The sequence below is a fragment of the Scaptodrosophila lebanonensis genome, unplaced genomic scaffold, assembly GCF_003285725.1.
Source record: "Scaptodrosophila lebanonensis strain 11010-0011.00,11010-0021.00 unplaced genomic scaffold, SlebRS2 tig00001410-arrow-pilon, whole genome shotgun sequence".
In the NCBI taxonomy this organism is placed as follows: domain Eukaryota; kingdom Metazoa; phylum Arthropoda; class Insecta; order Diptera; family Drosophilidae; genus Scaptodrosophila; species Scaptodrosophila lebanonensis.
Genome location: NW_022060738.1, coordinates 4994934 through 5067022, shown reverse-complemented (window position 1 = coordinate 5067022; position 72089 = coordinate 4994934). Strand labels below are relative to the sequence as shown.

General features: G+C 39.1%; 1 protein-coding gene across 5 annotated transcripts; it reads left to right on the top strand.

Annotated features, from left to right (window-relative positions):
- The first annotated feature begins 41174 nt into the window (after positions 1 to 41174).
- Positions 41175 to 71244, top strand: LOC115630808. 5 transcript variants are annotated; one of them, XM_030527472.1, is made up of 7 exons: positions 41176 to 48443; positions 48567 to 48856; positions 52409 to 52617; positions 56972 to 57107; positions 70049 to 70311; positions 70376 to 70499; positions 70579 to 71161. In XM_030527472.1, exons 1-7 carry the CDS (start codon positions 48415 to 48417, stop codon positions 70671 to 70673), a joined length of 1146 nt encoding a protein of 381 aa, XP_030383332.1. In that variant the 5' UTR covers positions 41176 to 48414; the 3' UTR covers positions 70674 to 71161. The 5 variants fall into 5 exon arrangements, 4 of the variants coding, with proteins under 4 accessions (XP_030383334.1, XP_030383332.1, XP_030383335.1 ...); XM_030527474.1 differs by lacking the exon at positions 48567 to 48856 and having other exon boundaries at positions 41175 to 48443; positions 70579 to 71242; XM_030527476.1 differs by lacking the exon at positions 41176 to 48443 and having other exon boundaries at positions 48502 to 48856.
- Positions 71245 to 72089: the final 845 nt, after the last annotated feature.

Here is a 72089-nt window from a genome sequence, read left to right as displayed (position 1 = left end):
AAAATGCGGAAAAAGGGATATAAAAATTTAAAAAGGATAGAAAAACAGGACTGCTAGTATTTTCATATTAATATTGTTTTTTATTTTTTGGAATGTCAGGGCGTCGTAACAGAAAATTATTCAAACATTACCGTCTTACAGTATTAAAATGCATCGTACCGTAACTAGTAAGTAGTGAAAATTAAAGATTAATAAATAATAATATCTAAATATTAACCACAATAAAGCTGATGTCTCCTCTGTACGTTGAGCACTATAGTGAAATATAGCAATACCTACAAATATTCTAATAGAATCTCTTTTATTTATTCCAAGATATTGTTTTTTACCTAAAATCTTGGTAATGCTCACATCAGTCGATTCATCAATAAGCAGACTTTATTTCCCCATCACCAATATTATTCAGCAGATCCTCATTGAAGTGTGCGGCTATAACGTTTTTGATAATGTTGGTGCACTTTGTTAGCTGCCCGACTGGACCTATTAAGTCATATTGGACATATTGGCTAGAAACTTCAATATTTGTCACGGCCGTGAAATTAATTTTATTTGCCTGAGCGAAAAAGGCAACGCATTTTTAAAATGCTTTTTGGTGATACTACAAGTATGTGCACGAATTTAGTCAATTTTTTAATTAAACTGCATTTGCAGTATTTCCAATAAGTTTTGATATTGTCAGTCAAATCACGGTTATCTAGTTTTTCAATTCTGGCTCGTTTAACCATCTCTCGCGAAATTTGTGCTTATAAGCTTCTTTGACATAATTACGAACCAAACGCTATACTATCCGCTATAATAATTAACCGATAACTAACACTGATACATGTAAACGATTTCAATTAAATATTATTCGATATTAGTATGAATAAAAGCGATGTCAAATTTTTGGAATTAAAAATCATTTTCACAAATTTCAGCTTTAAAAAATGCTAAATATAGGTTAGGTTAAAAAAAAAAAGAATAGATTTCCGGATAGGGGATGTTTGATATTTTTTCAGGCTGGAGCATTTCTTATTCCGGAAAAAGGCTGAAATGGCAACACTGGTAAGAGGCTCCCAACCTCCAGTTGTATTGAGTACCAACCGAAATTTGATGGTTCCACATACTCCCACGTAGATTGCTGGTCCGGCACTGGGTGTCACTCACAAATTCAGTTTTCAGAGCTCTGGCAGCTGCAGCAAAGCTATCACAACAACAGCAGGAACAACAGCAACAACAACAAAGAAGGAAGTTGAAGTGCCATTGAGCTGAACCAGAAGTTTCAGTTGAAGTTGCTGCTGGCCAGGTTGCCCTCCAGGTTGCTGTCCAAGTTCCTCTCGACGTTACTGGCCCCAGGTCTTCCTTTTCTTTGTATTTTTTTTTGTGGTCAACACAATTTGCATATGGATGAGGCAGAGCGTGTGTGTGTGTGTGTGTGTGGGGGTGGTAGGGGGAGTGGAGTGTGTTTTTGTCCGAGAAGGCAGTGGCTTTTGACTCCTGAGGAATACTCTTTCAAGAGCAGTCGAGTGAGCAACTGTAGCCGCAACCCTTTTGATGACAAACAGCTGAAATGTGATGCAAAATTTCTATAATTGCATAATTAAACAATGGCAGCTGGGCTCTTAATTAATGAATGCAATGTTTTGTTGTGCCTGCAGGCATCAGAAATTTAATTTTTAATGTAAATATGTGTGGCATTTTCTCTACTTTTTTTCGCTTTCCTCATTTATTTTTTATTTTTGCATAACTCGGTTATTTTTCATTGTCATTTGGCTGTCCAAACAAAAGTCACTTTAGTTCACAGTTCGCTGACCCACCGTTGGAATGGTATGTGTGAGTGTGTGTTAGTGTGTGTGAGTGTGTGTGAGTGTGAGTGTGTGCATACCATAGATAAAGTCATATATCATGCATCATTTTTAAGCCCTACAAATGCTGACCAGCTGCAACGAAAGCAACAACAACAACAACAACAACAAGAACAGCAAGAACAGCAGCTGAAGGCAGCAGCAGGAGGCACTTTCACATTCACGTCATCACAAACGTGTGGCTATAATTTCTGTTATTGTTATGGAAGTTGTTGTTATTGTTGTTGTCCTTGCTGCTGATGTATTTTTTGTTGCCGGTGTTGTTATTGCAGTTGGCTTTTTGGTTTGTTGGTTCATTAAATATTGTGATAATTTTTCATATTTATTTTTAAGTGGTTTTCAGTGACAGTTAAATTTACATTTTATTTCATTACACAGGCCATGAACTACAACGACACACACGCACACTGAGACAAGCGCATGTCTATAAAGTATAAACACATTTATATAGTTATGCATATACATATAGTATATCCTATACGAATACATACATATATGCATATACTATAGCTATGAATATGAATATGCGTATTTATTCGTTTGTTTTTGCATCACACTTAATAGCAATTAATTGTGCGCTTTAAACAAAAGCGGATAAAAATTAATGAATAAGCATGACTGACTATATACTTATATGTACTCTTACATACATGTGTACTTATCCACAACATTCATATCTGTACAAAGGGTATGCATGTGACTGATCCGGCCAAGGCAGGTTCCACAGCTTGGAAAACAAAGAAACAGATAAGCCGACGTCAGCAAAAAATAGTGCGAGTCAGAAGTTCGAGGATTGCTCGATAATTGCAAATTTCGAAAGCAATCAGAATGAGCATTATCCCTTTTTGTTTCCGATATGAACAAATTCGAATAAGAATACAATCATTTCTTCGTTTGTTGTATTAATGAACAGTTACCGATCTAGACGATCGCATAAATTGGTGTATAAACTGTTTCCAAATATTTCCATTTGCTCTAAGTAGGCAAGAGTATCATACTTTTAATAAAAAATGAATTACTCGCTCCCATTCCAATTAGAAACAAGATTCTAGCGAATTTTATATGGAAATGTTTAATACTTGTACTGATTAACCACTGATGGTAGTTAGTAGTGGTTAATAGTATAGTATATTTTTTGCCAACTGAAATGACGTGTATTTCCTATTGCATTTGAGATATTTATTTGTGTAAAAATTGCATCGGCTTCTAGAAAATAAAATTGGTAAATCGCAAAATTCTTTACATACTTTTAAAAATGTATTCATGTAGCCTCTGCAGACGACACGCAGCTGCGAAGTTCAAATACGTATCTTGGGAATAAATTTAAAACACGATTTACACACCAGCTTGTTATTTATTTATTGTTTATTTATTTGGCATGCTCGTGGAGTGTTCAAGGAATATAGTATGCATTTAAATTGTGCTTTAAGTATTAATACATTAAAATGGAACTGAGTTGGGGCTATTGAATTTGAATAAACCTAATGAATAAATACAAATATGGGCATTTATAGGATCATACTTGTATTAACAAAAACGAAGATTGCAGACAGAACGTTTGGTTTTGCTAATTTTAGAGCGGACTGAAGTCACTCCAGCTTTGATGCAATGGGAGGTTACTAATCCATTTGGAAGGAGATCTGCAATTGCATGGACCCGCCGCTCCAGATACCCTAGCTTATTTCCTTTAGAATCCACACGTTCTTTTTTTACAAATCACTTCCCAAATGCAACGAATTATGTTCCGCGGCTCTGCCTTAAACAGCCGCTTAGCGCGTTCAACCTCCTTCTGTGCATCGAACATCCTTTCTAAATGCAATCAGAATGTGTGACACACACACACACACACACACACACACACACACGCACACACACACACACTCACCCCATGGCTCCTCATCGAAATTAAGCAGCTCAGAGTTTTCGTTATTGACTTGGCCGCATGCAACAAATGCCTCGATTTGTCTGCACGCCAGCATGCCCCGTACACACACACACACACACACACATGCATCCAAATTGATGCGGGCTTGTTGCATTTCTAAAGCTGCCACAAAATACATAAGCACCCACCCAGCTGCAACAACAAAAATGGCAACACCGGTGCGGTGCGGTGCGGTGCGGCTTACATGTGGCAATTGCATAAACTAATTATGTGGTAAGTGGCAGGACAGCACACAGCAAATATTCATAACATCAGCCCAAATGGCGGCCATTAAGCAGAATTATTTTAAATAAATAAACAAATTAGTTCGCACCTTCAGTGAACAGAATGCCCAGAAATTCCCACTATTTTTAGCTGCGATGAAAGCTTTTATGCATACATACACATGTATGTACAAACGCAGCTGTTGGTTAACAGACCCCTGTTGCGGAACGTTGTGGCAATGAAACAAATGTGAGCGCATGCTCTCGCGATGGCCACTCAGCTTTCAAGCTTACTCTCTGCTGCCCCGACTTGCAATAGTTGCGTCATTGGCCATCTGGGGGCGCCACTATCACGCAAAGTGGCAAAGGCAACGAAGTCGAAGTTTTTTTCAGTTATGATTTGCACTCCCAAACGAACGCACGTCAGAACTGTCGCGCGCGCACCCGACGCTGACGAACTCGACGCTTGGCCAAGTGAACCACAAAATAACACCGAACGTCGTCCAACGACTGACACTCAGTCAGTCAGTCAAGTGTGTGGCACACGCACACACACACATACTCGTACACGCTCGTGCTCGTACATGCCCCATGTGTGTGTGGCTCTATGTGTTGCACCTTATTGCGGCCACTAAAAGTATTTCGTGTTAGTATTCCAACAAAAACACTGAAGATAACAGCAAAAAAAAAACACAAAAATAAAATAAATCAAAGTGATATTCAACTCATGATTAAAAAATAATAATAATAATAATGCAAGTGCAAGTTTGTGAGTGTGTGCCTAATAAATTGCTCAAAGTTTTGCATATGCAATTAAAATGTTCAAAACGTTTTATTAAAACAAAAGAGAAAAGCAAAAAAAAAAAAAAACAAAACAGAAAAATGATATGAAATAACTAGAAATATAAAAAATGTGTCACACTTGCTGCTGCCAGCCAGAAAGCATTTGTCAAGCACTTTGCAGCACTTACTCGTAGCTGCTGCTGTTGTTGTTGTTGTTGTTGTTGCCGCTGCTGTTGCATTTGCTGCTGTGGCGGCTAAAAAATGCAACACTGTTGCGGTTGCGGTTAATTAAAGCTCGCAGTTTGCTAAAACATAGAAATAGAAAAAGAAATAATAAAACAAAAAAATAATAAAACAATACAGAATGTGGGCCAAAGTAACAAATGAAAAATACCAGAAGGGCCAGCAAATGACAACTAACAATACATAATATAATAATGCAATATACTCTATACGTATATTTTAATGTAGAATTCAAATTGTGCAGCGTTAAATTTGTTTGCAACTCATGTTGGTTTATTATAATTTCACGTTTTTTTTAAGCATGACAATAATTTTCGCTTGTCGAGCTTTCCTGTTTTTTATTTCATTTTTACTTTGTGGCTCATAATTGCCGCGCTTTTTTCCATTATGTGCACAGGACCCGTCTAATTTAACCTAATTAAGTTGCTGGCCTGGGCGCGACTGTCTAGGAATAGCGACTGCTGGGGGCGTGGTGTGTGCCGAGCAGAGGGGGCTTGTCCCGTTGTCCGCTAGGAGCCGCAAAAATTGTGCTGCATACTTGTGGGCGCACGCAAAACAATGGCGCAGCATTATTGTTATTATTTTAAAAGCCTTGTGTCTTTTTTTTTTGGTGGAGATTTGTTTTGGTGCTTTGAGTTTTTGTTGTTGTTGTTGTTTTGCTCGTTAGTCGTTTTTGTGTCATTGTCTCTGATAAATTGACAATTTTGTTGCTGCTTTCTTAAAGGCCCTCTACAGCGTTAAGTTGCCAGAGGTGCGTTTGTAATTTTGGCTTCTTGGGAAAGGTCATGTTTACAAAAAACATTTTCCGATTTAGTTACAGAGCTCCAACTCTAAGTAAGCAAGCATTTAGTAAGTGACAAAAGAAACAGTTAAAGATAGAGAATGAGAGAGATAGGGAGAGGAAGCTACATACTTGTAGTTTCAAATCAGTTGCAAGAAATAAAGTGTTTTCGTTTGTACAAGTATTACTATGGTAAAACCTTGGCATAAATTATAAATCAGTTATCGTTGAGCTTGTTATCGTATAAGAAGTAATAATAAAGCTGAACTGAAAACATTAAATTCATCATGTTCCCTAGATATGCCATTTCGCACTTATTTTTCTTCAATAAAGATAAGGCTTTAAAGCAAGCGATCGCTGATGAGCAACGGCTTATTTAAAACAGTTATAATTAGATTAAAATTACCAAATTGTTTTCTTCTATCGAAGGCACTTTAATGCTTATTTATATAAATTTTCGACCCCATTGTGGTCCATTGTTAAGGTATTTCTAAGCTATGGCGCTCTTTTGAACATTTAAGTACTTGCTCTCATTAATTTATAATAGCAGTATAGTATTAAATGTTGGCTTACCCTTAATGTGTTGCTTTTGTTTTTATTGGAAATACATTAAATGAAGCCACATAGATCTGAAACCAAATCATAATATTGCCTTATGATTCAAATTTAATTAAATAAATAATTTATTTGAATTATAGAGTCATGTTTTTTCTAACATAGGCAAGAAAGGTTTTGAACTATTTAAAACAAATACATATCTTATAGGTTGTTCGATGAAGCAACTTTATCTGGGTTTACAAAAAAATGGACAACTGGTCAAGTTAATAAGAAGGCGAGAGAATTAAAAACTTCTATTTACCAAGATTGATTTGCATTGAAAGTGCCTTTCCCAATGGCTCAATTAATATGTTGTTATAGTGCCTTAACATTTATTGATTTGCATTCGAGGGACGTACACGAGTCTTGACTAACAAAGAGCGTCATGTGTGCGCATTGTTGGCCCATCAAAACATTTAGGTCCTTTGACATTTGAATATCATTAGAGCAGAGCAATCCCGTTCAATAGTTGTGGGTTAAATATGCCAGGATCAGACGAGTCGACAACCGCCTTGCTGACTGACTGGCTGACACACATTTGGCGCTAATCAAGTTTGATGGCATCCCATCCTGCCCGTCCCTTTGGTCGAGTCAACAAGGCGTGCTGCGCATTATTATAACTGCCGCCAACAGCAACAGCAATCGACAACTGGCAGCAGCCATTGCCATGATTTCCCTGACTGCCCTCGACTGCCACGCCTTACTATATAAGGCGTGTAAATCAAGTGCTAGCCGGTAGTAGGTTCCACAGCACAATTCTAGACCAACTAGACCAACCGAAAACAAGAAGCGCCAACTGTGGGCATTTGAATTTATGTTTTGCGTGCCTCAATGGCCAAGACGGCGAAGAAGAAGAAGACGAAGAAAAAAGACCATGACCAAGAACGCGCCGACGGCATTACGCCTATGCGGACCAATAGCGCCTGAAATGGAGCGCAGAAATAAGGGTCGAAGGGGAAGGCGGCAAGTGTAGACCATTGCTGTGTAATTAATCTTTGCCGAAAATGCTTGAAAATTTATGTCTTTAACTTGCACGCTGCAGTGTGGGTATAATGTACACTGCAAGAAATAGCATGGGAGTAGAGTAATAATTAAATAATGGCAACTATAGTGTAAGCAGCTGCTGGCACTTGCTTCCAAAATAGTCACAAATAGTCAATTTACTGTGAGTCTGGTTGCTAGAAATTCAGTTACGAATTAAATCCGAATATGTGGGGACCCTTAACAGCAACTCTCGACTCTAAGTCCACATATATGGATTTAAATTAGAAATGTAAATCTTTTAGAGATGTGGGAATAATTTCCGGACAAACTCATCAAATTATTCAAACATGTCGTCAGATATAAAGCTCTTTTATCTTTGTGAATGGCAAAAAATGTATACTATTTGAGTGGCTTCAAGAATTATTCAACTTGTGTGGAATTTATTTTCGTAATCAACAGTAGCTTAGAGATTGCTTTAGCATCTATTTGAATACATTTCAAACAAAATATTGGAGCCTTTTATAAACATACATATATTATGAGAATCCAATAAACACAATACCGGTTTCATGCAACAAGTTTTTCTATTAGTTGCAGAGATGGAAAAAAAAAACAGTCCCTTTGAAGCAAAGCCAAAATTGATGAAGGAAAAATAAATTGCATATCCCAAGCTTAATTGTTGTGCAAAGAAAAAATTCTTGGTGGAAAACCCACTCAGATGCTCACAAAGAAAGCAGCAATTAGAACGCGAATAGTTTACTTGCAGAACTCTTCAAATATTCCAATCCAAAATTTCCCTGTTGAATGAATTTAAAAATGATTAGAATTTGACGTTGAATTAGTTATTTATTTGCAAGTTTCTTGACTTGAAAAACTCAATCGAAAACGCAATAATAAACACACTCTTACAATTGAGCTGAACATAAGAACATAATATTCTTAAGCTCTATAGTCAGACAGGCAGTAAGTTCAACAATAATTTTGGCATTGCTTTGAAATTTGTTTAACATCAGAATAAACCTCTTAAAGTAGAAAGGTGTCCTTCGCAGCTGTAATTCGTAAACTCATCCACTGATGCTGCCAGTACACTATTCTGGGAATGCAAGAAAACATTTATTGCGAATTTTGATTTTCGCACAAAGTTATAATTCCCGTCGATCTGCAATGCAAATTTGTTGCTTTAAGGCAAAGTTTGTTTCATTATACGAGTACATGTGTACGCATGTAAGCAATTTGAAAAGTCAGTTTAGGTTTGAAGTGAAGTGAAAACTTGACGTGACTTCTAATGCTATACATACAAGTATGTATATTCTCGCACATTTGAAATTACAACTTATTACTTCGACATTTTCTCGAGCTATTCCATTAACTGTAGACAATTAATCGGTGCAATCAGGGACCTTCTGCTTCAGTTGTTCGATGATGGTTTGTTGAGAAGCAGTTGGCATTTGAGACTATTTGTAATTGCAATTGCTTTCCACTTATCTGAAATTCTTACAGTGTACATGCTGTCTGCTTTGTAACGGCTGCCTTTCCATGTGCCTCGTTTAATAGTTTTACGTTTTTCTGCTGCACTTTGAGCGTAGTAGACACAAATGCCGCGATTAAAAGTGATTAATTGCCGCTGTTTTATTGCTCCGCTCCCTGACAGCACCAGCAGTAACAACAACAGCAATAGCAACAGCAACAACTTAATGTCTAAATTAAATAAGTAAATTTACAGCCAGCCCCGAAAATAGCAAATTAATAAACACATTAGTGCGTGGGCGTGCCACTGCCAGCAGAGGCGCCTAAACAAACAGAAGCCTCGAGAGGCACAGACAGTGAAAGTGTGCAGTGGGAACACCGAGAATATACTCTAAATATACGAACAAATATATAAATATATATAGAAACTTACAGAGTGAGAGAGAGAGGCATGAGCTGTGCTCTGCAGAACTACATTCAACAAATGCCGGCAAAGTCGCCCGCTCACCACCACCGAGACAAATACCCACAAGCGGCGCCCGAATCCGCAACCACACCCTCATCCATGGCCATGCCACATTCTCATCAGCATACTCATCATCATCACTGCCATCAGCAGCATCAGGAGCAACTGCCACAGTTGCCGCAACAGCCTAGAAATTTGGCCACCAAGCGGCACTCCTCGCCTCCAGCATCAGCTCCGATCTCCGCTAGCCGCACCCCCAAGACGACGCCGACGACAACGCATCTGCAGCTTTGGTATATCCTACATGTGATACTAGTGCTAATCGGTGAGTGTGGCTGGGTTTTAATTAAATTAAATAACTCGTAATTAATTGCGAACACGCTCCCCAATGGCCAAACATTTGTAAAATTGCAAACCTTTGCTGCTACTCCGGCAACAACAAAAACTGTTTTTTTTTTCCATCCCTCCATTTGGGCATTAAATTAAAATGAGCCCACATTAGTGAGCAAGTATTGTTGCTGCATATTTGTAGTTGCCAAATGTATTTCAGCATTTTAAAATAGCATTTGAGTATTGGCTGGGGAACTCATCAATTTATTTACCAATGTGGGGAGGCTTTATGGTGAAGGTACACAAATATGCAAACCAAAGGACAACTAATAAATGTGTACAGAACATGTGTTGGGAGTTCCAACGTGTGGTATTGTGGGTTCCAAACACAGAAGAAAATAACAAAACCATCTAGAATATTGAGTATTTTCGACTCTTGAGGAGTGGAAAGAGAATGAAACTAAAATGTGCCTACAAATCAGAGAACACAATATCAATATTGTTCCAGTTTAAGGCAGAAATCGTTTCACGCATAAGAACATCAAGAGAGATTGCTACAGTCGAGGCAGCCCGACTGTGAAATACCCTGTACTTTGAGTAATAGATGAAGCAAAAAGAAAAAGAAGAGCGAACCCCCTTCTGCAGTTTGTTGGAATTGACCGATTGGAATGAAATAAAATTAGAGAACCTTATATTTATTACGTGGGCAAAGTTTCGTTTATCTAGCTTTGAAATTGCGGACGGACGAACATTTCTAGATCTAGTCGTACTTTACATCCTTTTTGTACAATTTTAATATCACTTTTTACACGGCTTAAAGAATATCATATGACATCATTCGAAAGCAGATGAATTCATTTTATTTCGAAGGCAAATATATATACACAAGCTTGAAAGGGGTATAGTTTATGAAAATGCAATTATATCTGCAAAAACACATTCCCGTGTAATACTACTGAACTGTAATGTGAAATGAAGTAGATTGAAGTATTTATTATTTATTGTAAAGTGTTTCACTTATTTTCATTTGCTTTCTTTGTTGCTGCTTTATTGTGTTCCCAATGGGATGCCCAAGTAGCTTAGTGTATGAAGGTAGAACAGAAAAGGGCTGGGAACCTGCCACTTGTGCTGAGTAAGCACTTGAGCATTTGTCTGTCTTACTTCAATTATTGTATTTCTGTGAGAACATAAAACATGCTCGTTGCTCGCATTTTTCTGACAGCACACGTCCACTCGTCCATACATGTACATACGAGTGCACATGTCCTGCAAAACAAAACTAAACAAAACAAAACAAAACAAAACTAAACCGGAGCAGCCGAAATCAATTGAACTGCTCGAGACAATCGACAAGCGGCTCTGCAACGCAGTCCTGTAGAGCTCCCTCAGGCTGCTGTCAAAGCAGATAATTTCATTATGGCCAGAGCACTAGCCCCAACAACAGGAGTGTAACGAAAAATAAAAACAAAAACAAGAACAACAGCATCATTCAGTTTGTCCAGCACGCGCCAAGCTGGAAATCAAAAACAATCAACAAATTGAAAGCAAAGTCCATACAATCGATGTTTACTTCACGAAAGCCTTTTGCAAAATAAAGCAAGCAAACAGTGCAAAAAATGTAACAAATTACGAAACGCACGCAGCATAGAAATTAATAATTTGAATTGAGACAGAGATACAAAAGCACACACGCACACCCACACACCCACACATGAGAATGTGCAAACATATTAGCTGGTCCGCTGCTGTGTCTGCTTGTTCGCGAATGTGTGGGAGTGCGTGTGTTTGTAAGTGTGTGTGTGTGTGTGTGTGTGTGTACCCTTTTGTGTGTTTTTAGCCAAGGCAACAAAAGTCAATGCCATAACAAACGCAAAAAGTTAAGTTGACATATCCGCACCGGCATCATCCACGGACCCACACACACACACACACACACACACACACACTCAACAAACACACATACACGCACATGGCATATTAAAAAGGGGCATGCCAGTCATGATGGGGCCACAAAATGGCAGACAGTGGCATGAAGGGGTGTACCTCATGCTGCGCTTTCATTATTTTTAAATCATATCACAAAAGGCAGAAGGCAAGAGCAGAAGCAACAACGATGTGCGACACGAAACGGAAGCGGATATGAAACCAAGTGACGTTTATATGTCAACATGTGTGTGTGTGTGTGTGTGTGTGCGTCCACTTTTGCCGGTGTATTTGCACTCAGAGAAAATTCCATAAAATTACAGCGATATGGAAATCTCTCTGAAATGCTATTCCTTAAAATATTCGCAATTCAAGAAGAATTTTGTTTCGAAATCATCAATAAAAGATGAAATAATACTCATACTTGTACTAGCATACAAAGCATAAGCTCGTGCAGAATAATTCATGAAAACCTAAATTTTTGTTACCTATAATATTTAAAAACAATAGAAGAATTATGACGTACTCATGAACTTAAAATAAATGGAGAAAACATCGAGCTTTTGGACTCACAAGAGTTAGTAATTTTTAAGTAGGGAAAAATTAGGGGATTCTTCCGAAATATACAAAATCGTGGCTGACACTATCAAATGAGAATTGCAGCACATGGGATCGGATAACAAGATTTTACAAGTATATGGCTTTGAAAATGTACGGCATTAAATCAAATTTTACAGATGATCATTATTTCTCCATAATCTATATAATAGTGAGGATAAGAATAGTGAGTGTGAATTGAATTGAATTGAATTGAGGTGTTATATTAGAGCGATAGAATAAGAGCTCTTAATAGACAGATACCATTCCAATTTTGTGTTACTCGGCTCTTCAATACAAGTATTTAGAAGCGCAATGTGTGCAGGAACTATCCATAAATCACAATAAACTTGTATTGTCAATGAGCAGTTTCTGTGGACTGCAAAAAGTTATTTATTAAAAGACAGACTTGAAAAAACCTGAACAGCCTTTTCAAAATTTACAACAAATTCCCGATGCTATAAAAGGTCGATTTCTATCTGCATTTTTGATAGCTCCGACAGAATTTTGTATTTGATACATTTTGTTATTCCTGGTTCTACGAGCTAAGCTTATTGCAGTATTAAAATAGGCACACCTTTAAAAAATAGCTTACATTAGATTAGTATATTTTACACGCTTCCATATTTTTATTTATATCTTTTTTTTTTAAGCTAGCATTATATTTTGTATATATATATTATATAATATATATATAAAAATATATTTTTTTTGTGGATAGATTTATTATTATTGATGCATATTAGCTATTATTTATATAAATCTGCCTGTCCCTCGCTATGTTTCTCGGAGTGTTTTGTTGTTGTGCTCCTTGGAGCGCGCTCAAGTTTAATTCAACGTCTCATTTGCATACATTAAAATGTCACATTTTACATGCCGTTTGTGCGATGTCGACGGCGTCGTTCTCGTTTCCATGATCTCCTCATGCGCGCCAGTCAGTTAACATTAGCAGAGCCCAACACATAAACTACATTAGCGATTGCCAGCATCAATGCTGCGACTCCTACGGGCAACAACTTCTAGGGTGCCACATGGCTCCCGCTCCGTCCTCGTCACATCTACCGCATGCCATGTAAAAATGGCTTAACGCGCAAATCTTTCAACTAAACATTAATCCTAATGGTTTTCCATTTTATTTTTTCTCTTTGTTGCGCTGCTGGCTGCTCTGCACAGAGTGAGGCGTGAGGCAGAGAGTTGGAGAGCTGGAAAGACGGCGAGTTTGTGGGCCCACTGTGTGGCAAGTCAGCTTAGAAGTCAAGTTAAAAAGCGCAAATGGCAAATGTTACCAGACAGCCGGCAAAGCAACTCGGCATGTGCTACGTGCCTCACTTGATGCCCCCTTCCCCCCTGCGGCACTCCCACACTGCGACTTCTTTGCATTTTAATACACGCTGCCTCGAACTGGTCTTTGATATTGTGTCTGTGTCTGTGTCTGTGTTTGCATGTTGCCCTGCAGCCTGATTGCTTCTGACAACGCCAAATGGCAGCTTGCAAAAATATAAATTTAGTGAAAAATAATAATAAGCTGAAGCACAAGCATAACCTGCAGAAAGAAATGCGAGGGAAACATCAAAAATAAAATTACCTGCCCAGATGCTTCCTCTACTACCTGGGCCGCTCATTAGTCTCGGCTTAGAATTTGCTATTAATCAACTGAGACGAGCCACTTGACTTAGTTACTTGCCACACACACACACACACACACACATACACAGACATCAGTGTTTGGGGGGAAGAGGGCTATCTACACTTCAGCTAATTTCATCTCAGATGCTGCTGCTGCTGCTGTTATATCAACTACACAAACATGAACACCGAGCAGAGGGAGATCTGAAGTGTTTAATATAAAAACACTTCATGCCACAATGGAATTGCTCAATGTTGTGCCCCAATATGTATGCTACGCTTTTTCTACAAGCACACAAAACACACACGCACACTCACTATTACCTACAATAAATTGTTGTCGTTCTCGTTGTCGTTGCCATTGTCATTGCAAACTGAGCAAAGCTCAAGTAGGCTTTTGTTTAAATGAAAGTCTGTAGCTACAATGGCAATGGAAGTGTCTTTGTTTTGATTATCGCACAGCCAGATAGAGCAGCCTGTGATAAACACACGTATATGTATGTTCTACATATCCATGTATATCTACACATATGTATCAATGTCAAAAGCGTACACTCCGATTCACTAGGATGTCAGCCAACGAAGGCAAAGTTACATTACCTATCAGCTTCGAGAACAAATGAAGGTGAGCGAATGATTTCTGAAATCATATGCAAACTAATCAAAATAGTACTAGTTGCTATAATTACATATAAAAAATGCACATGGTAGAAATTCCAGTTTATAAGACAAATAATCCTTTATATATTATGAAATTATCCTCTTCTTTTCACAACTATTTACTAAAATATAAATACCTTTTAAGTCTATTCGAAGGCCATTTGAACTATATATAGCTATGCGATAAAATGAGTGATCTTTTTAAACTAGTTTTTGGGGCAGAACGATTCGTCCTAACATAAGTAAGAAGAGCATGTTCATAATTTATAAATTTAAATATATATATGTACTAATTCATTCTACAAATTTCATTATGTTATTTAAAAATAAACTCCATATTGGATGACAAGTAGGCGTTTATGATTGTCGAGCTCAGCTACTAATCTTCAGTAGCCGCAAAATAAATGATGAGGAGCAAACACTTCTATTAGAATCATTGATAAGATATTGTGCTTGAATTAAACTGTAAAGTCAGCCGATATTTATACAGTAAAATTTAATTTAGCTTTTAAAGTTGGTTCGATTTTTTTCCAGCAGGAACTTAATGTATAAACTATATTGCACATGAGACTCAATATCACGTGCGATTTCTATTCATCTGCGCATCAATGTCGCATTTGATTTTACACCTACACGTACTTGGAAACAAACATGAGCTAGCACATATGTATACATACATACATATATACTTATAGTACCACCATTGTGGGCAGTCCATATACATATGTATGTACTTGTAGTGGCAAAAGCGCCAGCAAATGATGACCAGAAAATGGGCAGAAAATCGGACAATACCTTCGATGTAAATGTTTATGTTGTTCTTATTCCGGAACAGACTTTCAAGGGAGTGTGGGTTAATTTGCTAGTTTATTCTATTTGGTTGGAAACACTTGTGTGTATGAAAAGTATACCTGAAGTAAATAAAGATGAACTCCCACAAGCTAAAGCGGTAATCAATCCACTGGCATCATTCTACGATTATCCTAACAATAGTTACGTGCTTTTATATGAAATGGCCAAAAGCTGAGAAGCGTAAAAAACAAAAATGAAATGCTTAAGACGAATAGGCGCATCTGTAGAATAAAAATATTTTAGAAAATGTTATAAATTAAATTTAGAAATTAAAATGTATACTAGCATAACATATTTCATTTATTAACAAAGCGTGGCTTATAAATTGTGTGTTTTTATTATTATTTACAAAATAGAGTTCCGCATACAAGACCTTTTCTACTTAATTACATATTAGGAATTACAGACGGACAGTTTCTAATACGAGTATGTAACAAAATTTGATCAGCAATTTTATCAACAACCCATGAGAAAATAACACGTTCGTCGAGTCATACTACAAGTAGATATACCAATAGGCGGCGATAAGTATAATGTAATTAGTCACAATCGGCGATAGTTCTTTTGCAGGCAAATTGATATCAGTGGCTTCGAAAACTGCAACATTTCAATTAAAAATGTTAGCCATGACTAAAAGCCAACAAAAAGCAAGGCAAAGGAAGAGTTTCTAAGTATATATATATATATATATATGTGTGTGTGTGTGTAGGGCAACTCAAACAGTTAATGGCCTGTCCGACAGTCTGTGCAAGGAGCAGCAACGCCCCGAAGCATGCAAAGCAAATTGAAACAAAATGAAACTGAATAAGTTGCTGTGCGTGTGGGTGTATGTGTGTGTGTGTGTGTGTGTGTGTGGGCAGTTGTGCGTGTGACTTTTTTCGAGCTGTATTGAAATCATTAGAGCGCAACAAAACAAAAAATGTGACAGCAAGTGAGTCTGATATTTGGGTGCTCGGTCAAAACAGCGCAGCGGGTATCAATGTCTGACGAATGGACGCTGCTGGTGGCAGCGGAGGTAGCGGGAACTGGGACGGCGGCCGTGGTAACGACCAAACAAGCGAGCGACTGACGCCTATTAATCATGCAGACTTTACGTGCCATTAAACACGAATATTTCAACAGGCAAAAACAGGCTGGGCGTTGCCAGCGGCGGGCATGGCCGAAAAGGGCAAGAGCCGAGGGGGAACGGCCCATTGGCTTCCGCTTCTGGCAATGCTGCTGCTCCTGCTGATGCACTCCGAGTCTTTGGGCATCAGACCACCAACAACTTCACGACCACATGCAAATTAAGTGAAGCTCGACTGAAATAAAAGGTCGAAAGTGTAAGCAACAAAATGAGCCCAACTCGTTGCGTTACGCAAACATTGCGGAGCATACAGACTGGCCGAGCACAGGAGATTAGGCGACAGGGGGAAAGGCTCGGTCTTGCCCATTTGACTGCCAGCCTAATGGCAAAAATATTGTATTACAACAAATTCTGCGCAAAAAAAAGAAAAAAGAAATTGGAAAGCAAACAACCAACACACACAAGTTTTAAAACGCAACATCGAGCTGGCAAAGGCAAAGCAAAGGGTCGTCTCACTGTTAACGATATGGTAAATTTATCACAAAAAAATAAATAAATAAATAAGAATAATAAAGAATAAAAAAAGAATACAAAGGCAACATCTACCAGTTCGGCAGGCAGGCATAAAATAATATCCACATACACTCACACTCTCCTCGGAGCACGTAAAAAGGGCAAAATTGTAAGGCTAAAAGGCTTTTCAGGTCATGAGCACGCTGTCAATGAGTTTAGAACTGTCGACCCTTGGGCGTTGCCTGCCGACTGGATGAGGCCGAGACTGAAGCCCAGACTGAGGCTCAACAGCAGCAGCAAATTGAATTGATTTGCAGCAAATGGCGTTGAAATGTGCCAGGCACTTAAACAAAGCTGAGAGTTAAATATTTTAAATATTGTGATAGGATATTTCGTTTTTTTTATTCATGCCAGCAATCACTGGTAATGTTTGACATAATCAAGGATAGGGAGGCAACTATTGCAACAGTGGTTCAATCAACAAAGACACTCTCACATTCTTTGATCAAATAATGCGCATAGATACATTATAAGACTTTCAGACCAGTTCAATCTTCTCTGAAAACTCAAAACTCTAAGTCTAGGGTTTTTTTTCAATATAAATAATGATGCTGACAAATGAGCTACGATTTATGAATTGCTAGAACTGCTAAGGATGGAACATGTTCACAATCTGATTTAGGAGAAGAAAGATTATTGCTTGCTTTTCCACCTTCCTCCCCTCTCTCGATACACGCCTGGCACTCCTGCCAACTTATATTTCCTTTTATAGTTATGTTATTGTGCGCAATTATGAAAACTAAATAAGCTAGTTTTTTCTAAGTTTCAGGCAGGATTCTTCAAAATATCATATATCACATATTTTTGGAATAATTTCATGTCGAGTTGTGTTCCTTTATTCGACTAATATTGCCAGAGATTGCTCCGGCAGCTGTAGCTTGAGATTTCTAGCTCCTACCAGGTCTTAGAACCTTATAGAAAGTTTTAGTTATCCATCTAATGTAAAGAGCCGCATAGTGTTAAAAGCAAAGCTGGAAATGAAAAAACTGCTAAATGGAAGCAATCATCCCATTCCTAATGGTATATGTATATCATCAATTTAATAATATGTTTTTATATATGACGTCGCACCACTGTGCACCTAAAATGAGTTTGTGTAGAGCGATTGGCAGACATTCCAAATATTGTGGAAGCGTAGCAAGCCCCTTATGCCTGGGTGCCACTCAAAAGGGTAGAGACAATTCTATCGATTTAGGGGAATGTGTGCAACACATTACTTAAATAGAAGGGCACGAGAGAGAAAGCGCACTCAAGGCACTTGGCAACTACTTGAAATATTTTCACTTTTGTAATTTCCTCGAACATTCCTTGAGTTCAAACCAAAAAGAACACTCGGAAATCTGTTGGACACTGAAAATGGAGCATTGTGCTAATGGCAACAGCCCCACAAAAAGCTTAGCAAATTTTGCTGGCCGACAAACCCACTAAGCCGCCAATGCAACGCTTAAAGTGTTCCCAAACACTTTTGCTCGACGCATTCAAGCACGTCTGTGAAGCGCCCTGCACCGTCATCAGGCATCTAGCTCGAGTCCTGCCGCTGCTGCTCCATCATCTTAGACACCGTGCCTGCAGGACAGCCAGCTATAGGAACTACACAGCTAGTTGTGGCACTTTTAGTGCGCAATTTTCGCAGTGAATTTGGCAATAGACGTGAGCAGCAAATAGAGCAGAAAAATTCCATGTTTTCCTCCAATTCTGCCTGATCTTCTTCTTCTTCTTCTTCTTCTTGTTCTTATTCAGCAACTGCCTCTTTGGACCACTGCAAGTGGCATGTGGCATGTGGCAAGTGAAAGTTGTGACGTCTTCTCCTGCCTGCCTGCCTGCCTGCCTGGTAGGAAAATGGTGTAAAAGTTTTTAGCTTGGCACCCATTTGACTGGCCCTGTAATTTATTTGGCCAAGTGTAATCAATGCGGCCAAAGTGCTGCAAAGTCCATGTGATATATGCGTTGCTGCTGAAGCTTCACGAGCTTAGCCAAGTGCCGGCCAGCGTTTATCTTGGGCCACTTCGATGCAGGCCTTTAAGTTGTAAAGCAGCCGATCCGACAGTTTTATAGCATGTGGTTGATAGGTCACTCCACAGGGGCAGTGAGAAACGAGTTGCCGTTCAACCGTCACACTCCTCCGCCCCCTCCCCCATCCACCAGAAATTTATGACAACATGCCAAACATGCTGTTAACATTGGCATTGGCATTTGCATTTGCATGTGCGTATCATACATATGTGCGCATAATGGCCACAGTTCATAGCTCAAGCGGCATAAAAACGTATCCATAACAATAAAGCAGCATTAGCAGCTGCCCAACATGGCGCGCAACCAAAACGACAACAAAACAACAACAAACAACAACAAGACAACATCAAAAATAACAAATTGTTAGCTAAATTATGGCCATTATTTAAGCAGTTTTTTGTCCTTTCCTCTCTGCTCTCATTTTGTTTCAGGCACAATATTTCTGTGTGTGTGGGTGTGTGTGTGTGCGTGTGAGAAAAAGCCAAAGCTCAGCAGAAAAAATGATTGCGCGAATTATGCAAAAAGCGAAATGATAGAAATTATATGAAATAGCAAAATATAAAATGCAGACGGAAAGCGAAACGAGTAAAATCGAGCCTAGATGCTCTTGCAGGACCATAAAAATAATCTACTGTGCTAGTAAAAACATGAGTAATCAACCAAGTTGTGCAAAAATAAATGCTCAAGTATGGATATAAAATCTTATTCGGAATCAATGCCAGTTAAAATATACATAATTCTATGAAAATTGCGTTTGAATCTCGAATTGTGTCGCAAAGCATATTGTACTCCGGAGTAAACTAAGCCTGCATCTATTCTTAAATCATATATATTAGCTTAAAAAATAAGTAAGCCCTCTTTTTCAGTATTATCTTTGTTTTCATTAAACTTAGCTTCTCTCAACATTTTACAAGCTGGTAAGAAAAATTATGATTTGTTTTGTAAAGTGTGAAATGTGTGATTTGAGAAACAATTTGTTAAAACCCTCTAAGAACAAGAGAGAAGATAAAGTTGGTTGTCCCTAAAGGGGGGAACGGGGGCAAAACCAAAAAAAATAAAACAAATTTGCACCGCATACACATAGATCGACTCGTCTTGGCTTGCTGATCAAGAATATATATACTTTGTGGAGTCTGCCGTGCCTGCTCGCGCAAACATAATATACATTTCATGTAGAGAATATAAAAACTATACCTTGAAATATTTGCGACAAGTTGGTTATATTTGTTATCTTTGTAATTTTTAAAAAATAGTTTAAGTAAGTAAGCTATGTAAAACGTTTAATTTGTTTTATGCGTATAAATATATATTTTTTTATTCCAACAATTCCAATGTTCGTATTAATTATATTCTGCACGGGAATTACTGTTTTTCTTTGTGTAGTGATAAAGTTACATTTTTGTGAACATCCATATAAATAGCTGTTATATTTTTTTCAGTTTTACGGTGGAAGTAGAAAAATTGAGCAGTGTACAATTACGTGTTTAACTTTTACAAAATTACATGCTTGCGTTTGATCAAATTTTTTACGAAAAGTGGTCGGCCTAAACAAAAATGCATATTGTTTGATGCTCTCGAATAACAAGTACTAATTACCAAATCGCAGCCCAAGAGTTAAAGAGTTGTCTCCATAGACTAATAAATATAAATTTCTGTACTTAAGCTATCCTTTATCAGAGCTAAGCAGAAAGCGCTGCCTAAGCTTCGCTTCACCAGTTGCTTCTGGCCTTGGGCCGCACAAACTTTTTGGCTTCATCAACATGCTCGTGCGTATACTTCCGATGTACTTGTACGATATATGTACATATCTACACTCATGCGTGGTTGTAGGGCCTGGCCATATTTATAACAAATGCGCAACACTTGTGTGCAGTTCGCGCGACCGCAGTGGCAACCAAAACTACCAATGGCCCCAATGGCTTTCTGTGTCTGTTTATGTGTGGGTGAGTGGGTGGGTGGGTGGTGTTGCTGCTCGGCTGCAGCTTAATGCAGCTGTTTTCATTGCGCTAGTCAACATTTTCCGGCCGCACATTCTGTCTATGTGCATTTGCTGCTCCTGTGTGTGTGGGTGTGAGTTTTATGCGCTCCTTTGCCCCTTTTTGTGATTTTCGTTGATGCAGCCTACCCCCTCCCCCTGCCTGCCGCTTTGTGCATATCATAAAATTTTAATTGAATTTTTGCATTTTATTATGCATATTTGCCGGGGAGCGAGTGTGCAAACTTTACAGTTGTCAATAACTCTGATATGGTGTGGGGCAATGGTAGTGGAAGTGTGGAACCCATTCCCATACCCTCGCCCCTTCACTGCGCAAGCTGACGGCTGACAAATTGCCAGCCTCTGCTTCCCTACTCTGCATACTGACAACTACTTTTCGGCTTTATGCATTTTACGACATGTTTGTCGCACGATGAATTCATTTTTTATGCTCTGTCTAGGTTGAAGCCTGTCCCACCACAGTTGTTGGTGTCGTCACAGTTGTTGCTGTCAAAGAGCAGATTTTACATGTGCCTCCTGCCAACATTTGTGGATTAATGCGGCTGCGAGTTGGCCCCACTTTTCTGTTTGTCGCACAAAAAAAAGGAGAGCAATAATAATTGCATGGCATTTTTAATGCAATTTTAATATGCGCTCGCAACTTGATCAAATATTTAATATTGCACGCAATGACAGATACGGGATATACACGGTCAGTGTGCATAAGAGCCGGCAAAGTGACTTTTTTCGACGGTGCCTTGCCTCAAGCGAAAAGTGAATTATCAATAATATTTATTCGCATCAATTAATAAACTAAATAGATATTGAATAGATTATATATTCGCTGAAAAGGGAAGGGCTCAGTAGGAGTAAAGTAAAAGACAATAGTCGCGGACCGCCGTGCGTCTGTTCGCTTTAGAGTTTTATTGGAGACGCACGGCGGTCCGCGACTATTGTCTTTTACTTTACTCCTACTGAGCCCTTCCCTTTTCAGCGAATATATAATCTATTCAATAGGTTATGGGCCCAGGGCATATAGGCTCATAGGAGAAGTTCAAAGTATTGTGAAATAGTAATCGTTTGGTGACTCAAGAAATATAACATTTAAAAAATGAGTGCGCTATATCAAATAGACAAATTGGAAGAGCATAACTATGACTCATGGAGCATACAGATGCGATCTGTCTTAGTGCACGCGGAATTGTGGAGTGTGGCATCAGGTGCTGAACCTAGTAATACTGAGAGTTCAAGGCCAAAAGATGAAAAGGCATTAGCAATTATAACGCTAAGTGTAAAAGCTTCACAATTGGGCTTCATTAAAAATTGCAACACTTCGTACGAGGCATGGAAAAAGTTAAAGGACGTTCATCAGCCGAGTGGACCTGTACGGAAAGTGTCGCTGTACAAGAAATTGCTAGGCAAACGCATGTTTCAAGGCCAAAGCATTTCAAGTTACATACACGAATTTAACGAAATTCTGGATGGTTTGTGTACAGTTGGCATCGAATTAAATGATGAGTTAAAAACAATCGTGTTGTTGTCAAGCTTGCCCGAACCATACGAAAATTTTGTCGTCGCCATTGAGACGCGTGACAATTTACCGTCATTTGATGTGTTATGTATCAAGCTGATGGAAGAGGGAGAGCGCAGAGGCAATGCAGATGGAGAGAGCGAGAATGCAAGAGCATTTATAGCTACGCAGCAGATCGTCGCGCATTCCAAAGCGAATTCAAAAAGGAATTCAAAAATCGTCGTTTGCTACAACTGCGGCGAAAAAGGGCACTACAAGGCACAGTGCAAGCGTGAGAAAATTCGCGGTGAAGGGAAAAAGCAATCGACAAAGAAAGAGATGGAAAAGCAGAGCAGCTTGTTAAATGCGTTGGACGTTGGAAAGATAGAGAACAACATGTGGTGTCTGGACAGCGGAGCAACAAGCCATATGTGTTGCGATAAGACGTTATTTTCAAAATTTATTGCGCACACTGAAATGATCGGTTTAGCTGACGCTGGTTTCCTGAAGGCCGAAGGCAGAGGAGAGGTGAAGTTACAGACAGAACTTTGTACCTTGGTGTTGTCAGATGTACTGTATGTACCGAAAATGAATGGCAACTTTATGTCCGTCAGCCGGTCAGTGCAAAAGAACAATGTTATACATTTTGGGCCACATTTTGCTAAAGTTATACAAAACGGCGAGTGTATACTGAAAGCGAATAAAGTTGGGAACCTTTATATGTTTCAAGGCAAACAAAATAGGTGTTATTCCGCAACTGAATCAGATGGTACATTGTGGCATAAGCGTTATGGCCATTTAAATTTTACCAGTCTGAAGGAAGTGATCAGCAAAGAGCTAGTGCGTGGTATTGGAAAGGTTTTTTTCCCAGACAACTTGAATTGCAAAACGTGTATGCTAAGCAAAATACATGTACAGCCATTCCCAAAGGTAAGCACTAACCGTGCCGAAGAGCTGTTGGAACTGGTTCATGCTGATGTATGCGGCCCATTCGACACGAAGTCACTTGCTGGATCCAAATACTTTCTGACCTTCATCGATGACAAGTCCAGGCGTATATTTGTTTATTTTTTGCGGAAGAAAGATGAAGTGTTCAGTAAGTTCGTCGAATTTAAAAACTTGGTTGAACGGCAAACAGATAAAAAGCTCAAATGTATTCGAACCGACAATGGAGGCGAGTTTGTCAACACAACATTCAACGGTTTCCTGAAACACCATGGTATTGCAAGGCAATTGACCGTGGCTTATACTCCGCAGCAGAACGGCGTGGCGGAAAGAGCAAACCGGACATTAACGGAGATGTCCAGATGCTTATTGGTGCAGTCGGGCCTAGGCGAGTCTTTGTGGGCCGAAGCAGTCAACACAGCAGTATACATAAGAAACAGATCACCTACCAGTGCACTGAACAACCTGACTCCAATGGAAGCGTGGACAGGTAAGAAACCCTGTGTTAGCCATCTAAAAGTTTTTGGTTCCATTGCAGTTGCACTTGCAAAGGGTCCCCGTAAAGGCAAATTCAAACCCAAAGGGCATGAGTACCGTATGGTTGGGTATTCGGTAGCAGCCAAAGGCTATCGGTTATACGACCCAGAGACGAGGACGATTGTCGAAAAACGAGACATTCTATTTGATGAGCGTTGTGGTGGTCATACCAATGAAGATACCGTTACGGTAGATTTTCCTGCATGCGAGGTTCAAGAGCATGTCACTCACACGGATGGTGACAGAAGCATCGACGACGATGACAGTGAGCACAGTTCTGACGACAGCAGCTCCAACGCATATGAGAGTGCAGTCGAAAAAGAAGACTCTGACGAGGATACTGTGAAGATTGGGCCAGGCCGGCCTAAAATTGTTCGAAATGGTAAACCTGGTCGTCCAAGAAAGCAATACAATGTGCTTGGAGCATTGGTTGCTAGTGACGTAATGGTTCCGACATCCTATGATCAGGCCGTTGGTAGCACACATGCAGTATTCTGGCAAGAGGCGATGCAAAAGGAATATCAGGCACTACAATCAAACGAAACCTGGCAGATGGCTGATTTACCAAAAGATCAGCGAGCAGTTGGTTGCAAGTGGGTATACAGCCTGAAACGTGACTCTGATGGAAAAGTCGAACGTTTCAAGGCACGACTCGTTGCTAAAGGGTGCTCCCAGAAGTATGGCGTGAACTATGTAGAGACGTTCTCACCCGTTTGCAGATTGGAAACCGTGCGGTTTATTTTGGCGTTAGCAGCGGAATTGAAGCTGTACCTTCACCAGATAGATGTGTGTACCGCCTATTTGAATAGCGACCTGCATGAAACTGTTTATATGAAGCAGCCACAGGGATACACAGATCCCAATAATCCAAGTAAGGCTTTATTGCTTAAAAAGGCAATATATGGATTGAAGCAGTCGGGGCGCGAGTGGAACTCCAAGCTCGATTGTGTACTACAAGGCATAGATTTTGTAGCATGTGAAAATGAACCGTGTCTTTACAAAAGGAACGGAAGAGGTGACTTATCATTAATCCTTGTTTATGTTGATGATATAATTATAGCATGCCGATCAAAAGAGGACTTGGCCAACATCAAGTCAGCCATTACAACATCGTTTGAATGTGTTGACAAGGGAGAGCTGCATTTGTTCCTTGGCATGGAAGTGCAGCGCGACGGTGAGCTTGGCGAAATTTCGCTAAGCAATTCGCAATACATCAAAGACATATTGCGTGAACATGGATGCGAGACCTGTAGACCTACAGCGACCCCACTGGATGCTGGTTTCCAAGTGATATGTACCAGCGAGCATTGTCAAAAGGTTGACATTGCATCCTACCAGTCTTCAATTGGCGAGTTAATGTGGCTGGCGCTTACAACAAGGCCAGACATATTGCATTCCGTTGCCAAGTTAGCTCAACGGAATCAAGATCCGCATGCAGAGCACCTAGTGGGTGTAAAACATGTGCTTCGATACCTGGCGTCAACTGTGGACCTGAAGTTGCACTACAAAGAGTGTGGACAACCCCTTACCGGCTATGTGGATGCAGACTGGGGTGGCGACCGCATCGATCGCAAGTCGTATACTGGCTATGTATACTACTTGGCTGGAGGACCCATATCCTGGCGATCTGAAAAGCAACGCAGCGTGGCACTTAGCAGCACGGAGGCGGAGTATATGGCTCTTTCAACTGCGTGTAAGGAGGCCATATACCTACGGCGTCTTATAGTGGAGATTGGCTGCGGTGACTCGAGTACTCCAACTATTCTTCATGGCGATAATTTAAGTGCTCAACAATTAGCTAAGAATCCTGTACACCATGAAAGAACAAAGCATATTGATATTAGATATCATTTTGCAAGACAGGTTGTAAACGAAGAACAAATTGTTTTACAGTATACATCAACCAATGAAATGATAGCTGATATTTTAACGAAAAATCTCCCTAAAGCGAAGCATGTTCATTTTACAAAGCTGTTAAATTTGATTTGAAAATTTTTGTAAAACATGTTTGCATTGAGGAAGGGTGTTGAAAATCAATACAAACATAAGTACCAATGCACGCATGTTAATATAAGCAGATAATAATCTTATGTTATCTACAAGTTATCTGTCACTGTTGCATACGAATGTAAGCATAAAGAATATGTATAGCAAAAGTGTCAGTCTCCAATAAAACTCTAAAGCGAACAGACGCACGGCGGTCCGCGACTATTGTCTTTTACTTTACTCCTACTGAGCCCTTCCCTTTTCAGCGAATATATAATCTATTCAATAATAGATTTAATTACGTGACTTTTCTCTTCATTTAAAACACGAAAATCCTATATTTTATTTGGTAAATAAATGAAGAGGAATACAAATTCAATACAATACTTTATGATGAGCTACAGCAAATCGATAGCTTTGTATAATTACAATTGCTTTAAAGCCGTTCTAAAACGAGAAAATTCATAGTTGAATAAAAAGTGCAGGTGTGATTATTAAATTGGTCTAAGTATGGATTTTTGCCAGCAATTGTGTAATTATTTAGTAGCCTCTTACCATATTGTGCTCATTTCCAAAATATCATCAAATTGTTTGGCTATGTATCGAAAGCTAGGCCATATACTTGTAAATACATGTGTAATTGTAATATTCGAGGCACTTAAGTACTAGAGTTACACAACTGCAAAAATATAAATGAACATGAAGTAGGTACAAATAGGTATGTATTTGGTACGCAAGATCCTTTATTAAACTAACTTATTTCAATAAACTCTCGATTTTCTTTTGCTTTAACACAATCGCTTACGCACTTTCTTAGAAAGTTGCACTCGAATAAAGAAATTAAAATTATTTGTTTACTTTCATAAAATATAGGATTTTCATGTTTTTAAATGAAGAGAAAAGTTTTGCACATACAAATAAATATTTTCTGTATTATAATTAGTATTCACTTATTTGGTTTATCAGTAATAACGGAACCACAAATGAAGAGGAATATGCCATTTGACAAAAGCACAAAATACTTTAACAAAAAAACTGCTAACGAAAATAATATTTACCATTATTTTACAATGAGGAATGCAGTAAATAATTTGTGGACATATAATTCTTTTACATATTTTTTATGGCTTAGCTTTAGCTTTAAATTTTAAAGTTAATGAATAATTATAATAAGGGTAATGGAGTGGTTTTGGCGACAATCTCTTTGCACACTCACTTTTAACGAACTGCTGTATTCCTTAACGCTCGTTTCTAATGCATATCGAAAATTTAAAAGAAGTGATGCCATTCCACCGGTCGACCGGTATTCTTTTACCGCCATATTCCCCATGTCCTGTATAGTTATTTCTTGCATGCCTCTATGCAAGTTTCCAAAAACCTACTGCGTAGCTTTTTTTTTGTATTTGATCTTAAGGTATACAAACCAAGTTTGAAGTTAATCAGTTGAAATATGAAGATTTGTCATAAAAACTTTGGAGCCCGCTTTCCACCATTTGGAGTTCGAATTTTCCAAAATCGCTTCTTAGTGCTCACCTACTCTGTAAAAGGAAACTTTTGTCCTAACTCTTACCAGTCAGTCAGCTGCGACAAACTCTTTAATGTACAATATAAATGGACTAGACACGGCACTGATTACTGAAAGGAGCCTAACAGCACCTACTTGAGCAGAGTAAGTCATTTAAAAATTCGATGTTTTTTATATTTCTCATCGACTTGTGACACTTATGAATTGGTCACAGTATAAATTTGTTCAATATAGCAATTCATTTTGGAAAAAATTGACTTATTCAAAAATGAAAAGTAATTGAGTATATGTGGAATAATTTTTGCCTTCCAAACTTAAGTTGCGGCCCAAATAAATATTATTATTTCTGCTTACCTCAATCTACGGGGCCAACAAATTCTCTAATAAGCACTATTGGGGCTTAAATTTCGTTTAAGCCTTTAAACAAATTACTGCTAATGGCGTACAACGCCACCAACAGAAACCAAAAACAACAACAACAATGCCAGCTGCTGATAGCAGGGGCAAACAAAAACAGAGTCTGAGACAAGTCCACAGTCAGTGGGAGAGTGAGCGAGACAGCATGAGAGAGTGAGTGAGAGAGATTGCGGGATGTGGCGCTGTGTAAATGGTTGTGGCAAGATGCGGCACTCCAGTAAGTAATCACAACATTTGATTGATTGAAATCAATTTCCCGTCAAAGGCATGAGATGTGTGCACATGTAAGTACATACAAGTATATACAAACATGCATGAATGTGTGTGTGTGTGTGTATGTGTGTGTGTGTGTGCGTCTGTATGTATTTATGCATATATTTACTTTAGCTTCGCTTCTTCTGATTGCTGTCCTGCTTACGCATGCAAAACGACCGGCATTGGAATTACTTCTCTGTACTTACATTCAAAGAAAGCGTGTGCATGTATGCTAGCCTATCTGCTTGTGTATGTGTGTGAGTGTGTTTGTATGTGAGTGTGCGAGTGTGCGAGTGTTTAGATAATGTGCCGATAAATAGCGCCACGCTTGAAATCAGCCAAAGCACTGACTGTCTGTCTCGGGCTGCCTTACCATTGCCTAACCAACAGGCAGACAAGGCTAAAATGGCTGTTGCCGCTGATCTGCCGCTACGCCCGCCATTGATGCCAAGAGCAGACACGCAACAACCACTCTAATGACAACAACAACAACAACAGCAACAGCAGCAACCAGGCCAAGGAAGATGGTGCCGGCACTGCCACTTGCCTTTGTGTGCTCCATTCCGCGAAATTAATTTTCAAATAAGTGCCTGACTCCTAGCTATCCAACGTCATTTGCACAGCAAAGAGAAAATGAGACAAAAAATCATATGAATAATAAACGAAATGCATTTGTCTGGAAAGACAGACATTAAACATTACCTTTAAATTACTTACTTGTACAAACACACTCTGGCCCGCTTTCACAATTGACAGGCACTCTCCCTTCCTCACAGCTTTAAACTTTGACACATAAATCGCAATGCGACTCAAGCAAATGGCACACATGTAAGGCCCCCTCCCCAGTCCCCCAATATTCCCATAGACACCTCTCCTACACTCACGCAGGCACTTGTTATATGGCACAGGGAACAAAACAAAACAAAGTACGTGGCTGGGATTTTTATAACCAAATCAAGACAATGCCAACCGGCTGCCAAATACTGCACAGTGGGACTAAGCTCAAATATTTTTAGGAATGCAATAAATAATGTTAACTTCGTTAATTGGAGAATTAAATGCTTAAAAATATAACATTTGCTCGGTTTGTGAATTTAGTTGCAAATCACTAATCGATTATATTTTGAAATATAGACATATGTCTATAAAGCAAATATGTAGAAGTAAATAAAGTGGGCAGAGAAGTCAGAATAAATGTGGGACTTTTTAATTGAATTCCCAGGGCGGACCTCAAGTTAGGTATATGTATTTAAAAATAATGATTAGTAAGTGGACTGACTAATTTATACCTTTAACGCCGATATTCATTAACAACCCAAACGCTATTTGATTTTACGAGGCACAAAAGCTATTTAAAATAGTTTTGACTGATCCATTAGCAATGCGATATCTCTTGGACATTGTGGAGCACCGATTCTTTTATTTTCCAACGGTGGTTCTTCTTCAACGATTTCTCTACTCTCTTTGAACATTTTATGCCATTCATAATATACTTGTATTTATAATAATATATATTTGGTTAATAAATGCTTTTTAACATGCATCTCAAATAAACATAAACAGATGGATGGAATGAATTGTGTGTATACTATATACATATGTATATAAGGGAAACCGATATGGAATCGGCGATTTATTTAATATTATTTTAAATATAGTATCGCCAATATGGTTTTTCCCTTTATTTATATTTATGCATTAAGTAATAGCTGGCATGCCGAAATATTTCATGATTTCCTATCAATGAAACCACTGTCTTCTGTTGCTTCGATTTCTGGCTGAGTAACCAACTTTTATAGAACTGTTATCTCATTCTCTCTCCTGCCAGTTTGGCGCCCTATTTTGGCTTGGTAAGCTCCAGCTGCTTTTCGGCATTTGTTTTTATTGTTTTTTATGATCATTTGTATTCATCAATTTTGTATTGATTTGGCGCGCTCTCAGCACGCGCTTCCTATACTACGAGTATATATATATATATATACCAAGCAACAATGAGCAAGAAAAAGAGAGAGAGGGAGAAAAAGGATAAATATAACTTTGCAATAGGCAATGAATTCTGATGCCTTGCTTTACGCTTATATTTCTTTGCGGCGTTTGCCAATTCTTCGGGCGCCTTATAAATTTATGAGCTATAAAAACGGCAGCTCAGCCCACAACTCTGTTTTCCCAGACACAACGTCCGATTTTCTCGTCAACTCCAGACTAAAGTGCGCCATATTTCGATTGCCTATTGCTTTAGCCATTTTTGATGCCCGGGCATATTTGTTGATTTTATGGCTTTCCATACTTTAATTATGCGTAGCAAGTAAATCGCTGGCAAGCGCTTTAACATCAACTTTAAGGCCATAAGGCAATAAGCTAATGTGTCTGGCAGCGGCAACGCGATTGCAGTGCGGTCTGACTTAACTGATGCCTTAGAAAACTTGTGGCCAATGCTGTCATTTTTAATGCAAGCTGGGGACTGCTTCCAGACTTGTTAGTGGACTGAAAATGTGAATTTTATGATAAATTGATTGCTATTTGAATTTAATGATAAACGACATGCCAGCAGTCAGTCAAGCAGATCCATGGAAGAACTGGTGTCGACTATAGAGATGTACAGACTAGCGATAGATTTTCCTTAGAGCTCTTACTTTAAACATATATCGTTGCACTTGAACACTCAGTTCTTCGAATTGCCGGTTCAGGTTTAGAATATTTCGAATATTTTTTCGATTTATAAAATTGCAAGCAAGCTCCAAATGGAGTGTGAAAAGGCAAATATGACAAATGAGTGTACAATTATGGAACTTTAATAAGTTCAACGGATCTTCAGCACTTAACATTAACTCCATTACTATGAGGTTATTTCAATTATGGGTGCTAAGCTGAAATAATCCGACAGCTTTTTGTTAAAATTTATCTGTAACTTTGGAAAATAACACTTCATTGGCAAGATGGTTAGCACTTAACACAATTAAACATATTTTATAATTGTTTGTGGATTTAATTTCTTTTGTGCAGCAACTTTATTGGGGCTCAAGGGTCGATTTTTAATATGTCTTCGACAGGTTATAATAAAGCTGTCCTTTTCATATAAATCCGGTGAGCTCTCTGACCACATTTGGCTGTGAATCGTGGATATTACTTGTATAACGTAATATTATATTTTAATTTTAATAGAACTGTTTTGTATCGACAGCACAATTTGTTGATTTATTAAAATAACATTTTGAATTGCTTGGCTTATTCGATATTTAAAGCTTTATATTTTGAATATGCTGTTGTAGGACAGTAAGATGCCAGACTTTCCATAGAGCCCAAGAATGAGCGTGTATAAACATGTCTGTGCTAGTGGCTTCTGGTAGAAATGAATGACACTTTATGGAGAACAATGCTTATGAACACGTCACGTGATCATCTCTAGAGTGCGTTAAATTATCAATTCATTTTTTAGCGTTCGCTTTCATATTGTCTCCTCATTTTTCAGCTTCAGCAGCAACAGCAGCGTGGCATCGGCTTTGTGTTGTCTTGACTGTAAAATATGCAAATTTTTTTATAAGCAAAGTTTTGCACTGATAATGACATTTTTATAGTGCGTTGACGAGCGTCAAGTCGCAGCTGATGGCAATGGCAATGCGGCATTGAGCTTGTTCATTGTCCATTAGGGCTAGGCACGAGTTATGGCTGCAGTGGGCTGTACTGTCAGAGCGCATACTGGTACTGGTACTGGTGCTGGTTCCTTCGAAAACGAGCAATAAAGTTGCCAACATTTTGTGTGAGCAGGAAAAGAGTCACCAGTGTCGCTCCCCTCAAGCGTCAGCGATTGGCAATCGATTTATATGCCAATTTGCATAATCATTAAGTTCACATGCCCACACAGAGACAGACAGAAGGACAGACAGACACTCCCATATGGGGTGCTCATGCCAGTCACTGACTGTTATGCACACATCTACTTTGCATACATTTGCTTGACATAGCTCAGACATTTCACCTACTCCCACAATCACATACTCAGATGCCTGCAAACACACTCACACTCACACACACACACACACCGACACATCGACACGTCGACACACCCACACCCCGGCACACCAACATATTGGCAATAACTTTTACTTGAGCAAAAGGTTCGCATAAAATTTGCTTGAATTTTTTATGTGAAATTGATTTTCCCAGCGTGTTGCGGCCTACCTATTTCCCTCTCCCCCCTCCTTTCCCCCCTCACTTGCCTTTCACCTGACAAGCGCCCATTTGTATGGCTCGTATTTACGAGCTCCTTTCGCACAAGTTGCGGCTTTAACTCTTCCCAAATTCTGCAGTTAGCGAGAGTCCGAGCAAGATTTTTGTACTCATCTCCGAACCTAAGCACTCAGTTAAATTTTCATAAATTTCAAATTTTTCGCCAACTTGCAAGAAGTTTTATAAATTGCTTCAACTTCTACAAAGCCGGCTGGCCAGTCAGCCAATCTTCATTCACTTTGGCCTCATTAAAGGGCCTCGGGTGAGCTTAGGCTACTGAATTATTTATAATAACCTCACATACAGTGTAAGAAAAAAAGAATTTATATGGATGGCTATACTATATAGTCGTATTGCTTGGCAATGTTTCTTTGTGCTGTTGCCCATGAGCAGTAGCTTTTCTCTTTTTGTTTTATACTACAATTATTTTATTTTCTCTGCTTTTTTTGTTGTCCATATTTGGGACTTTCATGCAAAAGGTGTGCTAACGTTCTCTGTCTTTATATTTTGTACTTTTGGGCGCTGCACTGGCCTCACGGAGCACGGGAGGTGGGCGTTCGGCATACAGCAAAAGTTGAATAGGAAGTGCTTAAAATTATGCCGGTAGCACTTTTCGTTAGAAACGCCAACGACGCGACGGAGGAAGCAATGCGGCTTACTTTTCCTTTTATTTCAGCTTTGCGTTTGCGTAAGCGTTAAGTATTTGGGCATATTTTCTATGGGTGGCCGGCCCTCTTTATGGGGAGGTGGGCGTCAGGGGCAATATTTATTCGCTTTGGGCTGTGGCTTGGGCAAGCTAAAAGTTATGGTTGCTGGTTGTGAATTCGTTCTGCCGCGCCCCTTCTTCCACGTGCACCAAAAGCGTATTATGGCTTTGTCATTTATAGCTCACTTTGCCGAGACGAGAACGCATTTCCTGCATTTCTCCTGGCCCATTAAGTAGAATGTTCACTTTGAGGAAGAAGAACTAAAGAAGTACATTTGAAATGCTATACGGCATTTAATAAGAAGAGGTAGCTTTCATTTGAGCTCGCTCCTGAAATATATTCTATCCATGATTTGTGCCAAAGAATTATGCTATCACAGTTTTCACTTGTGCTCTAATTCCACTGCAAATAAATTTAGAGGGGTTTTGAAATATCCACAGCAACTCTTAGGGCAAGTGGGTGGGGTGCCACAATTGATATAAAATCAAGCCCAGTCGAGACATACGAGTAGCTCATTAATTATAGCAATTACGCTATTGCCTGCTACTTTCGCTCACTTTGGATTTTCATTTGCAGCTCGGCTCTGCCTTGAAGAACCTACATAAGCGGCTTTTCATATATATGTACGTAGTTTGTTTTCACATAACCTTAAGACCTTAATATTTTAAGATCGCCCGCTGCCTTCGCTGCTTTTGGCTCCGCAACCTTCTAAAACGCAGCATGCATAATCCGTGCACTCATTGCTAAGATTGTTAACTGCGACTTGGCAACGAGCAGGGGCCGAATGGAGGCAGCCAAGTCAGCTAAGGCTGGCATCTAAGAAAGCCAGCACTTTGAATCGCTTTGAGTTTGAGCCACAACGCCTTTTTGCGCCACAAATTGCATTAAGCGTATTAATTTTGCACAGGCTCGCGCGCTTAGCAGCTTGCTTTCATAATTTTTTGCACATGTTCCGTGAAGGAATTTAAAATGGATTAAATTAAAAATAAAAAGGTTCTAAGGAGCTGCACCGGGGATGCCCCAGGAGTAGAAGTACAACAAGAACAAAGAACTGTCTTCCGTTTAATTATAAGAATGTTTTGGGGCTTATGGTTCGTCAAGAAACGTCAAAGGATTTAAGCCACGTGCGTGTAGCTCACCTGTGGTAATACGAAACCGCAAGGCTGCCCTCAGCAGGATTATCTCCATTTTGAAATGAAACGATGTTGATGAATGTGGTGTTTGAAAAGCGATGTTAAACAATTTTCGAACACTAAGTAAAGTGAAAAGTTATAAATTTTAGTTCCTCTTCCTCAATTATTTTGAGACTCGAGAAATAAATAATATATTTTGAAATGTATTTTGAAAACCGTTGGCACTTAGCTATGATTTATCGTATTTATTTGTTTATTTTTGTGTCAAAAAACATTGACTGGCGACATAAGAAAACAGTATAAAAGTTACACAAAGCCTTAGAAGCTAGGTAAGCATATGTGGGAGAAATCTTATCAAATTACAATAATATCTAAGAAACGCCTCCGACTCGGTGGTGGAATATTATTTGCCGTTCGGCACAGATAAAATATTTAATTTAAATATTTAATTGAAAGGTAATTTTTGAAAAAGTATATAAAGAAAATGAGGCTTAAAATGAAAAAATTAAAACAAATAGAATCCTTGATGGCTTGAAATAATTTCTATTATCTGATTCGTAGATAGTAAGTATTCGTTGTTTTCTCAACTTTTGCAGGCGACAGCTGAAGAACTCATAGATAGGGCTCAAAAGGAGTAAACTATTGATCACAAATTGATAAAAACTGTTCACAATTAAACTTTCAATTATAAGTTAACAATTTTCACTCACATAATAAATTTGGCGCCACCAAATACTGATGATTATGAACAGGATTTCACAAGTATCTGAAACAATCAGGGTCGAGTCCTTACGCCCGCACTTGCAGCCACACAATGGCTGTTAAATATTTGATTCGCTCGCCAGTTAAAGGCATCACCGTTTGTTTCTTTTCAATTTGGCGCCACTTAAAGCGTCGCACAATTGAAATATTACATTTGATAACTGTCTCGCTCCCATTTAAACGGCAGGACGACAAGGCAGGTAAATAAACCCTGCGGATGGAGCCCAGCATGGAACACACATTCCCAGTCAGAGAGCTCCGGAGGCAAGCAGTCAGCAAACCAGCAAACCGTGTAGCAATGGCATTTGTTACTTTGGCTTGCGCTTTGATGTCTCTGCGGCTTGGGGTTGACGGGGCTTGGCCGGAGCGGAGCCAGTGCGCGGAAATGGTGCGTCCGCAATCTCTTAAGACCGGCGACAAATATACTTGGGCGACGAGGCTTGGCCTGGCCTCGACTGGCTTTAGGCCTTACATAGATTTCAACAACAACCACAACTTCTGGGCTTTTGTGTGTCTCGTTTGTAGGGGAGCGCTTTGTGTGGGGCTGGGGTTTGAGGCCGTGGGCGCTCTATTCTGCGGGTTAAATGCCGACGTGCAGGTAGAGGCTCGTAAATAATTAATCTGCCCGCAAAAGTGCGATTATCAAAGTGTTGGAAAAATGTTAAATAGCTCCCCAGGGCAGGCACGGTCGGCGCATTAAAATGTGGCGACAGTTCAACGGCGGCGGCCAAGTTGACAAATACAGTACGACGGACGGATGGAAGGACGCCGCTGGAAATTGACTTTAAATGTGCGCTGCCTGCGGCCATTTTTCTGTAGAATTCTGTGCCCAAGCAGGTCCTGCTCGGGGATGCGAAAGCTGAAGATGGGGTGCATTTCTTATTTGGCTGCCAGCGCCAGTTGATGTTTTTCAATTATGCAAATAAAGGGATTAATTTGTAGCCAGTGCCAGGACTGGCGTTAGTGCCGCGGGGAAGGCGGGTGGCTGAAGCTAAAGCTGAAGATGATGCTGCGCTGCGCTGCGCTGCTGTCAGACAGCGCTAAAAATTGTTTTTAAGAATGCGCCTGGCTCTGATAAAAGTTTTGCAAGTAAATGCGAACGCGCGACAACTATAAAATTTTCAATTACAAGCAACTCCAAGAAGCCCGAGTGAGAAGGGGGTGGGGGAGTAGTTGGGGCGAAAGGGGCGATAGCTACGAGAAAAATGGGCGACAGTGGCAACTCAACTTAAATTGACTTCATTAAATTGCAAACAATCTGAAAAGGGGATGGGAGTGGCAACAGTAGACGTGAAAACGAGCTTTACTTCCTACGAGTATTCGGCAAAGGGTTAACACACAAGCGCCAGCCGGAACATTGAAATGGTTAGAAAGTTGCTGGGGAAGGGTGTTTTGAGCTAAAAAAAAACAAGGAGAGAAAAAACATTTGCAGGCGCTTCATTTAATTTTATTTGTCTAAAAAATTCTGCTTCAATTTCTTCTCCTTGAATTTTGTTGTGCAGCATCGCTGACTTTTATTTTATTTGCTCTTTCAATTGTCAGTGCCGCTGAAGTGGCTCAGATATTAGGTCTAAATGGGCATTACAACAATGTAAGAGCCAAAAACAACAACAGCCATAAAGAAACTCTTTACATGATATAAGGGTTGAGACATGAAGCCTTTGTATGTCTGCCACTGTCCTCGCCTTCCTCGTGTGTGCGAGGCATTGCACAAATTAAACCCGAGCGAAAATTAAACGATGCATGAAATTACTTTGCTTCTCTTTTTTTTTTTTTTTTGTTCTACTAAGTTGTTGCTACGACTTTTGCCTTTGTCCTGGCACTGTGTCCTGCCCCTTCGCTTCCCACCCTCTGCTCCTTCCACCCAGCTCCTTGGTTGCCTGGGCGTTTTTTAATTTTTAATGTGCAGTCAGTTGACGTTGCCGTTCCATTGCTGTTGCCGTTTTTGCTTCTCTTTGCGTTGCGTTGCGTTGAGTTGCGTTGACTTGAGCAATCTTTAGTCGCTTTTGAGTCGACAGAGGCGTGCAAAGCAAGGATACACCCCATTTACGCAGGCAACTATACACACACGCCTACCCTATGTGTATGTGGTATGTACTCGAGTAGGTGTGTAGGTGTGCTATTGCAGCCAAAGAAATGAAACAACAGCAAAAAGAAATATGCTGGCCAATTTATAAAGGCAAATGTCAGTTAGTGCAATAAGGGCGCGTTTGGCTTAAACTGAGGGGCCGACCTACGCACCTAGTTGCCAACAGGACACAGCAATATGGAAAGAAGCACTCAAGTGACAGCAAGGCAGTCGCTCTTTAAATTATACATACTTACGTACTAGTATCTTTACTCCTACAGGAAAATATGTAAATAAATAAAAATTATAAATATTTTGAAGGCCAATGCATTAGATAGACTTGGGGTCTGAGCTGAAGAGAGCTTAAGATGAAAACACTACCCAGAAATGCAGTAAACATAAATTAAAAGAGTTAAAGAGGAATTGAATATTCTCTGCATCGCAATGTACAATAAACTGTAAACTTTTGATAGAAAAAAACTATGGACTTATTGCTTGACTTTTTCTTCTAGCTGATTTTTCTCTGAGTTGATTTAACAAAATGTTTGTGGCTTTATCAGTTCATCTCTTCTTCAATGCATTGTGTTCCACTTGATGACTTTCAAGTTGAAAGTTTCAGCTTATTTGGCCATTCTTTTTCTAACGGACTTGCAAAATATATAAGTTAAAGTTTAATACTGTACATACAATGATTCAATGCCTATTATTGCCAAGGCTTTGTCTGACTTATAATATAACTAAAACTTCTAAAACTCCATCTAACAACTTTACATCGATTTTGAAATAGATCAGCAGTTTGAGAGCAGAGCAACAGTGGTCCCACGGTATTACGTATTTATTCTTATTACAGCAGTCTTGTGTCTGCAAAAACAGTCTCTGATATCAGAGCTAGAATAAATAAACACAGGTGAATTTTAAATACAATATATTAAAGAACAGAATTGTAACAGCATTTCTCAATCGACATAATTCAGTTCCTTGAAATGTCTGTATTTATTTAAACCCATATTTGAATAAAGTATTCGAAAGAATCGCTCTTACCATATGCGTTTACTGAGGCCAGGTCTAAGAAGCCAACAACCCGTTTCTGCCTTGATGTATAGGTGACATACATACATACTTGTATGTAGTTGCTTATGTCTGAACTCTAACTGGCTTATGGTACCTAAAATAGCCTTTTATATTTTTATGGTTGTGTGTTCTTGCTGTGGCCCACATCTTACGCTTATTAGCGTATTTTATTACTTCTTTTTGCTGACTTGGCTGGCAGCATAAACGAATAAGTAAACAAACAAACGAATTTGAAAAACCAACCCGAGAGCCTCGCACAATGCAAACGGAAATGAATTTATAATGTATGACTTTTTGTGTGTGTGTGTGTGTGTGTGTATTTGTGTGAGAGTGTGTGTCTGTGTCTGTGTCGGTGCTGTATTTGTAATAAATTTTTGCTGAAAACCAAATTCACGTCAAGCACACAAACTCTACAATGCCAGCACTACCATCAACAACAACAGGCGGCGCGGCAGCAAAAAGACGAGCGCGTTGCGCTTCGACAACTAACTCATTTTGTGGCTGCCACCTTTTTTGTGGCAATTGTCTGGCGGCGCGCTGGAAACCATTCAAACTTTTTCCCCACTCTTTTCTGATGGCGCAAATGCTGCCTACCTGCCTGCCTGCCTGTCTCTCTGTCTGCTTTACTGGCTGGCTGGGTGGCTGGCTGGCTGACTTCCTGGCTGAGCGCCTGCCGATTTGTGTGCACATTGTTCAATAACATAGAACAAGTCGAAAACACGAGGGCTGACGAATCGAAAACTATATTCTTTGGATTAAAAATATACAGAGAAAATAATTTCCTTCGATATCTAATGATATAAACCAGAGAGCATAAAGCCGTCATACTCAAAAGTTGCTTGACATCATTATTCCCTTTTGCTTTTAAACTCTCTTCAAATTATGTCTTTAAGAATTTGAGTTTTAGATCAGATATGCAACGGTTTCAGTATTAAAACAGATTAAAACGAATAGAACATTTAAGTAATTCTAAATAGTCGTGGCATTGCTGCTGACCATTTAATTTAATTATCCATTTTGTTTTAAATGAAAACAATAATTGAAAAGGAGGAAAAGTAAATCGTAATTATAGTTATTGTTTAAATATAGTTTACTATATGATCACTATAAGGAGACGAAATGATATTGATATATCTATTTCCGTTCCGTCCTTTCGTTCGTCTGTCGGTTTATATGAACAGCGAGATCTTTTATTACAAACTTATGCAGACTTTTCTTATCCCTATGTTTATTATATAGCCTCATAATTTTTAGTAGGTGCCACATGGCCGACCTAAAACCTTATACCGTTTTAGGCTTTATAATGCCTGACTATAATTTGAAGTTTCGGCGATCGTATAGCTAATGAACAACTGATGCAAGAAAAGTTTATTTTAAAAGATCAATTGAATCTAAGAAGTGGCTATACTTGTACATATATGCTTTTTGATTTTGAGGCAAGGCGATGATATTATTATTTTTGTAACGCTTGCAGCAGCAACTGTTTTGTTAAATCAGTTTAATAGGCGAATATCGTAATTTTTCTTAGCGCCACCTCTTGGTCGTATGATGGAAAGGCGCAAGCAGGTCAATAGGGTAACTCCTTGCTTAACAGGTGCAAGTGTCACTTTCGCCGAAAATGGCTACTTTCACCTCGCTGACCTACCGCCTCTGTAAAAAGGTTCCCGCCTGGTCCAAGGCGTCAGATGCTTTCTTTTTCTGGTGATACTTGGCCGAGATCAGACGTGTGCAAATTGCAGTTCAAAGTTTTTTTTATATCCGAGTCGAAGAAAAATTTTAAAGTCGCCAAAAAGAGCGTATCCAGATTGGTTTTATAAAAATAAAAAAAAATAAAAAAAAATAAAACAAAGGCCCACACAAAGGCCAGTGATAATATTGAGCTATTTTCGCCGGATGCCAGCCCTTGATCGTATTGGAGGGTTTCTGAAACCGAAGAGCAGTCCATTGCATTGGCATTTGCAATAAACGGCAGCCGCCAGCAGCATTAAAATTCTAAAAGACGAAATCACTCAAGTTTTGGACCCTATGTTCGACGCAGCAGAACTACCGCAGGCGATCGTCCGACCCACCTGAGTGCAACTCAGTCTTCTATCGTACGCGAAGCAGCTACCAGCGCCGTCGTATCCACGCTGCTAAATTTTACCCGCGTCGGCTTCATTGTTGTGTTTGGTTTAAATAAAAAGGTTGAGTGCAGCTAAGACGTGTGGCCCTGAGCAAAGGGAAAAGGCAGTAGTGGCTAAATTTTTGGTTGTTGGAAAAAAAACGATATAATGGCCAGCCAGAATCAACTTCTCCATAGGTTAAATTTTCATTATATTTATATTTAAAGTTCTATTTAGTCATACAGTTTTTTTTTACTGTTAATCTTGGTTCAGACCATTTATATTACATTGGTCGATGTCATTAATTTTACTTTGTGTAGGCATAGGGAAACACATGGCCGAATTTTAATTATTAGTTTATCTTGGTTCTCGAAATCCGAAGAGAGGCCGTATCTTCGAATATTGAAGAGGAAGAGGAGTACCGTTTTTTTTGTATGTTTTGTTGAGTGTTTTCTTTCGAGTGAGTTTTTTTTGAGTACAGCAAAAGAAAAAGAAACGAAATTCTGTTTTGTGTCCACACAGATGGTTGGATTGTATTCCCATCATCTAAGATTTTCCTTTTCAGCAGCGGTCTCATCGGGAAAGTACTTTCAGCGATGGATAACGCCAAGTAAGTTATTTTTTTTGCAAATTATTTTTTTGTTATTATTTTTTTTGCGAATCACGTAACAAAAAAAAAAAACTCAACTAAAGAGGCAAAACTCAGAACATATAGTTTCATTATTTAGCTTAACTGATTCAATTCTTTTTTCTTGCATCATTTTTCTACTGCCATTTTGTTTCCATGCCGAAAGTTTTTTTCTAATTTAATAATTCATAAGAATGTATATTTTTCATTTTGGTTATACCTTTATAAATCATTTTTGAATTCTATTTATTTTTCATATTCATTTTTTTTATTACCTTTTATCTATATATTTTAAGCATTCATATACATACACATTTAATTTCATTTATATTATACCTATTTAATTGTTATTTATAATTGGTTGTCATGCACTTCTTATTTTTCCACGTTCGTTTTTTTTGTGAATAAATTATATTTTATAATGTTTTAACTTAACTTCTTTTGATCAATGCTAGTCATGCCGCCCCTGTAGGTCTCCCGGAAATTTTAGGGGTCATTCTAATAGTTAGTCCTTATTTTTTTGGTAAGGAATGACCATGGTAGGGAGGGCAGTTCACCTCAATAACACCTGAGGGTCGCAGTTCACCTCATTAACACCTGAGGGTCGCAATTTTCGTTTTATGTTTGTTTTCCCTCTTACTATCCTGTGTGTGTATTACCGCAACTTTTCCGCTTGTCTGCACGCATCTTTTTTTTAAAGAAATATATATGTATAGGCAAACCATAGGCGAGAAGCAAGATCACCACCCCACTTGCCGACGAGCCAGAGCCGGAAAAATTTCGCGTGCGCTCTCACCTATGCCCACCATCTAGCCTGGATTATATACGTAACCCGTTACAGTTATGAATTATAATAAACAATAATATTATTTAAAATGGCGCCCAACGTGTGGGGCATACTTTATCTAGACCTTTATAATAACTTTCTCTAGAACTCACATTCAGATAAAGAAGCCCATAATCTCATAGAGGCTCACACACACACAATGTTCTTTTCTTTATTTTCATTTTCAATTTTCCTAAATTATAACAGTAACATTGGGTTGGAGACACTTTGTAGTTCAGCTACCTATCTTCTGTCTTTTCAACCACGGTTGGTGTTGCCGCTAAAATTTATTCTTCCTATGAGTTATTTGATCCCTCATTTAGACGCATAGGATACGCAGGTATTTAAATTTCCAGTAGTTGAATACCTGACCACGGCTGAAAGTAGGAGAAAGTAATTCAGAAAGCTTTTCTATTTGAACAAATTTCCTTTGAGTTTTAATTTTGCTATTCAAGACGCATAGGATATGCAGATGACTTTGTTATTAGTAACGAATCAACTGACCACGGCTGAAAGGCGAAAGAAAAGACTCAAAACAAATCTATAGGTAAACTTTATTTGTAGTTTAAATGCATAGGATTTTGCAGTGTGATTTTCTTTTATAAGAATTCCTCTGACCACATTTAAATTATTTAATAAATCAAAAACCAAATCTTTTCCTTTAAAAAAAAAAAAAAAAATATTTCAATATGTAAGTTGCTTTGGATGACAAATTGAGTTGATAAATGTTATCACCATTTGGCCACAGCTTACTCATGTTGTTGTTGTTGCGCGAAAAATAAGAAAGAAAAAAAACGGACAGGTCTACCGCAATTGATTCTATTGGATCAGCTGTGGACGATTGTAATGACTTGTCGCCGCCAGCATCAAACGTAATATTTTACTTTTTCTTTTCGACGCAAACGTAAACAAATCTGCTAATTTGCTGATAAGGGATTCATGCAGGGAGCATTGACTAAGCAAAAGATCAATTTATGTTTATGCTTTTTGTTCTTCTTGATATTTATTTGTTGATTTACAAGTACCGCAATAGTTTTTATTGTTTACACGTTTTACTTTAGGTCTTAGCATAATTATTATTTGTTTAGAATTACACTCATTTCGCTCAGGTTGTGTTTGCAGTTTCGTTCGCATACAGAGAGCAGTTGAAGAGATTAGCGAATAGCGGCTCCAAGGGTTATTGACCTTGCCCTTGAAATTGCTTAGATCAGCTGTTTTGTATTTCTGTTATTTTTTTTTGCTCTTAATAAGTTCTGTTGTTTATCATGGGTGTCGATCATTCGGATGAGGAGGCAGGCACAAATGCCCAATCTACAACACAGTGTCATATATGTAAAAAGAGCATAGCAGCAACGACTGGCTACACGACTACTTGTGGCCATGAATTTCATAAAAAGTGCATTATGGCTCATGCACGCACATCAAATACTTGCCCATTCTGTGTAGCTGTTTGTTTCAAAAGCCAACCAGACACAATAGCGCAGAATACCAGGCAACAAGTCAGATTACACGAAACGTATGCAACTCAAGACGACATACCGGGTACTAGTAGATCAGCAGAACAACGGAATAGCACGAATTCCCAAGAAAATTCTATCGTTCCTATAGTGGCTCAGGCAGTTCGAGCCATGCAAAATGACCTTTTTAGCCAATTGTCAGCTCAAATAGCTCAGTCGATACGGACCAACATAGCAGAACAGATGAGTTCTTTAGTGGCTCAGACCCAAAACCAGGCTCAAAATACTCGTAGAAATAATAATGAGCAAGAGGCGCAACGCAGTCAGCGCGAGTCAATGTCTGTGGTATTTCCTACTGGAACACCAACTTCGCACAGCGATTTAACGTATCGTCCAGATAAAGTTGGTCATATTCTGAATAGTTGGAAGTTACGCTTCAATGGAAATCCGGAGGGCATTAGTGTCGATAATTTTATATATAGAGCTGAGGCAATGACACACCAAACTCTAGAGGGAAATTTTGCACTTCTTTGTTCTAATGCCAGTTTGCTTTTTGAAGGAAAGGCACGAGAATTTTATTGGCGGTTCCATCGAACTACTCCTTTGGCAAGGTGGGACTTACTTTGTAACGCACTTCGAAAACAATATCGAGATTCGCGTACAGATGTAGACATTCGAGAGGCTATCAGGGATCGAAAGCAGCGGGAAAAAGAAAATTTCGATTCATTTTATGACGCAATAGTTCAGCTAATGGATAGTTTAGAAAGTCCTATGCCTGAAGAGATTGTTGTCGAAACACTACGTCGAAACTTAAGGCCCGAAATAAGGCACGAATTATTAAACATTCAAATAAATTCGGTTAGCCGCCTGCGTGAAATTTGTCGCCGTCGCGAAGCGTTTTTAAAAGACGTAAAGCGAGATTATAGCTATCAAAAAACAGTTCCTTTTAGAAAGCAAGTTTCTGAGCTGGTAGAGGATAGTGAAACTGAGGATGCCGCAGAATTTTCTGACATGGAGAGCGAAGGCGAAATTGGCGCAATGGCTCTAGTTTGTTGGAATTGTCGTAAAGAGGGGCATCGATATCAAGATTGTGAAGCTAAGCGTAGAGTTTTTTGTTATGGTTGTGGTGCTAAGAATACATATAAACCAACTTGCACCAAATGCTCAAAAAACTCGAGGTCGAACGCACCGGCTCGGCAGCACCCGTGTGTTCAGAGCAGCAAATTAACGAATGCCGAATAATTACCGATGAAAACACAAGTACAGCTAGTTCTACGTTGTCACTTTTGCATTGGCCGCAAAAGTACAAAAACTTTGTAGATATATTTAATTTTAAAAACTTAGGTAGAAGAAAATCAGTTTCTAGAAATGCAAAACGCATGCGCGCGTATTGGCAATCTGCAAAAACAATAAATGCCATTCGCTATAAAAATAATGATAAGCGCCCGTATGCTGAAGTTCGTATGCTGGATAGAATTGTGCTTGGATTAATGGACACTGGCGCAGCTATTAGTTGTGTAGGTGGTCGATTGGCAGAACAATTAATACGAAGTAGATTCAATTTCAAAAGAATTATAAGTTCAGCTTGTACCGCAGATGGAAAAAAACAAGAAATTGTAGGTCGTTTTAAAACTGCAATAAAATACAAAAACGAGACGAAAGATATAGAGTTGCATATTATTCCTTCCTTAAGTCAGGATCTGTACCTTGGAATCGATTTTTGGACAACGTTCAATCTTTTGCCACCGGACAGAGAAATTTCCGAACTGTCATCAGATTCTCACAACTTATTGGGTTTACAAAAGGAAAGCCTTCAGGCAGTAATTGACAAATTTCCTTCATTTGTAGTTTCTGGTCTTGGCAAGACTTCGCTCATATCGCACATAATTGACGTTGGTGATGCAAAACCAATTAAACAGCGTCATTTTCCTATTTCTCCGGCTCAAGAAAAACTTCTATATGCTGAGATTGATCGCATGCTTGAGCAAGGAGTTATAGAAGAGTCAGACAGTGCTTGGTCTTCGCCAGTTGTGTTGGTACAAAAGCCAGGAAAATTTCGTATTTGTTTGGATAGCAGAAAAGTCAATGCTGTATCGCGAAAAGACGCGTATCCGCTTCCACAAATTGATGGCATTTTAAGCCGTTTGCCAAAAGCAATGTTTATATCAAGTCTAGATTTGAAAGATGCCTACTGGCAAATTCCGTTAGATGTTTCGTCGCGAGATAAAACAGCATTTACGATACCGGGTAGGCCGCTTTACCAGTATAAAGTCATGCCATTTGGTTTGACCAATGCTGCCGCAACAATGACTCGTCTAATGGATAAAGTTATTCCACCATCGCTCAGAAATGAGGTATTTGTTTATTTGGACGACTTGTTAATTGTGTCGAATAGTTTTGAGTCGCACTTAAAGGTTTTGACTCAAGTTGCTGAGCGAATCAAATCTGCTGGTTTAACACTAAACGTAGAAAAGAGCAAATTTTGCATGCGCTCGGTTAAATATTTAGGACATATTATAGGTGAAGGTGTCATTCGTACAGACCCAGAAAAAATTTCAGCAATGACAGATTTTCCAATTCCTCGTACACTCAAAGCTCTAAGGAGTTTCTTGGGAATGGTTGGATGGTACCGCAAGTTTATTAGCAATTTTGCCGCAATATCTGCTCCACTTACAGATCTGTTAAAGCCCAGACAGAAATTCATTATGACTCCAGAGGGTGAACAAGCATTTGTAAAATTAAAGCAGTTGCTTTGCTTAGCACCAGTGCTACGCAGTCCCGATTTCAGCAAGCCCTTTTTTATACACTGTGACGCTAGCAAAACTGGAGTCGGAGGTGTCTTGGTTCAAAAGACTGAAGATGGAGATGAATATCCCATAGCTTTTGTTTCGAAAAAACTTAACAAGGCTCAAAAAAATTATACTGTAACTGAGCAAGAATGTTTAGCAGCTTTAGTATGCATTAAGCGTTTTCGTGCTTATGTTGAAGGTCACGAATTCACGGTGATAACCGATCATGCGTCCTTAAAGTGGCTCATGTCACAACAAGACTTACATTCTCGTCTTGCTCGATGGGCACTAAAACTTCAAGGTTTTAGATTTAAAATTGAACATCGAAGCGGTAGATTGAATATTGTTCCAGATGCTTTGTCTAGGGTGCACGATGACGAAATAGCTGCGATAGAGGCCAGTAATGGTTTGTTAGTCGACTTGGAATCTAAATTTTTTAAGTCCGATGACTATACTGAGCTCATGGAACGCGTTAAGGCAAATGCAGACAAATTACCCGATGTTAAAGTGGTTGAAAATTTTGTGTACCGTAGATCAGACCATGCAACGGGAGACCAGTTGCATGATTCTTTTGGTTGGAAGTTATGGATTCCTAAGGAATTAGTTTCAGAGGTTTTGAAAAACGCACATGACCACCCGTTAGCTTCTCACGGTGGAGTGCATAAAACTTTGGAAAGGATACGAAGGTATTATTATTGGCCAGGCTTAGTGAACGATGTGAAATGTTACATAAATTCTTGCGAAACATGTAAAACGACTAAAGCGCCAAATACAGTTCAGCGTCCGCCAATTGGAAAGTCCCCAGAATCACAGAGATTCTTTCAAAGGTTGTATATTGATTTCTTAGGCCCGTACCCGCGTTCTCGTAGTGGAAATATTGGTATTTTTATTGTTATGGACCACTACACCAAGTTTGTTTTTCTTAAATCAGTGAAAAAACTGACTGCAGATGTTGTCGTGAAATATATGCAACAGGAGCTTTTCCACACATTTGGAGTTCCAGAGACAGTTGTTTCAGACAATGGTTCGCAATTTAAGGCTGAAGCTTTTCAAAAGTTGCTTCGGGACAATCAAGTTGTTCATACATTGACAGCTGTATATTCGCCACAGGCTAATGCGTCCGAGCGTGTAAATCGCTCAATTATTGCTGCTATTCGTTCTTATATAAGGCCAGATCAAAAAGACTGGGACGAGCATTTGAGCAGTATAAGTTGTGCTTTAAGGTCAGCAGTTCATTCCGGAATTGGTGCTACTCCATATTATATGGTGTTCGGTCAACAATTTTTAAATTCGGGTTCAACCTACAAATTGTTGAGACACTTAAAATTGCTAGAAGATAAAGCAGCTGTTTATAGCAAGGAAGATTCTCTCGAACTTATACGAAGCAAAGCATGCGAGGTAATGCGAAAACAAAATGAGAAAAATGAGCGCAATTACAATTTACGCTCAAGAGCAGTTTCGTATAGGGTAGGTCAGGAAATTTACCGGAGAAATTTTCGACAGAGTAATTTTCAAGCTGGCTATAACTCAAAATTGGGACCTGCCTATATCAAAGCCCGTGTTCGACGTAAAATTGGCAATTGCTATTACGAGCTGGAGGATCTCCAGGGTCGATTTGTTGGCAAATATCACGCAAAAGACTTAAAGCAATAGCTGCTTCAAGCTTAGGTGTGATCAGCCTTGATGTTTTTTTTAAAAAAACCACCAAGTCTGATTTTGGTGGGGGGCATTTGTAACGCTTGCAGCAGCAACTGTTTTGTTAAATCAGTTTAATAGGCGAATATCGTAATTTTTCTTAGCGCCACCTCTTGGTCGTATGATGGAAAGGCGCAAGCAGGTCAATAGGGTAACTCCTTGCTTAACAGGTGCAAGTGTCACTTTCGCCGAAAATGGCTACTTTCACCTCGCTGACCTACCGCCTCTGTAAAAAGGTTCCCGCCTGGTCCAAGGCGTCAGATGCTTTCTTTTTCTGGTGATACTTGGCCGAGATCAGACGTGTGCAAATTGCAGTTCAAAGTTTTTTTTATATCCGAGTCGAAGAAAAATTTTAAAGTCGCCAAAAAGAGCGTATCCAGATTGGTTTTATAAAAATAAAAAAAAATAAAAAAAAATAAAACAAAGGCCCACACAAAGGCCAGTGATAATATTGAGCTATTTTCGCCGGATGCCAGCCCTTGATCGTATTGGAGGGTTTCTGAAACCGAAGAGCAGTCCATTGCATTGGCATTTGCAATAAACGGCAGCCGCCAGCAGCATTAAAATTCTAAAAGACGAAATCACTCAAGTTTTGGACCCTATGTTCGACGCAGCAGAACTACCGCAGGCGATCGTCCGACCCACCTGAGTGCAACTCAGTCTTCTATCGTACGCGAAGCAGCTACCAGCGCCGTCGTATCCACGCTGCTAAATTTTACCCGCGTCGGCTTCATTGTTGTGTTTGGTTTAAATAAAAAGGTTGAGTGCAGCTAAGACGTGTGGCCCTGAGCAAAGGGAAAAGGCAGTAGTGGCTAAATTTTTGGTTGTTGGAAAAAAAACGATATAATGGCCAGCCAGAATCAACTTCTCCATAGGTTAAATTTTCATTATATTTATATTTAAAGTTCTATTTAGTCATACAGTTTTTTTTTACTGTTAATCTTGGTTCAGACCATTTATATTACATTGGTCGATGTCATTAATTTTACTTTGTGTAGGCATAGGGAAACACATGGCCGAATTTTAATTATTAGTTTATCTTGGTTCTCGAAATCCGAAGAGAGGCCGTATCTTCGAATATTGAAGAGGAAGAGGAGTACCGTTTTTTTTGTATGTTTTGTTGAGTGTTTTCTTTCGAGTGAGTTTTTTTTGAGTACAGCAAAAGAAAAAGAAACGAAATTCTGTTTTGTGTCCACACAGATGGTTGGATTGTATTCCCATCATCTAAGATTTTCCTTTTCAGCAGCGGTCTCATCGGGAAAGTACTTTCAGCGATGGATAACGCCAAGTAAGTTATTTTTTTTGCAAATTATTTTTTTGTTATTATTTTTTTTGCGAATCACGTAACAAAAAAAAAAAACTCAACTAAAGAGGCAAAACTCAGAACATATAGTTTCATTATTTAGCTTAACTGATTCAATTCTTTTTTCTTGCATCATTTTTCTACTGCCATTTTGTTTCCATGCCGAAAGTTTTTTTCTAATTTAATAATTCATAAGAATGTATATTTTTCATTTTGGTTATACCTTTATAAATCATTTTTGAATTCTATTTATTTTTCATATTCATTTTTTTTATTACCTTTTATCTATATATTTTAAGCATTCATATACATACACATTTAATTTCATTTATATTATACCTATTTAATTGTTATTTATAATTGGTTGTCATGCACTTCTTATTTTTCCACGTTCGTTTTTTTTGTGAATAAATTATATTTTATAATGTTTTAACTTAACTTCTTTTGATCAATGCTAGTCATGCCGCCCCTGTAGGTCTCCCGGAAATTTTAGGGGTCATTCTAATAGTTAGTCCTTATTTTTTTGGTAAGGAATGACCATGGTAGGGAGGGCAGTTCACCTCAATAACACCTGAGGGTCGCAGTTCACCTCATTAACACCTGAGGGTCGCAATTTTCGTTTTATGTTTGTTTTCCCTCTTACTATCCTGTGTGTGTATTACCGCAACTTTTCCGCTTGTCTGCACGCATCTTTTTTTTAAAGAAATATATATGTATAGGCAAACCATAGGCGAGAAGCAAGATCACCACCCCACTTGCCGACGAGCCAGAGCCGGAAAAATTTCGCGTGCGCTCTCACCTATGCCCACCATCTAGCCTGGATTATATACGTAACCCGTTACATTTTGCTGTACTTCCTGAATTATCCTCGTATGCACTGTACATGTATGTATATGTGTCTGTGCGCCCTGTTCCTTTTGAGTAGCGCTTTGAGTTTGGGAGTGTGACAGCTCAATATATTCGCTATTTGTCGCTGTATAAACTAAACTGCGTTAAGATATGTAGACACACACACACACACACACACACACTCACCTGCCATATGTACATACATACGTACAGCTGTACAGATGTGGCAAGGTGTAGCTCCATTGCTGTTGTTGTTGCTGTAACTTCTCCATTATACTGTCGTTGCCGTTGTCTTTGTCGCTGGCGTTAGGGACTGCCGCCATACTCGTATATACATACATACGTACGAGTAAGTGCGGTTTGCCGATGTTGCAAAACTGTTGAACGATGCCGGGCAGGCAACACTCACACACACACACACACACACACACACATACTCAGTACTTACAGAAATACTGGACACACACCTAGATAGCGGTGGGTGCTAGAACGCGGTCGCAGGCTTGCTCGCTGGGACTTGGTCGCCGTCTCCTTCGTCAACCGTGGCGGTTTGTTATTGTAGAAATGCAGGAAAATCAATTTCGTTCTCCATTTGCAGTTGGCAATTTGCATAATAAGGTCGTTTGGCGCAATTTGCATGTGAATGTGATAAATTCAACGGTGTGTCGTGCACGTGCATGTGTGTGTGTGTGTGTCGTACGAGGCGTATACGTTACAGCCCAGAGCGTGCCACTGTGCAGACACCCAAGTATGCGTGTGGGCCACTATATGTGTGTGTCTGTATATGTACATTTATATATATATATGTATATATAGTATTTGTTTTGTATGCTTTGTTTGCCAGCGTAGTTCTTCTCGTTCCGCTGCTCACCTCTCGTGACCTGTGTGCGCGCGTTTTGCCTCCGCCTTTTAACTTCCTTTCGTATTTCGCCTTCTGCTGCTCGCTCTTTTCACCTTTAACTCCCGACGTGCGACGTTTTGAAAAATGAAAAGTGTAGCGTCATATTAAATAAGTAGGTGTGTCCATGTCCGTGCCATGCCGGCGTCCATGGCATGGCATAGCATGGCCTGGCATGGCATGCTAATACCCACCAACTGCCGACTTCGCCATCACAATAACGCAACATCGGGCAATCGTAAAACGCGACTCCTGCAGGGCAAAAATTTTGCAAGTGCGCGCCAAACGCGAAATGTCGCGACGTGAAGGCAAAAAAGAAATGTGCATTTTTGTGATTTAAAAGCTTTCGAAGTTTTTCGTGTGATTTTTATTCTCTTTTTTCCATACATTTTTGACCAGCAGCAAATGACCAAACAAAGTGCATTTGTCCGACGCGTGAATTGTAGACTGCAGGGACGTGCAGTTTGTGTCTTTCTCCGACTACCCCCCTCCCCACCCGGAGTCGGCAAACCGCTTTGCGATAATAGGTTGCCTCTGCTGCATATGCAATGTGGCCGGAATAAGTGTTATTCATGTCGAGGCTTTTTGGCATATATTGCTGGCCCAAAGCAGCACTTTCTATTTTATATGCAAAATATGGCCAGCAACCAACAAAGGGGACTCACAAAACAAAGCAAAACATTTGTTGGAAATGCTTAAAAATCGCGTACCTCAACTTTTTGTCAAGTTGGATATGTTTCCTCTTCTCTTCCTATTTGACACAATTGTAGGGAAATACTTGTATGTAACTGTGCACCAGTGTTCAAGATGATGGAGCCTGCATTAGAAAATTGCATATTAATAAATCACTAGAAATAGTTTTTATCAATTGATAAAGTTCGATAGTAACATTCCCATAAGCAGATTTACTATAGCCACGACATAATTTTTCAATCTGATTCAGTCTTCATTAAACTTAGAGAAAGAATCTAGAAATATTATATTCTTATGTAAGAGCAGGGCGTACGCAGCTTTTCCAAAGGGGGGGACCAACAAACTAAAATGTTGATTTTATAATACGCGGTGCGGTAAAATATGAATCATATAATAATAATCAAACTCAGTTCAAATTTAAGGCGATATAGTGCGCCATAATAACGAATTAGTTGGGTGCAATAGACCCAGCTGAACCCCCTCTCCCCTGCGTGCGCCCTTGATTATGAAACTACCTCTTCTTAATCCCCAAAATGCCTCTATGTAATATAGACTTAGCTTTAAGGTAAGGAATAATAAAATATTAGACTGAACCACCAATGGACATTTTTTAAAAGTATGGGTCCTTTGTACATAAAGCTTCAATTTCAATTTACAAGTGAATTAAAAAGTTCCCATCAAACAATCAGTTTATACAAGTATATTTATTGCTTCGTATAAATAGTGCATGTCGCACCCGTTTAGTTTTCCGAACATCTGCCCATAATGGGTTAATGCGCAGCTGCTATGGCCCGCTGCTTCATGCTAGCAACGGTAAAGCAACGGTAAATGGCCGAACCGTAAAAGTTTACGCTGCTACCTAAACGGAGACATAAACCGTCGCAGCTACCAAAAGGCATGCGGCATAAATCCGACTTGCCCTGAACATAATGGCCACACGAGCGTGGATGGTGAGCCTTGAACTAAAACTAAACATTGCACATTAAAGTTTGCTCGTTCCGCTTTGCTCTCTACCCTTCCTCATTATCTTTATCCTGCTCTCGTTTTATAACTCTCTCTCCCTCTCTCTCTCTCTCCCTCTTTACGACTAATTGCAGATATAACCAGCTCACTCACAATGACCGAGGTGAAGATACCCAATCACATAATGCGCCTGAAAAGCGCACTGCTCGGCTGCCGCTACTCCCTGGACGGGGAGTCGCTGTACTCGGTGAAGTGGTACAAGGATGGCCACGAGATCTATCGCTATGTGCCACGAGATAAGCCACCTGGACAGGCATTTCCGTTGCCGGGCGTTAACATTGACGTGAGTAGCCATAGCTGTAGTTGTTTCCATATCCGTGTTATACTTAGGTGTGCTGGTGTGGGTGGCTCGACAGGAACCCAAGGTGGCTGCAACAGGTGGCACGCCATTGTGTGTGGCACTGAAAATTTAATTTAAAATTTTATTGCAATTTATGGCGCTGATTTCAATGGCAGCCGGAACGCCGTGACAGACAAAATGGCAAAGCGGAGCAATCGCTAAATGGCGTTGAGGGCGTGTAGATTTAGTGTTATTGCCTTATCATAATGATTATTTTAAAACATGTAATTGCCACACTTGAACACACACATACATCCACTAAACATGTTTCCCTATTGTTGTTGCTGCTATTGCTATTGTTGTTGCTTTTGTTGCTTTAGCGTCCTCTCCTCATTGTGTTGCTCTAAATGAAATTGCTGCCACGTAGTTTTGCCATTTAACTTTAATTTAATGTTGATGTTATTTTTGCGCTGGCTATCAAAATGTAAGTGTGCGAGGTTAGGCTTAGAAAAAGGACGAATTAAAAATAAATTGTTACACTTTACGTTTTTTTAAGAAAGCAGCTAAACACTGATATGCAAATAAATATAGACCTTTAGGGAGAGAACAGATATTTTTTTAAATGTGAAAAATGCACTATTTTTGACACAACCAGACTTTTAGAAAGTTTTTTTATTGAAACTTTTTCTTAAATTGACATAAGTAGGTGGAGTTCCTAATTTAAAGAATAATTTAAAGAAAATGCAATTCTGAATCAAAGATTGAGTGCGGTGGCTTAATTGTAAGGCATAAGTGCACAAAAGCATAATCATTTGGAAATGTACAACTAGCATATTCTCTTGTTTATTTGTAATACGCACTCGTGTGTATTTGCAGAGCGGTGTCTATTTGCGCAGCTCGTGTCTATTTAACGAATATACCGTTAGTGGTTGTAATGCTTGAGATATTTCAATGGAGCAACATTTGTTTTTGAAAGTGCTTGAAATGCTGCTCAACGGAATTGAAAATCAACTGCCTAACATCAAGAAAATAGAACAAAGATATTCATTAATAATTAAGTATTAACCTAAATAAATGTAGACACATGAAGGCCTCATCGCTGGCTTGCTTTGGCCAGACCTCGCATGTGTGGGCGACTCGGCTTCCGTTTGCCACTTGACTGAGGTCACGTTGTGGCTTTGACGCCATTTTACGTACACATTGCACGCTAACGCGTCACTCAATTTCTATTGAAAAGGTTGCGCAGTTGCTCGTTACAAAATTTGTTAGGTAGTTGCGTTCGCGTTATTTTTTCTGGGTAGAAATCAGTTAAAGCTGCCGATACTCCAAACGCTGAGCGTTCACGACCATGTTGACGACCTCCGGCCGAAGAGCGAGTCTGAGCCCAACAGAACCTGAGTCCTAGGCCAAGCAGCTCTAATAACAATAATAATAATTTGCTAAAGCACTTAAGTTGTTCGACCTTGAAGACATTCTGAGGGTGGCGTCTGCTGCATCAGAGCGAAAAATAAAGCAAAGCCAGCAACTGAGCAGTGACGACCAGCGTGGCGTATGAGTGATGCGTGAGCGTGTTTTATGAGCTGTGCGTGTGCTAAGGAGGCGGCGGCATGCATGTGTAGGTGGATGTGTTATGGCAGCTAGCCCGGTTGAAACAAGGCACAATAATGCGTAATGCCACATAATTTGTAGACGTGAATGTCTATATTTTGAGACAAGGACCGCAGGGCATGAGAAAAAGGGTTATGGCATTGGGTTACAGGGTTTTTTGTGGGCTGTCTGCGTAACCATTTATGAAATATTTATGGCCATATGCGTGATTAGAACAAAGGCAAGCAAGTTTAGTGGCAGCTTTGATGGTTAGACATAAAATATGCCAAAGTTAAAAGGGGTCGCATGTAAGCATGTGCGAGTATGTCCCTACAATTACATACCAGCGTTGAAGCTTTGAAATCCATTTTATGGATAAACCAATTTGTTCAAAGTGAAAGCAGATACTACTGATACGAGTAGTTTTACAAGCATCAGGACTTAAAAAATCTCTTTCAAATTTAAGCTGCAACTTTCCAGATTCCCAGCTGTGTGCCAATCAGAAGAAAGAAGTTTACATTGTAGGTTTTGGAATTGAATTGTAACTTCTTTATATAATAACTAAGAGGTTCACATCGAGCAATATCTGATATTTTATTTTCCAATTGTATACTCTTCGGTAAACGATTGTTTTAACTTTAAGTTGGGTTTTTGTTTGTTTAAATAAATGGGCTATGATTCGTGTAGACTTTTAAGTTGTTGCCCAAAAATATTTCACTTCAAAAAAAGAAGAAAAACATGCAAGTAAAAGGAAACTGGAGAACTTTTATATTCTCTTAGAGATTCAAAGATGCATGCACATTTTATAGGAATGGAACTTGGAAGTGTGTACCACAGAAATTTGACTTCCTTGGAAATGTTCTTTAAAATTCGTATACCCGATTCAAGGTAAAAGGCGAGGCAGACCCCACAAAGTAAATACAAGTATATTCTTCATCAGCAATGAGGAATGAATCCTTACAGATCTAATAAGATGTTGTATAGGGTTTCATTTAGTAAAGCGAACATTTACAAGTTAATGTGCTGAAATGAATGTGGATTGGTAACGAGGTCCATTTGAAGGGGGAATATACGAAGTTGCCCGAATAAACCAACAAATTGATATGCATTGCCGTCATCCGCACCAAGTAACGTGGTAACAAACTAAAAATCACAATAAATTCAGATGCAAACCAAATTGCAAATAACAATAACAGCTTGCCACAAGCATAAACAAAATGGCGGGCACGTCCAGAGAGAAGTTGCTGCGAAAGGCAATAAATGTGGCAAGCGAAGGCATGGGAGAGCAAGAGCAGCGCCGGCTGCAATTCGAATTGCGGTTTTGGTTTTCTTTTTCCCTATGCCAGATTTGCTGCTGGTCCCGGTTTATGGGTCGTCTGTTGTGTAATATGAGCAGTGAGCGAGTGACTGTTTGCACAGCGCGCTGACAACTTGAGCGTGCATAGAAATTGGCAGTCTGTGGATCCAACTGGCAAGCAGGCCCGGCGCTAAAAAATCGGCTTAAGTTTGGATGGTTGTGGGGGACGGAGATGGTGCACCACTAGAAATGAACAAACAAAAGGCAGTGGGCGAGAAGTTGGGGGCGTGGCAGTCGATCCAATGGCGCCCTCCGCTAACAACGCCAACAACGAGCAACAAACCAAAATAATGTTGAACGTGACTTTTGTGATTGTTTTCGTAGCGAGGCGGGTGGTGCGGTGGTGCGGTAGTGTGGTGGTGGTGGTGTGGTTCTCAAAGAAGAATTTTCATAAAAATGTTGTCGACAAGTTTTCGGTTGGGTGAGGAAATGCAACGAAATTCGCTGTCAGATTTTGCAGCAGCCAACGCAATGTAAGCGAAGGCAAAGAAAACGAATGAAAAGTTCTCCAACAGTTAAAGTTGATGCGGCCTGAAGTGCACAAATACACACACATACATGCATATGTGTAGTGAGTGTGTGTTCTGTATACGTGTGTGTGTGTGTGTGTGTGGGTGTGTGTGCTATAATAAAACTGCAACTTAAAGAACTTGACTGCAATTGTTTCCAGCAAAATTGTTGAGTGACTTTTACAACAGCAGTGAGGCACTAGGAGCTACAACAACAACAACACACACACACACACATGTGTCTACAGTGTTGCTAATGTGCGTATGTGTATGTCTGTTATAAAATGGTACACCAGTCATGGCAACGGCAATGGCACCAGCAGCGCCAGCAGGGGGAGCAGGGGGAGCAGCATCAGCAACAAATTCTGTTATTGTATCTAGATTTTTCATTGCTTTTTGCCTAGCTCTACGAGTATACTCGTATTCGTGTTGCTTTTGTTTATGACTTGTATTTTTGTGCACTCCCCCGACTACCACCGGTGGCAGGCGCTTGACCAAATTACATTTCATCTCCTCCCCCGCTTCCGCTGCTCTGCTGTCGTCCTGTCTCTCTTGTCATTGGAGCGCTTTGGTTTGCCTCGGTTTTGCGTTTTCCAACAACATTTAAACTAATTTTGCCCGAAGAAAAATAATAAACTACAACTTGTGAAGAGGCTGCGATCATTAATCTTAATTTTACAAACAAAACGAGAACAGCAACAAACTGCAAAAGACGACCAGAAAACCAGAAATCTAATTGCCTTAATTTTAGTGGGCGGATGCCGAAGTCCTTGTTGCTATCCCTGTCGAGTCATGCCACGTCACGGTGCCACTGTCTGTAATTTGCTTTATTTTTAACTTTTCTCAAATATGTACTTTGGCTTGAACTTTTTGTGTCTTCTCTCCCCCACACATGTGTGCACAGCTCCGCAACTCATCGGACACGCAGGTGATGTTGCGACGCGTAACACTGCAGAGTTCCGGCCTCTACCGCTGCGAGGTGTCCGGCGAGGCGCCCGCCTTCAATACCGTATCCGAGTCGGAGACAATGACCGTTGTGGGTAAGTTGAAGCACGTGACGTTTATAAAATCCAAGCCCAACCCATCCATACGAGTGGCATAAAAATACAACAAAAAATGCAATAAAGCACATTGTCCAGCATACGCCCCAAAACAAGAAAATCTCAGAATCGCAGAGTGAGGCGGATAGAGTGGGAGAGAGAGAGAGAATGCGTGTATGAGAGCTGCCTGTATGACATGATAAACAACAAAAATTTAATTAAAATGCTAATAGTCCAGGGCAGTCAACAAAGTTATAGATGGCAGTGGCAGGCAATGGGCAGGGGCGAAGAAGCTGTGTGAAAGGTAAGTTATGCAAAGATTGCAACATAATTGTCAGGTTGGAGATTTACAGAGGATGAAGGACAACATCAGCTTGGACGCTCTTTTTAATATCACACACTATGCCTTGTACAGTCTTTTCCATAGAAATCCCTATTCATTGCGACTTATGTGCTTGCACCAAAGAGATATATCATTGAGAAATGAGCTTGTTTTTTCATCTATTCATACAGCATAGATCCCTATAGCCATATTGGCATCCATAGCACAAAATACCAAATGCAATAGTCTAAAATAATTTCTCCTTGAAACCTTAGTGTTATGTTTTTATTTTGTAAACCACTAATAGTCAAGTTCCTTAAATTGCAAGTTACAACCTAAAAAATTAACTAAATAATCAATGCAATAGGCACTTTTCCTTAAATCTAATGATCGGCACACTCTTGCCCTTTTAAAATAAGCAAAAGAACACTAAAGTCGCACAATCCCGACTCAAACGATACAGACGTCCGTCTCCCGGAGGTAGTAGGTCAAGAATGGGTGTACCGAACGCCTACTTCAATCCCACAAATTTGAAAAATGTATGGAATAAAAACTTTTGATATTTATCAATAAAAGCAGTTTTCAAAGATAACAGCCAAATTATATTAAATACTATGAGTTATCTTGGAAGACTGAATTAAATGTATAACTAATTTAGTAGAATTGAAATGGCTTTAACATTAATAGCAGTCCTTTTTCATTAAAAAATAGTTTTAATTCCTCTGGGCTATTCAAATGTCAAACTACAGGACTCGCCACACCGCTTTTCACTTTAAAAACTTACCAGTTGGCCAACTATACCCGTTCACTATGGGGCTTCCCACACACACATAGACACTCTCACACACCCGCAACAGTTCGGGTGTGTTTTTGCATAGGGCAGCGGCAGTTGTTGTCATATTCATGTGCTTCACCTGGCATGCGTTCCAAATGTCGTTGAAAACAAGGAAAACAAGTCCCAGAATTGCCAACGAGTCCACAAGCCCGCCTGCCCGATAGTGCTTTAAAGAATTTTTTATTTTGTAACTTGCTCTCAATCTGAGCGCCATGCCAACGGGTACATTCTCTCCGTTTTTTGCGTAATACAACTGCATAATCTAAGCAAACAATTGAAATGGAATTTCTGCAGTCGTCTGCGACACTGCCGCAGTCGCCAGGACAGTTGGCGTTGGCGTTTTAGTCAACGTGGCTCGTGCAACAAAAGCGCCAGCATATACTCGTAGCATACATAGGGGGGCACTCACATGTTCTTACGTACTATATGTGTATGGCGGCTGTGCGGCTGTGTGTGTATGTCTGTACACGCGTGGCAGATAAAAGCATTCCCAATTGCTGTGCATCGGGAACAAGTGAAGAGGCGTTGCCAAGTTCCTCGTCATCGTGGTTGCTGCTGGAACTGTCATTGCAATTTGAAGTAAAATTATGTCTCATGTCGTACGATTTAAGTAGAAAAATGGGTTAAGACAAAGCACCAGTCCCGATACGGGGATGTTCACTGTTGCACAGCTGCGGCTGGCAAAAACTTGGCTTTTGTCTTAAGCGACAAGAGCACTTGGCATTACATTTACATACACGTGCATGCATACAAGTGTGTAAAGTGCAGGGGTAGTGTCAGAAGCAGCAGAAGCCCAACAGCCGGTGAGTGTCATGGCCGTTAAGGAACGAGCGTTAAGGGAATACAGTAACATGCATAAGAAAAGTGCTCCGCATATTATTCAAATAATCACCAAAATTAAATTAACTCACATAGAAAATACTATAGTTTCATCTATCTATCTATGTATATATAAATGGAAGTACTATGTTTGTACATATGCGTGTATACATATATGTATATTCCCTAGAGATCAAATTTTGTGGCAATATTCAATATAGTCTGGGTGCACCTGTGAAGTTTCGTGCCGATTGTTCATAGCGATCAGTCGTCGTTTTCTGGCTTTCTTTTGCTCATTTTCAGTTGTTTGACAGCCACTTTTTGCTCTGTTTGTTTCATTCGTTAATAAATAAAAAATTGAACTGAAAATAATCCCACCATAAAAACATTTTTTGGTAAAAAAAAGAACCAAAAAATTAAAAAAAAGGAGCGAAAAAAGAGCACCTGAAAATTCCGATAAACGCGAATCACGTTTGCAAGATTTTCGAGAAAGGGCATCTACGTCTATACTCTAGAGTCATAGAAACGGAACACGAATGGGACTTGCGGCTTCGGCAAATGCGCGAAAAGGCATTCACATCTGACCAAGAAACACAAACAGGCGATGGATGTCTTTTGTACAGACGACGGTTGGTATTCAACTATAATCAAGAATATAATCGAAGCTATAAAAAGCGATAGAGCTATTGGGACAGATGTGACGCCAGAAAGCTTAAAAAGCACTAAAATTCAGTGGCGCAGCAACGCAAGCTAATAATAATATAATTTGAAAGACATAATTCTATTGACCCAAAATTTATATCAGTATTTTGGAGGTTGAAGCATTACTTTGGCAATTAAGGTCTTTAGCTTGACAAGAGATGTTCCATTATTAATTAATAATAAAAAAAGGGATAACAGTTGAAAGAACTAAAAAAAATGAGCACACCCCATTCAGCAAACCAAGAAAGCTAGAAATGGTATGAAATATTTCATAAAATATTTGTATGCCACCTCAAAGCAAACACAAGCAGGATACGCAACTCTCGACTTAATCATATACTTGTACCGTCATGCAGCAAGTTAATCAGAAATTTATAAACTCATAAAAAATCAAACAGATATCAATATGTGCGAGGACCGCAAACACAGACGGACTCAAGTCACACCCCTGAGCCCTGGGGAGCAGCTGACAGCTGCGAGTATGACTTCTGCATGCAAACTGATCCAAAACAAGCCACCAACTTTGACCTCATCCCCAAAGCAGCAGCAGCAGCAGAAGCAGGAGCAGGAACAACAGCGCTTCTGACAAAGCTCGAAATGTGCCTTGGGCACAAGCCTGCATTAAGTTATGCCAACTGTGCAACAGACAAAGCCGAAGCCAAAGTCGTTGCCCATTCCCATTCCTATTCGCATCCCAATACGCACTAAGCACATTTCAAGCTGATTTTACTGCCACTCTTCCCCGGCCACTCAATCCTGGGGCCATCCAGGATACTCCCATATTGGTAGCTATTTCTCATATTTTTGACATTGTTGCCGCAAGCCAAAAGAAAAACGTTTTGGAGTCCAATGCAAAAGAGTCAGAGGAAAGTGGTAGTGGAGGCTGGTGGCAGCGTAGCAGGAATGTAGCGGAAATGGTTTTGCATATTAAACAATGTGCTGCCTGCCGATGGCACGGCAAACGAAATACAAAAAAAAAAGAGAGAGAGAGCCGATCAATTGCATGCCCCGAAGTGCTATGGGCATTGAAAATCGAGGAAGGAATAGATGCTGGGGTGACTCGATAGAACGAGTGCTCATCATCCACGACTTCTGAACCGACATCATCATTATTCTTGTCATCGTGAACCATAAAATATGCTTTCACGTATTTAGATGCAGTCTTACCTCCTTGTAAGGAACTACATCATTATACTTAGGTATTACTATGCAGCTAGATCTACCAAATCTATATCTTCAATAAATGTTATTACTTTTCAAAATAATACGGTAATTGACTTTCAACTGTTGTATCTTTAAAGAATATTTTTGGTGGATATGTTAATTTAAATTTATTTAAAATTAAAAGTAAAAGTTTTTTCGTAGAAGGGGAAAACCGGTAAGGAAAACTAAAAATGTATTCTTTTGTAAATACATTTATAAAGATTATCATAAAATTGAACTAATGTAATGTTTTGTTAGACTGATTGTAGGAAAAATCACAGCGTTTCTATAACTTCAGATTAGATAGCTTTATTTATATATTTGTGCCGATGTAACAAAAACAATGCTAGGAAAATATATAATGTAGAAAGTATGCACTTCTAGTTTAGTTGAGAAGCTAGTTAAATAGAAAGAGAAAAACAAAATATAATGCGGACGTACTACATATTTATTTTGGCAGAGTTTATTACATGTTTATTATTTATATCATTAATTATGACTTACAACACTTTTTGTGGAATGTAATATTAGGAGATGCTTCCCAAATAAGTAGCAGGAATGACTGCGTAGTCGAGGGACAAATTAAAAAGTGTTAGCAGACAACTTGAAATGTTGCCTGTCCCAGAAGCATAACTAAACTCAACTAAACATACAAGTTTTCTAAGGGCTTATAACCAATGTTATCGATCACAATTATGGACTTAATTATTAAAACACCAAATAATAAAATGAAAAGTGGAGCACCAAAAAAAAAAAAAAAGCGGATCCAACACTTTCAATAACAAGAAACTTGCAGCTATAAAATAAAGCGTAATTTATTAATCAACATTGTAAGTTTCATATATGTTGTTTTATTTTACTTTTATTCACATAATTCAAAATTTTTAAAATAAATTATGTCAGAGGTAAAATATTTTTTATAATAGGTATATTAATTTATTAAACAAATTGATGAATATTTATATGTTTTGTGGGCAATTGCTTATTTTAGATTAATTTTAAATTATTTTCTTTATATACTTGTATACTTATTATTATGCAATACGATTGTTTGTAACTGCTATAGAAAATTTTTATTAATATTCAGGTTAGCTTCTCAGTTACTTAAAAACGATTATAATACAAGCACATGATTAATATTATAAGTCATACATTTCGCGACTAGACGTTGGATTCTTGTATGATTTTCGTAACGAATTCCGATAAGAGGCACTCAAATGCACTGCCACTTCACAGCTGCTGGGCATAAAAGACTTTGGTCGTTTTCTTTTTGCGCCTGCTCCCGCATTCCGCCAATTTGAATTTACATTATGTTGGCCGCAACTGCGGTCAAAATGTGTTGCCACCTCACAGTTTATTCCCTATGCGATCTGATCCGATGGTAAGAGTGTGTGTTTGTGTGTGTGCTGGCCCAGGCGGCTCCGGTTGCTTTACGGCCGCCACTCTGAGAGAATTAAAGAAAAGCAAACTGCGAACATCGCGACAGTAGCGGCTCCAATGCGACGTTTCAATGGCGGCGGCAGCCATTCCCCGTTTGTTATCTCCCTTTTACATATGGCTGCGATTTTAATGCACGATACGCTCTGACGTCGCTTGGCCTCGATGGCCACGTTGAGGATGTGGAGAGGTGGGGCGTTGCGGCGTTGCGGCGTAGCGGAGTCGTTGGGGGCTTGTTTGAGTTAAGAAAACATTACTGTTATTTTTGTATGCTGCTGCTCCTTGCATATCTCTTGCTGGGCGCCGCGGAAATAAAAGTATCGCGCGTTGTTTTATAATTAATGAGAGCGCAAGGCGCTCGACCCACTGCATATGCACGACCATATATATGTATCTGCGAGTGTGTGTGTCTGTGTGTGTGTATGTTTGTGTTGCTGAATTTATGGTTAAGTGCACTTTAAGGGACAAACATACATATAACTCACTTTGCTGCTTCCTGCAGAGTTTCTTTCGGCTCACACACACTCACACTCACACACACACACCCATACACAGGCAGGGAGGAGCACATAATGTGATCGCTTATCGATTTTACAATATAAAAAGCAATTGCCTGCATAGGGCATACGCATGGACACGGGCAGCGTCACATTTTTCTGCCTCGCTTCGCAAAAGTTAAATGTGATTTTTATGAGCTATGTGTGGCCATTCGCCACTTACGCCAGATATTTATGGTTGTCGCTCGCCGCTTGCTGTTTGGTGATGACGCTGAGTGAGTACGGAGTGGGGGAGGGGGGTCACCGCCTGCTTAAAGCGGCTCACTAATGAGCTGTAAATTTTAAAAGTGACAGCCACTGGAAGCTTGCTCGGCCATGGGTTATGTGTACATTGGCCATCACAAGGCATTGTTAAGTGTTTTATTCCAGAAACATGTGTTATACGATATACTCATACTTTTGCCCACGTAGACGTAAGATTCGAATCGCACTCAATGGATATGCAAAACAAATGTGACCCACTTCTTTTTGTCATAACCTATAATAATAATTGTGTGCTGGTTCAGAAACCTAGACGCAAATGTTATACCGAGATGATGTGACTATATGGCATGAATGGGGTATTATGCAGAATCACATAATTGAGCACTTGAGCGCAGAAGAATAAATGTTGCAAACTGTTGTTTTATTTCCTATATTTTTATACCGGGAGGGAAGAAATTTAAAGTAAAAAAAAAAACCATTTAAAAGTGATAGAAATTATTTCAATTTGCGAAGCAGTCTTTCTATTTAGTCATTGAGATTTTTTATTTTTCATATACTATATACTTGTGAAATATGTCCTTGGAAATGGCCAAGCTTCTTTGCTTCATATTATGATGATTGTTGAATTTTAATTGCAATATTTAAAGACTATTCACGACGAAGAGCCACTGAATATGTAAGAAAAACACACATCTCTTGAGAATGGCTCGCTCTGTACTGAACTAAATACGATTTAATATGTTACCACTTACGGATGTACACATTTATTTAGAAAAAAAGACAAGTCTAATATTAAACTAAATAATAAGTATAAACAATAATATTCATTTTATTGATATCTTATGCTTTACATTTTATCAAAGCTTCTTCAACCATTTGTATCAGAAATGTTGTCATTTTTTTGCTCTTATGAAAATATTTCCATATTAAATTTCTATTTGAACAGGCAGACATTTGAAGAGCCTATTTTCTTCAGAATGCATAAACAAAGCTCAGTCTGAGCATGGCAGCCTCATAAGTTGCATTATTCAAATTGTATTTTTACATGATAAATCCCAACTGAAAAGCCATTCACACAGCTCTTGAAGCCAGCAATAATTCATAGTTGCAAATATTTATTAAAATTTGGCCAACACTTAACTGTTGTTTTCTAGCCTAAGCTTCAAGCAGCTCAACATGTGCATAATCTTTACCCACACATACAAGTGCTAGTACTTTGCATAGCCAGCAAGCATTTGGGTAAACGGCTTATGATTTTCTCTTCAACATTTCCAAAGTGCGTTTTTCAAACTGCCGAAACATACCGCAGCATATTAAAAAAGGGCCCCCCGCCAGGTGGGCTACGGGAGGCGCAACTTGAACGGCAACCTAAGACAGCTTTCCACACATGCGCCACATCCAGACCACTTAAAAGGCCCTGATTTTGCTGTTGCTGCAGGCAGCTGACTTCGCCATGGCCTACGATTCACCTTTTTACCCGACGCATTTGCAGCTTTTTCCACTTCTCCGTTGGACGCCCAAAAGGTAGCAAACGAGCAGTTTAAACGCGCCCACCCTAATTACGCGCATAAAAAATAGCAGAACCGAAATGGGAAAGTGCTTAGTCATATGAAAATGCTCAAATACACTTGAGAGATGGGTGGTTGCTCCACCCCTGATCCATCCAAATGCTGTTCGGCTTATTGTTAATGCATACGCTTGGGTGCGGCCTCACCTTCTTCTAAACCTGCTTGGCCCCCTCCTCCGCCCATCAGGCACCTTTGCCAAAATGTGTGTCCGAGTATTTTCGATGTGGCCGCCATTGCGTGCTAAGCATTGACTGAATAAATTGTCCGCACACTCACACATGCTGGGCTGTGTGTAGCTACTCGTATAAAGTGGAATGTATTTGAGTGAGTGCTTGGTTAAAGGCTTTTTAGATTTATGTGACAAATAAAATTAAAGTGCGACAATATGGTGTTGCCCGAAAAGGAGTCACATATAGTACATACATACACGCATGTATATTACACATATGTTTATCGTATATACAGATAATTACATATACATATTTCGCTAATCTAGTTCTGTAGTAGGAGTATTTAATAATGTTGTGGACATTTAAGCAGCTTCTTACACATATATTAGTTTCAACAGTTTTGGGAAGATAGAAAACAATTAAAGAGATTCAAAGTCATTCTATATAGTATATGTACTTGTTATAGGTATATACATACATACATATGTACTCACATATATGAATGCTCTGTAACAAGCGGCTGGAATTGACTGCTTTTTTGTTAGTTTTCAACTCCTCTATTATTTACATTCTTCACTTATGCTGACGACGAGAGCTTTTGCTAACATAACTTTTTAACAGCGACTTATCAATGTTAGATTAACATAATAAAGATTACATTCAACGTTTACCAATTAATCGTTTGTTTTTATTCAAATGCAATTCAATACAATAATACTGTAACTTAATTATAATTCAATTCAACTATTTGAGATATATAACTCCTGATTCAACAGATAGTAATTGCGCAGATCATCCAAAATTAATGCTGTTTTTGACAAACCAACGGCTTAGCCCACGCAATGATTATGTGGACATTATGATAACAGCAAGAGAGCAATTTAAGAGAGACTATACTGTTAACGAGATCGAACTGTTATTAGCATACATCTGTAACAATTCAACTAATTTGTACGCAACTCAGTTTACTCAATTTATCTTAAGATATATTGTTATTACTTAATGGAATGCCTTTAGACGTATGTAATATTTCGAATTGTGGATACATAAACATATATAGCATAGAGGATAATTAGAAAATGCTATTTGTCACCTCAATATAAGTACACTGGTCGGCACAATTATTTTGACGAGAAGAAAATCATACATTTTTGTCAATAACTGGTTATTGGTTTAAGATATCAAAGGAAACTTTTTTTCTCAATTCCATATTGGTATTACAAACTTAAAAATAATTCAAAGGATATATTTTTATAAGAACTTTTAAAATTATAAATCAAGGTAATTTTCATGGGTTGGCATAAGTATTTTGACAATGGATATTAACAAAAAAAACAAAGCTTAATACTAAACAAAACATAAGAAATTGATGGTAGATTAATAAAATGTATACCCGCCTTTGGCTTCGATAACTTTTTGAAGACGTCTTGGAACTGAGTCCACTAAATTTTGAAGGACCTCTAATGGTATCTCTTTCCAAAGAGAAGTGACCTCGGAAATAGTTTCTTCTTCGGTTTTATGCAAAGACGCATTTCTTTTACGTTTTACAAGAGACCACACATTCTCAATAACGTTTAAGTCCGGACTTTGTGGTGGCCAATCCAGAGTAGTAACACCAACATCGCTTAAAAATGCTCTTATCATTTTGCTTTTGTGGCATGGGGCGTTATCCTGTTGCAGGATAAATGATTCTCCAATCAGCCTGTCACCGGAAGGGAATGCGTTTTCGTTAAGGGTACTCAAATATTGTTGCTGGTTCATTGAGCCGGTGATGGGAACGAAATCACCTAACCCATTGTACGCAATGCATCCCCAGAACATGACTGAGCCTCCGCCATGGCTCACTTTTTGACATACGGGGATATTTTTTTGTCTTTGAAACTGTGGGAGCCTTACAAAAATCTTTGTTTTTGATGAATTATATTCAAAGGAGCTTTCATCTGTCCATAGAACGCTTCTCCAAAACTCTTTTGGCTTATGCAGATGCTCCTTTGCAAAAGCCAATCTTTTGAGCTTGTTCACCTTTGATATGTAAGGTATGTCCTTCGCTTTGTATGTCTTAAAATCTTCTTCTTTTAGGCGTCGCCGAACAGTACGCTCACTGATTGGAGTCTTGGTCGACTTATTCCATTGATCTGCAGCAGCTTGCGGCTTTAAATGAATATTTTTTTTAAATTCCCGCAATAGGACTCGATCTTCAATGGGTGTTGTTTTGCGGTTAGCACCTGATCTAGGCAAGTTTTTGACGTCATTGTGGGTCTTATATTTGTTAATTTGATAGTGGACTGTTTGCCGCGACAAATTATATTCATTTGCAATGTCTTTTGGTGCTACGCCGGCATTAAACTTCGCCACTATTGAGGCTCTAACAACATAACTTAATTCTGTCTTTTTTACCATTGTATCGATTACTTTTGAATCAAATTTTAATGAAAATAATGTAAAAAGGTCAACAAAAATTGTTACACCAAAGTTATTTTAGTATCACTTGATAAAACGTACGCGAAAACGGCGACAAGGTTTGGTCAAAATACTTATGCCGTGCCTGAATCCGCAGTCAACTCACATTGTCATTTGTAGAAAAAAGGTGTGAAGAGTAATAGACAAAATATTTTGCCTACATATTGTTGTTGCTATGAACTCAATATCCCGTATGAAAATTGTACCGTTATTCCTTGAAACTAAAAGCAACCAGCACCGATAGTCGTGAGTACAGTTCGTCAAAATAATTGTGCCGACCAGTGTATGTACGTATAGCTCTGGATGGATTCTTAAGTTAATCAATTTAACTGTTTAATTGGATTAATTTTTCAAATAACATGGGCTTGCTGAGAGGTATTTTGGTTGGGAATAGATCCTATACGAAGTATTCATTTATATTCACAAAAAATGCAATAATTTGTTCCCCTTATTCTATTCTGGAGTCCGTTTAGCTTAGGCTAAGCCACCATCAACAAAAACCTAGTTTCATATTAAAATTACAATATTTTTCGGAGCAAGGCAAAACTTAGTTTATAAATTACAAATAACCAACTGATGGCTTTACTCCATTCGCAAGGACAAGAGCTCCTGACCAGGCCAGGCAGTGTGGCCCCAACTCGGCCAAATTCGTCTGTCACGTGGAAAAAAGAAAAACGAAAATGAAAGGAAAACTTCTACAGAGGAATGCCCAACGATGGATGCCACAACAAAAACGAATTCTAAAGAAAATTAATTTTTAGAAAATCATCAAAAATTAATTTTATTTATGTGGAGGCACTCACACACTGCCGACTGAAAATGTGATGACCATCTGGGAGGGAGAGGAAGAGAGATGGAGTGCAAAAAATGTGTACATATGCCCGTCTTTATTTCAGCCAAAGCAGTCCAAGCACACACACACACGCACACACACACACACACACACGTTATAACTTTTGTGCATGTGTGTGTTTTTTGGTTTTGGCATGGAATATTTATAATGCATACAAGCACTTGGGGACGCAACGGAGTGGGGCGGGGGTAGAGCACATGTGTGTGTGGGTCGGAGCTATACTTGACTTGGTTTTTTGTGTAGGAAATATGCCCGAAAGCGCTAAGCAATGAGCCAGCAAGCGGCCAAGTGCGCTCGTAGGCGTTAGCCAAATTCCACACGCCAACACACACTCACCAGCACACTCACCCATAGATACCGCGCACCAACCTACATACGCTCAAATAAACTTTGAATAAGCATTTCGTATGCACATAAAATGGCAGCTATGTGTATAACCGAACTCGTGTGTGTGTGTGGGTGTGGGTGTGTGAGTGTGCGTTGGTCTGTCGGCCGTGTTTTTGTATTTTACTGGCACAAATCTCAACATAAATCTTAAGTGCGCCAGCAACTACCCCCCCCCAACAATACTCCTCACTGTACGCTCCCCCTCCCAGCCATCTCCTAGCACAACTCTCCCCACACTCTGGAACTGCCCAGGCTTTGAACAGCTTTGAGCTGCGGCATTCCCACGTCCTACCAACACCTCCATCCTCTGTTCCCCACTGGCCTTTCATTATGGGAGCAGGCTCGAAAGTAAGGCAAATAAGTGCTGCATAAAATAATAAAGCAATGGGCAACGAACAATTTACTAAGGTTTATGGTGTGCCGAAGAGGGGGGAGTTCAGCTGAAGCTGGGGGTACGGGGTGCGAATTGTGGACTCTGCGGAGCTTTATGCCTTGCAATGAAATGGCAAAAAATGTTAGGCACCCATGTCGAGAGCTGCTAAATGGCCAGGCTAGTAGTGCAAAGCTAGAAAATATTCAATTTCCTTTGCTCATTAAAATTAAATAACTACGCTTAGAGAGAGCGCGCGCACACACACACACACACAATCACACACACAATCACACACACATACTCACACAATCACACACTGCAGCACGGTCTGACGTGCACAGTCCACAGGCAGTCGGAGACAAAGCCAAGCTGAGTTCTATTGGCCGCACGTGCTGGTTAGTTCCTGTTGTTGTTTTTATTGCTGGTATTGTTGTTTTTGCTCCATGCCGCCAGCGAAAAGAAGCGGAAACACAAATGTATGTAATTACGGTTAAAGGCTTTTTGATGTCCTTGTTGATGCCCAGCTCAACTTGCCAGCCTGGTTTAATTATTCAAGTGTGTGTGTGTGTGTGTGTGTTTGCGTAGGTGTGAGTGTGCGTAATGTGAGAAAGTGGAGAAAGTGGAGAAAGGGGAGAGCGCAGTGGGCTAGCAAGACGACTCATTTCAATTACGCGCTCTGAAGTTCTGTGGCCACTTCCGTGGCATTGTTTGGAAATAAATTTACGAACCTTTTTGTTGAATTCTATGGGGTTGCGTCTATATTAATATTACTTGCCGCAATTTCCCCATTTTATTCTTAAAAAAAAAATAAGTCGTTAGCTTGTTAACGTATTTATTTATTCAATTATAGGAAACTGTTAAATCAAAAGTAATCTAACAATTGTTTACTAAAGCCGTGAACATATTTAAATCTATAAACTACAACTACATAACAATTTGATTTCACATCATTGTTGATATATTACCTATATACATAAGTAGTAGATAGCCGATCTTACTGTTGATAATACCTTCCCTAACCTTTTTATTGCTTCATTTAATTCTCCTCCAGTGACTCCCAATCATGGTCCCAAAATAACTGGAGGCCAGCCACGTTACCAAATTGGCGACACCGTGCGCGTGAACTGCACGTCGGCACCGTCCAAGCCAGTCTGTCATCTGAGCTGGCTCATCAATGGCGAGCCAGCCTCCCGTTCTTATTTGAAGCAGTATGACAAGATTGTGGTGAACCGTGATGGACTAGAAATGGCACGTCTGGGTCTTGAGTTTCGTGTGCGTGGCTCACATTTTAAGCACGGCGATATGAAATTAAAGGTTAGTTCTCACTAGTTTAGTTTAGTCAGCTGAGTAAATATTTATTTCTTGTTTTCTCTTTAAGTGTGTGGCAAAGATCAGTTCACTGTACTGGCAAAGCAATGAGGAGAGCGTTGAGAGCGACCGTCAACAGCGAGCCCCCGCTTTGGAATCCCGAGAAACGGTGGCTGCCAAATCTAGCACAATTGGTAACTGAGTGGGGGAGGGGAGGATTCTGCCTTCAAACTTCACAAATTCTGTCTCTCTCTTCCTCTCTCTCTCTTGCAGGGGCTGCCGCATCACGCGTTCCTTCGCACCTACTTCTCTTTCTACTGCCACTGTTGCTGCTCTACAATTGTGCCCAATCCGGAGCTGGTAGTTAACTGGCTTTAGTTGTTGTCTAAGCTGTAGGCCTCTAGTGAAAATTATCAAAAGATAACGACAAAACTGTGTACTGAAACTTTAAAAAAGATGCATACATAACAACTAGCACAATGTTGGGCTGGACACTCGGAGTCGCGATCGATTTCAAGGTCACATCTCAAAGTTGAAGTGTAAAAGCAAACATATCCTATGCCAAATTTCATAGAAAAATATACACTTAACAAAATTCGGTAAAACTTAACAAAACTTTATTGATATGAAAGCAAAAACGGCAAGATTTAAAAAATAAACAAAAAAATACTCATATAAAATCTATTAAATGAGGCAGCAACTACTCAACTCGAGCATTTAAGTAGTTCTTAAGCGTTGTAAATAACGAGAATAGGTCCTAAGCCACTTGAAATTTTTCAGAAAAAAATGACAGAGTCAAACAAAAATAAAAAATAATACAAATGAATTTTTTGCCAACACAAATATATTTTTTTAATTGTCTGTAATCATCGCTTTAGTTGATATAAAATATTTGTGCATCCAATAAATACAGCTGAGCAAAAGCAAAACTGTCCAGGAGGATTTATTGTATGGAATAATTTTAGATCAAGCTAGTCAAGTCCTTTTTACATATGTATGTATTTTACATTGTACTCATTGAATGGCGTTTTCGAGAAATCATTTGTTAAAATTGCGCATATCACTTTCGAACATTTCAATTGTAAACTAAAAGCACCTACCCTTTAATCGATTACAAATAAAATGATGTCTTGTATAAATTTAACTTACTATATACTCGTAGAAGTAAACATGAGTGCATAGAATAGGATTAAAAGTAAGTGGTAAGAAGGTGCAAAGCAAAGTAAACTAAATCATTTAAACCAATTAAGCAAATCAGCTGTCAAAACTAAGTGAAATTCAAACTGCAAGAGTGGGAAAATCGTATTCAATAAAAATGTAAATAGCCTATCATACATACATCAGTGGTAAATAAAGAAAAAAAGAGAAGAAAATTGTTAATGATGAAGAAAAGCTGATATCAATGCTGGAGTCGAAAATAAGAAATCTTATAAAATAAAAACTGTAATGGTTATCTGCAAAACTTGCCATTGTCTGACAAATTTCCATTTCCTTATATTATCGTACAACTGTGCAGTCTTCGCCTAACTAATGAGCTATAAGTTGTCTCTTAATACATATGGTTATTCTGGAGAGTAACGAACTGAGTTCAAAGTCTATTTCAAATGAAACAAATTTACTGAGTGCTTTGGGTTCTGAGCAAACCTCAATACTTTTCTTAAAATGATTTACGTTTGATGCAGCTTTATACTGACATATTTTAAAATCTGCTTAAAATCTGATAACAACAATTGTTGTCTCAAGAATATGGCAGTATAAGTGGAAAGTGAAAACAGAAGTGACTT

What these genes read in the sequence shown, in the direction of transcription:
- LOC115630808 (XM_030527472.1), top strand. Translation starts at nt 48,415, where the DNA reads ATGGCCAGCCAGAATCAACTTCTCCATAG. An exon ending in CAGAATCAACTTCTCCATAG is followed by an intron (nt 48,444 to 48,566) that starts GTTAAATTTTCA and finishes TACTTTGTGTAG; the next exon opens with GCATAGGGAAACACATGGCC. An exon ending in ACGGCGATATGAAATTAAAG is followed by an intron (nt 70,312 to 70,375) that starts GTTAGTTCTCAC and finishes TTTCTCTTTAAG; the next exon opens with TGTGTGGCAAAGATCAGTTC.